This window comes from Ascaphus truei, chromosome 1, assembly GCF_040206685.1.
Source record: "Ascaphus truei isolate aAscTru1 chromosome 1, aAscTru1.hap1, whole genome shotgun sequence".
NCBI lineage: Eukaryota > Metazoa > Chordata > Amphibia > Anura > Ascaphidae > Ascaphus > Ascaphus truei.
The window spans coordinates 196,560,101-196,632,189 of record NC_134483.1 but is presented as its reverse complement, the minus strand read 5'-3'; the positions used below and the strand labels follow the sequence as shown (position 1 = coordinate 196,632,189).

The following is a 72,089-nucleotide window of genomic DNA, read 5'->3' as shown; positions in this document are numbered from 1 at the left end:
TCTCGTGACGTCATCTTAAAGGCAAATGAAGCACAGCCATTCTGATTGGCTGGCACCATTCCCTTTAAGTGACGTCACGTCAAAAAAAAAAATTAAAGTCGGAATATGGTTTTAACAGCCAATCAGATGGCTGAAAACCATTTTGAGGCTAAATGTGATGTCACAAGCCCTATTTAAGGCCGTGACGCCTCATTTGAGCCCAAGAAGCCGACGAGACAGCATCGGCTGGGATTTACCATGTGGTTTTGTGGATTGACAGATGAAGAAAGAAGATAAAGAAGAACAAGAAATGGTTACAGATGAAGATAGAAGACGGTGAGTAAAGAAAGAAAAAAGAAGATTGGGTTACCTGAGCCGGATCCTGATGGCGGATGGCATCGGATGCTGTTGGAGGCCTTCAAGGTACGCGAGCTTCCTGTTACCCCGAGAGTCAGAGGGCCACCGCTTCTAATGGTAAGTAAGATATTCAATGTTTGTAAATGTCTCTTTTTACAGGTTTATTTTTTGGATGTGTTTTTTTAATTTTTTGTGTGATGTACATTGACTGATAATATATTAATCTGTACCTCTTTAGGGTACAGATTAATACATTATTATGCCAATATTTGGGGGGCATTTCTCGCTTGTTAATGATGTGGATGTGATTGTTTTTTCATGCTTAATGCTAATAAAAGGTTTGCGATTGGTGTTCGCTTGTACTTAATGTTATATTATGTTAGCTAATGTGTTTTATGGATACTTCAGCGATAGTTTTAATGTATTTATTTGTCTTTTAATGGTTACATTAATTAATGTTGGATTAATTCATTGTTTACATTGGTTAGTGTTACTATTCATTTTGAGTTGCTTTCGTAATTAATTGTTTTGATTGGTTAATGGATTAATTAATTAAATGTTGATGTTGCTATTGATTGTATTGATTGGATTAGCTGGCTACTGTTTTTATTTAGTGAAGTGTGTTTTTTGGTAGTTTAGTTAGCTTTAATTACTGTGTGTCTTGTGTATTACTGTATTTTTATTAGGGAGCCCATTGAGTGTTATAGAGGCTTATCATGCCCATATTATTATTATATGGGTATGATGTACCACTATACTACTCAATGGGTACAGGGTGGGTATAGTCAGTCTGGGGTGGGTGCTTAGGCCTCCCGGGTCAGGGTGGGTTAACCCCTTAATGACTATAGCGGTTAGGAACCGCTTAGGTGATTAAGAGTTAGGGGCCATTAGAATGTCTTTATTATGTACTGTATACTGTATATGCTTTCTGGCAACGGAGGACAGAGGGACCTGCTGTTGTGGTAAGTATAACTGTATTTATTTATTTTATTTATGTATGCGACTGCAGTGTTTAATAATGGACAAATAATATATTATCCATATCTGGATAATAGTTATTTTGCCCATTACTGTACTGTATGGTTTGGGCGGAAGGGGGGGCGTGTATTGATGTGTTTTTACATATTTATTTTAATATATATTTCTTAAATAGTGTAGAGGTGCAGGGGGTCTCCGGAGCTGAACCACGTTGGTTTTATGTCCGGGGACCCCCTGCTTCCCGAGATACAGGCACCTTTATGGGGTGCCGGTATCCCTCTGCATTGAAATGTCCCGCGTCACGTGACCGGGACATTTCCTTGCATAGGACATACCGGCACCCCATAAAGAGGCCTGTATCTCGGGGAAGCAGGGGGTTCCCGGACATAAAACCAACGTGGTTCAGCTCCGGAGACCCCCTGCACCTCTACACTATTAAAGAAATATATATTAAAATAAATATTTTTCGGGCGACATTTCAGCTGGGAGAGGCGGCTCTCTCAGAGCAGCTCTCTCTGCAGCAGAAATGAATTGCTGGTTTTTGCCTTTTCAGAGGCTCGAGGCTCTCGCTGGCAGCAACTCGCCCGTTTTGGGCATTTTGCTATCACTGGTATTCGAGCCTTTCTGAATACCGTGATAGCAACGCCCAAAAAACAGTCATTTTAAATTCCCTGGCGATTTTTTTTATGAACACTCTCTGAATAAGGCCCATAGTCCCATCTAACCCATCCTCTCCATTAACCCTTGACTGGCCAGTGGCTAGGTCCTACTGGCCAAAATCATAGGCCCCTTTATTAAGCCCCAAAGGTTTCTTTCTTGCAACTCTAATATTCCTTATTAAGTGTTATAGCAAAATGACAAGATTAACTTTATTATATGATGAAGAGCCGGGTGACTGCACATGTACATACTACAGCAATAACAGGTACTGATTACTTCATGAAGAAGGGTTATGCAGAAGTGATTTGAACATAATAAATATCACATCCTCATACTATTCAAAAATTGTGTTATAATTAATGAATATGTATATATATATATCTATATCTATATATATATAATCAAAAAATAAATAGATGATACCGTTCTGTGGCTAACGAAATGCTTTTATTTGTGCGAGCTTTCGAGATACACTGATCTCTTCTTCCGGCTATGTTACAATGAATGAAGCAAGGATTACTTAAAAACAGTGTCTCTTGGAATGTTATCTGTGCTGGTCCTTCCCCCGGTGTGGATGAGATTTATGGCTGGAGGTGTCAAAGGGTAACTGACACCTCCAGCCATAAATCTCATCCACACCGGGGGAAGGACCAGCACAGATAACATTCCAAGAGACACTGTTTTTAAGTAATCCTTGCTTCATTCATTGTAACATCGCCGGAAGAAGAGATCAGTGTATCTCGAAAGCTCGCACAAATAAAAGCATTTCATTAGCCACAGAACGGTATCATCTATTTATTTTTTGATTATTGAAGCTCGGCTAAAACGGTACTGATACCTCTACATGTATATATATATATATATATATATATATATATATATATATATATATATATATATATATAAATATAACTGTATGCTCATCTGCATGTCTTAGGCAGGTCTGCAACCCCACCTTTCCCCATTATCACCCAGCATACAGCACTTCCACTGCAGCAAGGGATTCTGGAAAATGACATGCAAATGAGCACACAGTGTCACTTTTTGCCTCAATAACCATTTTTAACATGGTTCCCTATAGGCTTAAGCTTGCTGCATGGTCACAGCTTTGAGCACAGCCATGGTTAAGGTGCATACCCAGAAAACCACCCACAGACAGCTGTTTCGACCTTGATGAATCTCATCAGTGTGGGGTTGATTTTACTGGGAATGCAAGAGAGGCTATGGGATAGGCTAAACCATAATACTGAGTTAAGTTATGGTGAGTAAAAAAAGTGACAAAAACCCTCCACAGGAAAGCAAAGATGCAAATATAACTGTATGCTCATCTGCATGTCTTAGGTAGGTCTGCAACCCCACCTTTCCCCATTATCACCCAGCATACAGCACTTCCACTGCAGCAAGGGATTCTGGGAAATGACATGCAAATGAGCACACAGTGTCACTTTTTGCCTCAATAACCATTTTTAACATGGTTCCCTATAGGCTTAAGCTTGCTGCATGGTCACAGCTTTGAGCACAGCCAAGGTTAAGGTGCATACCCAGAAAACCACCCACAGACAGCTGTTTCGACCTTGATGGGTCTCATCAGTGTGGGGTTGATTTTACTGGGAATGCAAGAGAGGCTATGGGATAGGCTAAACCATAATACTGAGTTAAGTTATGGTGAGTAAAAAAAGTGACAAAAACCCTCCACAGGAAAGCAAATATGCAAATATAACTGTATGCTCATCTGCATGTCTTAGGCAGGTCTGCAACCCCGCCTTTCCCCATTATCACCCAGCATACAGCACTTCCACTGCAGCAAGGGATTCTGGGAAATGACATGCAAATGAGCACACAGTGTCACTTTTTGCCTCAATAACCATTTTTAACATGGTTCCCTATAGGCTTAAGCTTGCTGCATGGTCACAGCTTTGAGCACAGCCAGGGTTAAGGTGCATACCCAGAAAACCACCCACCGACAGCTGTTTCGACCTTGATGGGTCTCATCAGTGTGGGGTTGATTTTACTGGGAATGCAAGAGAGGCTATGGGATATCTATCTATATCTATATCTATATCTATATATATATATATATATTGTGATGTCTCAGTCACAGCGTAGGATCTTATGTCCCAGATTAAGACAGGAAACGTAGTATTTCTCTATATGGGGTTTATTTACAGGGTTAAATAATACACTAATAGGCCCACTGTCCCTTAAAGTCAAAACAAATCAGTTAGGGACTAACTATACATGCAGCTTCAGCCCTTACTAACTGGATGGACAGCTAAGCTGGTTACCACACCAAAACAGGTACTATTATAGCTAAACATATACAGTCGCTGCACACAGCAATATAATGTTTCTCTTATCTGTTACTCCAAGATTATGGAGTAGACTTCCCTGCTTCAGCACGGTTTTGCGTCCTTCCTTCCTAGGGGAGCTCAGCCCCACGAGAGCTCAGATAATCTCTCCTCTGTAAGTCCAACGTTAAGGACAGGACAGCCCCACTTCAGCACAGTCTCGTGTCCTTCCTTCCTAGGGGAGCTCAGCCCCACGAGAGCTCAGATAATCTCTCATCTGTGGTTCCATTACTATGGACGGGACATTCCCTGCTTCAGCACGGTCTCTCGTCCTTCCTTCCTCTTCCTGGGATTAAGACCCAGGCAGTCCCAGTGACCACCACCCAATGGGTCTAGGGTACTCTGCCAGCTTTCACAGCTGAGGAGAACTCTTCTCTGCCCCCTTCTCTTGGAACAGCAGTCTATCTCTGTGTTTAGTCACTTCCTGACTTTTAAAACATGTGCAGGAGTTCAGCCTGCTCAAATAGTTTTCAGCTGTTGTTGGCTTCTCTAGGGATATTAACTCTCTGTACACTGGAAAGTCCTATAGCTGCCCTATTCCAGTACCTAGAGACAGTGATTGTATCACAATATATGTATCACAGTATATATATAAATATATATATATATATATATATATACTGCATGTCCAGCAAAGAATAGAACACGATGAAACATGTTTTCCTGGCAGCGTCTTAATGAACTACTGAGATAAAGCACGGCAGTATTTAATATTAAAGCTGGCATTACATATGAACTTATTAGGATGAACTTAATTGAATGTATGGTTTGTTCTGCTCATGTTCTCTTGATATATTATCAACAGCATTTATTATCAAGTCATCTTGAATTTCTTATTGATTGTCAGATACAACATGGTTGATATTAAAGTCTGATTACTTTTCAATGAATTGTTGCTTATTTCTATCAATATATTTCTTATATGTCAATGCACTTTATATAACCTGCTGATTCATTTTGCTTTCAGTATTTTAGAGAAACAGTATGCACTGAATACAAATTATTCTGGAACAGAATTATTGAGGGACATGCTGATTTACTACTGTGATGAAACAGTGCATAACCTGTCTATGTCTCCATTGTATGGATGTAGGGAGAGGGAAGGCACATTGTTTGGTGTGGGAGGCCTTGTATCACTCATCTTGAGCATTGTCATTGTTCCGGCATCATGGCGCAAAGCACTGTGGGGTACCTGGAGCCCTAAACCAAGAAATTTGCTCCATAGGCACTATGCGGATTGTTCAGTTCAAGTTTCCCACCACTCTTTATCCCTCCCCTCTGATTTTCACAAAGGGAATATCTTAAAGTTCCATCAGATATGTTTAAATAGCCAGATATTGCTAGGCTTCCAAGATAACAGCCATCGCGTGACAGGGCAATTGAGCCAATACAATAATTCATAGTTATCAAAATTATGAATACTAATATCTAGTTAAAATAGTAACATAAATTACATATATAACCCAACCTAAACAATGTAATTAACAAAAAAATAAAGAAATATTACCATAAGAGAGAGAGATAGAGAGATAGAGAGAGAGAGAATTTCAAACGAGGTTGCAGTTAATCTATAAACTGTCTCTAAACTATGGTGCATGTTTAAATATACATACATGTATATGAACATTTACACTAAAGTGCTGCTAGTATCAAGATTTTAATTCAGTCCCTGTGGGGTAAGAGATACAAGTTGATAGATCCAGAAAGTCTCTTTTTTTCAGTTCTGAATGAGAGACTCAGTGAGTCTAAGTTAGACTCAGTGAGTAAAGACAATGACTGGCACTGAGAGTTTGAAGCAGGGGAACCTGGTTCAATTCTGTGAGGATTCGGGGGTTACGGCAGTCGCAGCTTGACCCCCCCTTACCTCCTATAGCTCACGCTGCCGTGCGATGTCCTCGCCGCAGCTCCCACCCGGTTCCTGTGGATCTGGGGCTTCCCTGTCATCCCTGACGGGCCACCGCTGCCCCACGGCAGCCCGCACTTAGGCAGCTGCCATTTGTCCTGGGCGCGCGCTCTCCGACATTACAGAGCGCGTGCCAGGCGAAGATAATTTATTCACTGCTCTGGCAGTGAGACCACGCCCCAACACACACGCAGGCTGTTACTTAGTGCCAAAGCTGCTCACCTGTCTGCCTATCAAGGTAACCAATCCAAGACAGCTCCTCGTGCTCCTCCAGGCCTGCCTCCGCTTTCTATTGGTCAGCCGCACTATATAATGCCTTTGTACCACTTTCTCATTGCTCGACATAGAATCTCCTTGTGGATGTCTATTCTGGTTCTCTCTTGTCTTCGCTTATTCAGGTTACGACTCGGCTTGGAAGACTACACTCTCTGGCTTTCTATCCTGGCTCCCAGCTGACTACGCGGCTTCACACGTCCCTCGATCTCAGGTTGGACCTTCCGGATTTCTGTTCTCCCTGACCTTGGCTTACGGCAACTACTGCGTCTCTTCTTTTACCAGTACAGGCAAGTATTGCTACAGCTATTTCGACCAGGCCTGGCAACACCAAAACACCACACTCCGGACACGCTTGTTCTGCTGCGGTGCGTGCACATATACATCCCCACCTCAGTATAAGGGACGGGTCCCGTCTGAGGGCAGCACCGGCATAACAAATTCCCAGTGTCGACTCCTTGTGACCTTGGGCAAGTCACTTTATCTCTTTGTGCCTCAGACACCAAAAACATAGATTGCAACCTTACTCTTTGACAAAGGGCTTTGACCGAAACGCGTCAGAGTTGGTTAGTCTGTCCTATTTTTGTGGATGTCTCTCGCAGTTACTTAAATAAATTTGATTTTTTATTACTGGTGTGCTGCTTCCTTTGCGAAATACCCTACCTGCGGTGCTCCGCTTATCCCTTTCATGAGGTTACTTTTAGATTGTAAGCTCCACGGGGCAGTGCCTGCAAAATGTCTCTGTAAAGCGCTACGTAAAACTAGCAGCGCTATATAAGAACATGCTATCATTATTATTATATATTACTATGTATTTGTACATAGTACCAACATTGTACTTTGTGGAATTTAAGGATTAAATTCATTTCTGCGATAAATATTTAACATTCTAATTTTAGAGTAGATTACAGCTGAATTAGATTTTTATTGGCTGTGTCATGTGGAAATAAAATTACTTGACCTATGTCAAACTTGAGTGTCTTTATCACAAAGGCACCCGATGTTTCTCTAACAAAAAAATGCCTTGAATGTGGAGAATGTAATTCATTTCATAATGGACAAACTTCTTGTACTTTTGAAACTATGATTTATTTTCTTCCACAATTGGTGCAGTGACATTATTATAATAAAGATTTTTTTTTTATATATCCCCATACGTATAGAGCTCTACAAAAAACTCATACACTCAAAGTCATGGACAAAAAAAAAGCACAATACAGAAATACTGTAAGAGCACCAATCACAAAACATAAATAGTAGTTAATATACAGTATGTATTCCTCTTGAGAGTTTATATAAAATGTATATAAGGTAAACTATATACTGTTGTAACAGCAGTAATTATGTGTAGCCTCTGGCCGCTACTTCTTTTCCTGGGCCCTACCAGTGTAAGTCCTGATAGGTGCAGACAGTGGATGGGCCAATTCCTTCAAAAAGGCCCTGTATGTATTTGCAGCTTTGGATACATTAGAAGTATCCAAGGGCAGGCCTAGCAACAGCCAGAGAGTGTCAGCCTGAGGGGTGGGTACTGATTGGGCCACACACTGGATGTAATGGCCTATCAGTATCCAGATCTGTCTTGTTATGATACAGAGTTAAAGTCACACCCAAAATGTATAAATACTGGCACTCTCACAAAAGTAGGTGTGTCTCTTTCCTCCCCCTCACTAGGAGGAGCACCATGCAAAGAAGAAAGCAATGCCATGCTGTGAGATATGTACCCGCCAATAAACACGGTTTTACCAACACCAGTGTGATCACTGCCTGAGAATCAAGAACAAGGTGTCATTATGACCCCTCCTTTCATCCCAAGGACCCATGCTGGCTGGAGGTGCTGCACCCAAGAACAAGGTAACCTGTAAACCTGTCCTGTTTTCCCCACATCGCGGAGCACTCAGTCCTTCTGTTGACACACAGTTACAGCACAACACCTAAATGGAGTAGCCAGAGAAGCAGATGACCCCAATCTAACTTAGTGTGGGGGTAGAAGGGCTACATATGGAGGCGCTGCTAAGATGTCGTTATGCTCACAAGACAGGTTTTTGCGACAGCAGTGGGATTGATGAATTTATGTGTTTGTGCATCAGAGACTGTTACATGCTTTCCCTACGATGAAAAGAATAGGGAGCAGTTCCCTGAGGCTTCACCAGGGAGCCTTCTACCTGTCCACTGAGAAAGAAAGGAAGGGGGGGGGGGATCTCTCCTTGAGGCTACCCAGGCCCTTGCCTAAAGAAAGAAAATATGTTTGGGGCGTATTGTGGGCTTTGTGCCAGGGAGTGTGGCTACCCTACATATCAGAAAAAAAGGTTGAGGGAGCAGTTCTCTGAGGCGTCACCGGGAGCCTGCTGCCCCTTTACAAAGAACAAAAGTGGGGCGTTCCCAAGGCGCCACCGGGGAGCGTGGTACCCACTAATAAAGAAAGAAAATGGGACAGGGCCTCTGAGGTGTCACCTGGGACCCCAATGCACCCACACATTGATGTACTGATGAAAAGAAAAAGTGAGGCATTCCCTGATGCTCTACCAGGGTGCGTGGTACTCGTAGTCAATGACAGCAGAAAAGATGCTTTATTTTGTGTTGCTCCTGATGGGAAAAAAGGGAGTTATGCATGTACAGTCTAGCACTCACAAAATGGCGGCCACAGTATTTTTCCAGGTAAGTCGTCGAATACTGGTGGCTGCATCTGTATAATAGCCAATGAGATTTAAGAGAGTCCCATTGGCTGTAAAACCATGTGATATAGCCATGTGGTTTTAAGGATGTGACGTACCTCAGGATTGATACCAGGCCAGAAAAAAAACTTTTATTTTATGTCTTATGCATGTCTCAGTATGTTTTGTCCGCCAGCCTTTAGTTGGTGATAAAAAATGACGAACTTTTATAGGCTTTTATAGACAGATACACTTATCACAGCTTTGTGAATAGCTGTTACTGGCAAAAATTGCGGATTTGCCATTTTTTGCCCTATCGGGACATAGTTTTTTCACTGACAGTTTATGGGTGATAAAAAAAAACATTTCAGCGCGATACTGCACTATCACTGCTTTGTCAAGAGCAGTCAGGCTATAAAGTTACTTATCGCCCAATAAAGCACTTATCACTGCTTAGTGCATAGGCCCTACTGTATGTAATTGAGCAATCTGCTACATGTACACAGCAGCCACTGGTAATGTTCCAAATAAAGTTACAGAGTCTGCACTCATGTAAACTTATGCAAAAGTTTTTTCATAAAGGGATCAATGTTTTAGTTCTTACTAAGGACATTGATCAAGATTAGAAAGGGCCACAATGGTAACTGAATGATGACAAGTTACATCTGCTATATATGACATATTGGGTTGAGGAGACAGAGGACATTCATGATGAGCTTATTTAGGGAATCACAGTTTTCAAATTACTTTCAGGGAACCCCTGAAAGGCCATGTTTTAGGAATATACAGCCAATAATCCATTCATTAGTAAATTAAGGCTTAGCGTAATCAAATTCCATTACAATGTAGTTAATATCGCAGTCGCAAAAAAACCAAAATGGAGCACATGAGTGACTTTATAGGGAATGGCAGCATCAACCTATAACTCCCGAGACCCGTGGCCACACAACGCATAAATCACGGACATACTGCTGCGGCCCCTTTTATCCTCCTACATCCCCGAGTTGTTCTCCGGAGGCCACGCACGTTCACGCGTTCAGCCGCATTCAGTGCTGAACTGCTAGACAGCGCTAATAGCGCCAAACAATGAAAAACAATGAGAAACTCCCGCAGCGCCTAAAACGGCCGGAACATGCCGCATCTGCCCGCAAGTTTAAATTTCACGCCGAAACTGCCGCAGGAGGCTAAAGGCAGCCGCCACTGTATAGCCCACTCATCCACCAATAAGTAGGGTGACCAGTTGTCCCGGTTTTGCCGGGACAGTCCCGTTTTTTTCGGTCCTGTCCCGGATTTTCTCATTGGCCCCATTTTTTAGTTGTGTTTGCGGTGCGCGGGGGCGGCAGTTAGGAGGAGGACGCGAGGATGCGGCAGCCCGGCCGGTGAGTATTTTCAGATGCCAGGGGGTTGGGTTTCTTACTTGAATATGTCGGGCTGCTGGGGATTGGTGGAGGATGCCGGGGGCGGGGCTTTGGCTCTTCCCTGCTTTCCCCCCCACCTGCCCCCCTTCCTCCCCCTGAGCCCGCTCACAGCCGCTCGCGGCACTTCCTGTGCCTGCTGCTAGTGAGCGCGTGACACAGACTCTTCCCGCTCCTCTACTGGTGGCTGCGCAGTGTCCCCCCTTCTGCCCTGGGTCCCCGTGGCTAGCCACCCACCCAGAGTGATAGTAGGTAAGTGCGGGGGTGCACCCGCCAGGGGGGGAGGGAGTTGTACCTTTGCCTCCTGTCTGGTCCCTTCCCCTGTCCCCTTGGTGCGGGAGATGAGTGCGGGGGCGGGCAGTGGTGATGCACTGCTGGCTGGCGGGCGGAGGGTGCAGGGGGAGGTGGGAGCAGCCTGCTCGGATCGCCGGCCTTCCCCCCCCCCCACCCCCAGTCACTTACATCCGTCGCTGCATCTCTACCTCCACTTTGTGTGTGTGTGTATATATCTGTGTGTATATATCTGTGTGTGTATATAGGTGTGTGTGTGTGTGTGTATCAATGTGTGTGTGTGTCAGTGTGTGTGTGTGTGTGTATCAGTGTGTGTGTGTGTGTCAGTGTGTGTGTGTGTGTCAATGTGTGTGTGTGTGTGTCAGTGTGTGTGTTTGTGTCAGTGTGTGTGTTTGTGTCAGTGTTTGTATCAGTGTGTGTGTGTGTGTGTGTGTATGTGTCAGTATCAGTGTGTATGTGTGTCAGTATCAGTGTGTGTGTGAGTGTGTGCCAGTGTGTGTCAGTGTGTGTGTGTGGCTGTGTGGCTGTGTGTGTGTGTGTCTGTGTGTGTGTGTGTGTGTGTCTGTGTCTGTGGCTGTGTGTGTGTGTGGCTGTGTGTGTGTTTGTGTGTGTACCTGTGGCTGTGTTTGTGTGTGTACCTGTGGCTGTGTGTGTGTGTGGTCAGTGTCTGTATTGGTCTGTCTGTGCGAGTGTCTGTAAGTCAGTGGCTGTGTGCGTCTGTGCAGGTCAGAGAGAGAATAGAGGGGATTGAGAGAATGGGGGGGGGAGAGAATGGGGGGAGGGAAGGGAGAGAGAGAATAGGTGTTGGGAAGGGAGAGAGAATGTGGGGGAGGGTGAGAGAAAATGGGGGGGGGAGTAGAGAGAGAATGGGGGACAGGGATGGCAATGGGGGGTCTGCCGGGGTTGGCGTCCCGGGCCCGGTGAGTCAGGGGGCCCACACAAGTGTCAGTCACCCACCCACGTGTCAGCCAACCACCCACCCACGTGTCAGTCAACCACGCTCTCACCCACTCTCTCTTTCTGCCTCTCTCTCACTCTCTCTCTTTCTGCCACCCTCTCTCTCTTTCTGCCACCCTCTCTCTCTCTTTCTGCCACTCTCTCTCTCTCTCTCTCTTTCTGCCACCCTCTCTCTCTCTCTGCCACCCCCTCTCTCTCTCTGCCACCCTCTCTCTTTCTGCCACCCACTCTCGCTCTCTCTCGCTCTCTCTCTGTGTCACCCTCTCATCTATCTCTCTCTCTCTCTCTCTCTCTCTGTGTCACCCTCTCTTTCTCTCTGTGTCACCCTCTCTCTCTCTCTGTGTGCCTCTCTCTCTCTCTGTGTCACCCTTTCTCTCTGTGTGTCACCCTCTCTCTGTGTGTGTCACTCTCTCTCTGTGTGTCACTCTCTCTCTGTGTGTCACTCTCTCTCTCTGTGTCACCCTCTCTCTGTGTCATCCTCTCTCTGTGTCACCCTCTCTCTGTGTCACCCTCTCTCTGTGTCACCCTCTCTCTGTGTCACCCTCCCTCTGTGTCACCCCCTCTCTGTGTCACCCTCTCTCTGTGTCTCCGTCTCCCTCTCCGTCTCCCTCTCCGTCTCCCTCCCTGTCTTCGTCTCCCTCTCCCTCCCTGTCTCCGTCTCCCTCTCCCTCCCGGTCTCCCTCTCCCTCCCTGTCTCCTTCTCCCTCTCCCTCCCTGTCTCCGCCTCCCTCTCCCTCCCTGTCTCCGTATCCCTCTCCCTCCGCATCCGTATCCCTCTCCCTCCCTGTCTCCGTCTCCCTCTCCCTCCCTGTCTCCGTCTCCCACTCCCTCTTCCACTCCCTCTCCGTCTCCCTCTTCCTCCCTCTCTGTCTCCCTCTTCCTCCCTCTCTGTCTCCCTCTTCCACCCTCTCTGTCTCCCTCTTCCTCCCTCTCTGTCTCCCTCTCCCTCTCCGTCTCCCTCTCCCTCTCTGTCTCCCTCCCTGTCTCCATCTCTCCCTCCCTGTCTCCATCTCTCCCTCCCTGTCTCCATCTCTCCCTCCCTGTCTCCCTCCCTGTCTCATCTTAACTGCCGTATACCTACACCGAAGTAACCTATCCTGCTTTCTTCCAGATTCTCAAGTTTCACACGGGACATTTGGGAAGACAATTAGGGAACACCTCCACTCCAGTATAGTACCTTGAGGGACTGCGGATCAGGTAAGATCCCAGGCGGGATTGCTGCTTTAGAAATTGTGAAGAGGGGCATCCTGACACTGGTTAATGGGTACAGAAGTCATTCACATCTGGCTTTTTTTTGGTTTGATTAGTGAGGCCATCACACACACACACACACACACACACACACACACACACACACACACACACACACACACACACACACACACACACACACACACACACACACACACACACACACACACACACACACACACACACGTAACTATGTTACAAGGACTAATGGTAGTAAAGTATAAGTGTAATACAATAAATAAACAGTGAATGTAAAAAAAAAATTGTGTCCCGGTTTTTCATTTTCAAAATCTGGTCACCCTACCAATAAAACACCGTAGGGTCACCACAAACAAAGGAGATGCCCTCCAAATAAAAAAAGCAGGACATCCAAGAGGTAACCCGCTTCTTTCTGCGCAGTGATCGGTCCACAACAAAGCATGGTAACAGCATCGCCTCCAGTCCTCTTCCTCGAGTGTTCTCAGACTTCGATCAATACAGAGAGCCAATGGTTCACCAAAAAGAACCTGGAGGCACGATTTAAAAATATAACAAACACCTTTCAAGAAGAATTGCTGAGAACAATCCTGGAGTTTAGAAAGGATCTAAAAGCTCTAGAAGAACTAACAATGTAGAAAATAAAATGGACGAATCTCTACAATGGCATGCAGCTACTGATGATGAGATCCTCAGACTAAATGAGGGCATTTCTTTCATAAAAAATACTATTGAGGACTCTGAGAACCAGGAGAGGAGACAAAACCTGCACATAAGGAATATTGTACATTTTATCGCGCTCTACCCTTTAGGAGTTTGCTGCTGGTAAATGGATTGCCCTTACATATATGGAAAACATAAGAGCAAATCCTGCACTCCTATCAAATTGGGATAAAATATACTAGTGACATGTTTACATTTAGAACCTAAGTCTGTATGTAGCCAGGGTCCCTCCGGTCCCCCTGACTCCCGGTTCTCTTCCCCCTTACCTCCAGCTTTGCCGGGGCGAGCGCGTCGCCGGGGCTCCCGGTGGGATGGGGCAGGATGCCGCCATGCGCCATGTTTAATGTGTCCGCCCATGCGCGGAGGGTTGCGCATGCGAAGAAGCGACGCGGTGGCCATTACAGGTTTGGGAAATGGCAACAGAGGCTTTCAGTAATGTTGGGGCTTTCCAAGGTTAAGCATGCTCAGTTGAGTGCAGCGGCGGCCATTATAGATTTGCACATGCGTAGTAGAGATCGTGCACGCGGCCCCCATCGCAAGGAGCTCTCCAAGGGACCACAACTCCCAGCAGCCCCAGGGGCTGGAGCACAGGTGACTCATTACAGCCAATAGGGCTCTAGGATTCCTGCAGCAGAGATATAGATACAATGTTGTGTGCTGAGTGAGTTAGGAGTAGGAGCTGGGAGTGAGACAGGGGAGGTTGTGTGTGCAGGGGTCAGGGACCCAGTGCACTAGGCCCGTAATCCCCTAGGCCCCAGCTAGGCCCCAGTCATTGAAAGGTTGGAGCTGTTACAGCGACATGCCCTAGATAGGGAACGGATCCTCTTAGCAGTCAGGTGTATTCTAATATAGTCAGGGACACAGCTGTGTGCAACGTGGCCTGGCAAGTTTGGTCTGGGAACAGACCTCTTCAGGAAAGAGACTGTCTTCATGGTGGGAGAATCCGGCAGGACACCATCCCACGCGGAGGCGGATTCATCGCGGGATCAGCGGATCCTTTGTGAAGTTTCATCCTACCGGGTGTGGACACACTCGGCAGGTACTGTCACCAAGTGCACCACCATTACCGGTACCACACAGGCACTGATCACGCCTAAGGGGTGGGTTGCAGAACACTTGGGACTCTGGGAATAAGGTGTGGGGTACAAAGCCCTGCGAGGTGTGTGGGTAGTTGTGCATTTAGTGGGTAGAGTTATATGTCATTACATTAGAGTGTTATGTAATGTGTTACTTCATAGTTATGCTAACAGTAAAGCCCTTTCTATTTTACAAAGCTGTGTGGTTCATTGTAAGAGTGTCCTGTGAGGGGCTGCTCCCACTCTGCTGGGATCTCTCACAGGTGGAGGCGCTGCACCATATAGTAGGAGGAAGTATAAGAGTAATTCACCCCAGGCTCCCAGCGGCGGAGGCTTAGGCTCCTGCGAGCCAAACAGGTTTAAAGGGCAGCACCGGTAGCTAATTACAGTCACCCCCCCTGATCTCACTTAGGGGTGGGGGAAACAGGGCTACATGTATAACAAAGGAGTCATTTGGTTGCATCTTTTGATCAAAATATGATTTAAGCCTGCCTACCTCATCAAGGTAGACTCTGTTTAGCAGGTATCTACACTGAATATGTGATTTCTTATTGTCCAATGGACTAAACTTTGTGAAGTATGGGAAAAGGCCCTGAGGGTTAAATAGATGAAGCATATGCTTTTTTGATTTGGTGAAATTAAAGCCAGTATCAGAGTTCCCTTATAATAAAGGTGAACTGTGGGTGCACAAATTCCCTAGTGTGAAATATTCAAACATACACATATCTCTTTCTGTCAGCCTTAGACACTCACCTGCTCTTCTGTGGAGGATGATGTGTGGACTGACAATGAGGTGCATTATACCTTTATGCTAATCAGAGAATTGTTAGGGGCTCTGTCCTGAATGGAGGAGCCATACACCTCCAAATAACTGCTATGTAAAGCAGGAACCAGGTTAGCCAATAACCTACCCCTATGATGCAATGTATCGGTAACACAATAATTAAATGTCCTATGTTTCTCTCGCTGGTCCCAGACCTAACTAAAGTATTTTACATCCGAATTTTATAACATTTTATAAAATAAATAAATAAAATTTTAGCGTAGATTACAACTGAATTAGATTCATATTGCCTGTGTCATGTGGAACTAAAATTACTTGACCTATGTCAAACTTGAGTGTCTTTACCACAAAGGCACCCGATATTTCTCTAACAAAAAAAAAGTTCTTGAATGTGGAAAATGTAATTAATTTCATAATAGATAAACTTCTTGTACTTTTAAAACTATGATTTATATTCTTCCATTATTGATGCAGTGCTATTATTATAATGAATTTTTTTTAAATACCCCATAAACGTATTGATGCTCTGTGACAGGGTGAATGAACGTCACCAGCCATATACCTGGAAAACCTATGTTTAGGCTTGCAGTGCAGCAGTGACAAGGTTAAGTTTCGGTTGAGAAGGGCTGCTTAATTAGTCTGACCCCAGCTGCATAATAAAGGTGTTTTAAAACCCCCAGGCTGTACACACATGCAAGCTAGCTGGTCAGGAGACAGGACTGAAATAATGAAGAGATTACTGCTATAAGGTCTGTTTTTCAAAGTACATGTGTGATAACTGTCTGTGTCCTGCATGCTGAAGAGAAGCTGCCTTGTTTTCTATGCTGAAGAGAAGTTATTTTGTTTTTGTCTGCTGAAAAGAAGCTATTTTGTTTTTGTATGCTGAAGAGAAGCTATTTTGTTTTTGTGTGCTGTATGTTTTTAAGGTTCAATAAATAAGCCTTATCAAGAGAACATGCCTGTGTGGTTGAATGTACCCTGCAACATATGGTGTCAGAAGTGCCGGGATTTTGAGAGGCCCCTGCAGTTGAAGGGCCACACACACACATAAAAATGAGAAAAATGGAAGAATTTTTAAAAGAGTTTCTGTGCGAGCAGACCAGACAGCAGGGACAGTTAATGCAGGAGCAGGCCCAACTACTATTGCAGCAGCAAACCCAGCTCCTAACCCAGCAGCAGGCAGAACAGGATGAGCGGATGGCCAAGCTGCTGACCCAATTCCAGGGGTCTGCCAGTCCAGAACTTGCGAACACCCCCCCCCCCCGGTCCTCCTGAGGAAAATGGCCCCGAACGAGGATCCAGAGGCTTTTCTACTGACATTTGAAAGGGTTGCCGAAGCTCAGGGCTGGGCTACAGATCGCTGGGGAACTGCTTTGGCCCCGCTCCTCATAGGAGAAGCCCAGGCCTCATATTAGGGCCTCCCAGCAGATCAGGCAATGGACTACCAACAAGTAAAAGCCGCCATTCTGGATCGCTTAGGTCTGACCCTAGAGACCTACCGGCCGCAGTTCTGGAACCTGAAGTACACCGCTAAGATGACACCCCGGGTCCTCGCTCAGCGGTTAGTGGACTTGTGTACTCGCTGCATACAACCCGAGGAGCGCACTAAGGAGGCAATTCTTGAGCAAGTGGTTTTGGAACAATTCCTACAGATAATACCCCCTTCCGCATGCTCGTGGGTAAAACGCCATGCTGCTGAAACCCTAGCTTTGGCGGTCCGACTCGTTGAGAATTTCTTTGGGTCCGAGGATCAGGCGAGTGCCCTTGACCCGACGGATCCAACTTCACCAGCACTTGCGGATACCCAAAGAGGGAGATTGGAACAACGGGGAAACTACAGCCCCTCCATACGCAACCGCCAAGTGCCACGAAAGGAGCAGTCCTTCCAACAAGGAAGAAGTCAAAATGCCGGGCACCGCCGAGACCCTCATCCCCTTCCTGATGTCGGCTTGTTGCCAAATGAGAGGAACTTCTGAGGACGTCGCCCACAAGACCCACCAGATGCCTGGTCTCCAGTATCCGGTCCAGCGGAGCGCTATCAGCGGCACGCTCCTGCGAGGGAACCCTCTCCATGCTCCGCCTGCAGAGAACAAGGCCACCGGCATGTGGACTGTCCACAGATGGATTGTTCCTTCAGCAGGACCATCGACTCAGCCTTCACTGGAGAAAATTACAAGCCCTGGCTACTTTCAGCCCAGGTTGGGGGAAAAACCGCCCAGGCCCTTGTAGATTCGGGCTCTGGGAAAACTCTGGTCTTCCAGGAACTGTTACCGCCTAACTTGTGTTCTTTTGACTCTCCATGGAGTATAGAATGTATACACGGCGATGTAAAACGGTATCCTACGGCCAAAATCCAGCTATAGGTAAAAGGTCAGGAGGCCTACCTCGAAGTAGGAGTCGCTCCTTGGCTCCCTGCCCCTGTTGTGCTCGGCCAGGGACTGGCCTTTTTTTTCGGAACTAATGGCTCCAGTCTGTCACGAGGAGCCTTATTCTATGGCTCAGGAGATCCCTGGAAAACTGTTCCCCTTCTCAGCAGACCTTTTTCCCATTAGACACCGGGTTCAAAAGACTTGGAAGCAAAGACGCTCTGACAAACAGGACTGGTTGCAGAAATCTGGGTCTCAAAGTGACCATTCTAGTAGCCAGAAGTCACAAGTGATGGCTGGGGATGGCCAGAGGGAGGGGGATATGGGCACTGGAGATTTACCAGACCTATACCTCCCTGATTTTTGCCAGAGGCAAAGGGAAGACCCAGTCCTTGCTAGACATTACAATCAAAATGCTCGTATGAGAGTGTTTCACCCAGGAGATCAAGTGATGTTGTTGTTACCCAGTTGTGAGAGCAAACTCCTAACCAAATGGCAGGGCCCATTCGAAATTCTTCGCCGCACGGGTGATGTGGATTACGAGATCGCTCAACCAGGGTCCAGGAAGGGTAAACAAATTTACCATGTGAACTTGCTGAAACCCTGTAAGATGCAGCGGTCTCTATTCATCCACCCGGTGGAGGAGGAAACGGACTTGGGTCCTCAGCCCCCACGGAAGAACATCGGGGGTGACGATGAAATCCCAATGGGTAGACAGTTGTCCTCTGAACAAAAAGGGGACTTGTTAGAAATAATTACACAATTCCATGATGTTTTTTCTGATTTGCCAGGGCAAACTAATTTAATTTCACATGTGATCGAGACAGCACCTGGGGTAAAAGTACGTTCCCGTCCTTATAGGTTGCCTGAAAGTCGTAGGGCCCTGGTAGAGAAGGAGGCACAATAAATGTTACACGAGGAATCATGCAGTGAGTGATGTAGTGTACTAGTTATAGTCCCTAAACCCGATGGGAAGGTAGGATTTTGTGTGGACCTCCGAAAGGTCAATGCGGTATCCAAGTTTGACGCATATCCGATGCCAAGGGTGGACGAGTTAATTGATGCCCTTGGTAACGCGGAATATATATCCACGCTGGACTTAACAAAAGGATACTGGCAAATACCTTTAGAGGAAAAGTCCAAGTGCAAAACAGCCTTTGCCACTCCCATGGGTTTATACCAGTTTGTGACAATGCCATTTGGATTGCATGGAGCCCCAGCCACATTTCAGAGACTCATGGATAAAGTGCTGAGACCCCATAGGGCTTATGCCGCAGCCTACCTAGATGACATTGTCATTTATAGTAAACACTGGTGGGCCCATCTAAATAGGCTGAAACCGGTCCTCAAATCTCTGAGAGGCAGGACACACACCCAACCCTAAGAAATGTGCCTTAGGTAAGGCGGAAACCAAATACTTAGGTATGCAGTGGGAGGTGGAAAATTAAGGCCACTAGTCGACAAGGTAGTTGCCCTGAAAGAAGTTCCGACCCCCCCAAACAAAAACGCAGTTACGCTCTCTGCTGGGTTTAGCAGGGTACTATCGGCGGTTCATCCCCAACTACTCAGAAGTTGCAGCCCCATTAACGGACCTCACAAAAAAGTGTGCCCCTACACAAGTGGTATTGTCAAGGGAGTGTCAGAGAGCCTTTGAGGACATAAAAAGGTGTCTATCAGAGAGTCCCGTCCTTAGAAGCCCAGACTTCAACAGGCCTTTCGTAGTGCAAACCGATGCATCAGAGATAGGGCTAGGGGCAGTGTTGTCACAACAGTTTGAGGGAGTGGAACATCCCATCCTTTTTCTGAGTAGGAAATTGTGATTGAGAAGGAGTGCCTCGCAGTAAAGTGGGCAATCGAGGCTTTGAGGCATTACCTGGCAGGAGTCCATTTTACTCTGGTGACGGACCATGCTCCATTAAAGTGGTTAAATACTATGAAGGACTCCAATGTTAGATTGACCAGGTGGTATATGGCCCTCCAACCCTTCTCATTTGAGATACCGCACAGGCCTGGAAAAGAAAATGCAAATACTGACTTCTTTTCTAGAGAAGGGGTGGATGATCGGGCTTCAGCCATGCGTGGCCCAGCCGCACACTAACAGGGGAGGAATGTGACAGGGTGAATGAACGTCACCAGCCATATACCTGGCAAACCTATGTTTAGGCTTGCAGTGCAGCAGTGAAGAGGTTAAGTTTCTGTTGAGAAGGGCTGCTTAATTAGTCTGACCCCAGCTGCATAATCAAGGTGTTTTAAAACCCCCAGGCTGTACACACATGCAAGCTAGCTGGTCAGGAGACAGGACTGAAATACTGAAGAGATTACTGCTATAAGGTCTGTTTTTTCAAAATACATGTGTGATAACTGTCTGTGTCCTGCATGCTGAAGAGAAGCTGCCTTGTTTTCTATGCTGAAGAGAAGCTATTTTGTTTTTGTCTGCTGTATGTTTTTAAGGCTCAATAAATAAGCCTTATCAAGAGAACCCGCGTGTGTGGTTGCATGTACCCTGCAACATGCTCCATCTGGACATAGCCCATAGGGTGTTGGGCCCAAAACTGTTGCCCAACCAGGGTGAAAGATGTGATCACTAAACTTCACTACTTCTCCATGAAGTTGCAAATAATTGGCGCCTGCAGAAATAGAACCGACCTGATGTTTGAAGAGTCCCAAATACAGACCTTCAATGGCTTGGCAACTTCAATGATTAATAAATGGTGGGATCTGAGACCATTAACTACGATCCTGAATAAAGAAGGTATTAAATACTGCTGGGGCTTCCCTTTTAAGCTAGTGTAGCCAGGTCTCCCCAGCGCTACCGCACCCCCCTCACCTGACTGCCGATCGCGGGGGCCGCCGCGTCCAATGGCGGCTCCGTTCGGCAGTGGCAGGGGAGAGGGCGGTCAGGTCCCGGCTCGGGGGTTGCCGGGGACGCGTGCGGCCGGTTGCCAAGGCCGCACGCGCATCTCAGGGCCCCCGGCGCTCCCGGAGCTGGGCGGATAGGGCGCCGCCATTGCGCTTCAACTCGCGCATGCGCAGTGAGTCCCCGGCGGCCCAGTTAGCTCGCGCATGCGCAGGGAGGCTGCGAGAGACAGGGCAGAGTCGCGCATGCGCAGGGAGAACCCTAGAGCCAGGGAACAGTTGCGTGAGGGCAGGGAAGGCGCAGGAGAGTCGCGCGAGAGTAGGGGAAGTTAGTGAGAGGTTGCGGCGGCCATTACAGGTTTGTGTAGGCAGAGGGAAGGCACGCACGCGGCCTCAATGTTATTGTAAGTGCCCTGGGACTACAATTCCCATGAGGCATAGCGAGGCAGGCACCAGGTGCTTTCTAGGAGCCAATAGGGTTGTAGGACTGCCCTGGAGGGAGAATAGATACATTTCCCGGGCTTTGGTGAGTCAGTTGGAGCAGCGGAGCAGAAGGGGAAGGAAGGATGCAGGGAGTGAGTGCAACTCCTGCATCCAGATAGGTACCCTCACCCTCCAGGTAGGCCCCAACTCCCCACCAGGTTAGTGGGTAACTGATAAGGGACGGCCCCAGTTAGGGACTCTGCCCTTAGTGTGAGTGCTGTCTTGTCAGAGTCACAGCTATTAGTGCTGTGAGGTCTGACAGGCAGGCACTGTGTTTGTGCAGCACGGTTGCTGCACGGACCAAGTAAGTGGCTGTGCGTAGTGCAGGTAGCTAGTTATAGGGAGGATTAGGGACTAGGGTAGAGGTACACCCCAGGGCCCAGTTAGTCCCCTATGACACCAGAGGAAGCTGTATGGTATAGGGTTGGCCTTAGGACAGGGAATCCTTCACCATAGTTAGAGCAGCAAGAGGGTTGCTGTCTGATCGCGTGTTCAGAGACTGTGTTAAAGAAGCACTCCGGCTGGAGATTCCTTTCGTGTGGATGCAGAGGTGCACCCACTCCTGCAGAGAGCAGTGCAGCACGCCGTGGGATCACTGTGCGGTGTTGCAGAGCTCCAAGGATTTTCCTGACCAGGACTGGTCAGGGAGGTATTATATATATTAAGTGCACCACCGGGCCCCAACACAGGGAAGCGCTATCCCTCACACTCACACTGGTCTTTATTGCTATGGACACTCAAGAGACTGAGGGGAATGTGATGATGGACATGTGGGTGGGGGATGGTACACAGTTGTATTGATGTACTGTTATTGATATACAGTAGTGTTTTGAAGTAAGGTGTTGTCATTGTTCATTCAGTAAACCTGTTATCCATAATACTGTGTATGTGGTTTCTGAGTGGGTTCCTATGTTAGGGTCATTCTACACGTCCATAGAATCCTACATAGGTGGAGGCGCTGAACGAAGATCCGTTTCAGAGGATTCACCCCAGGCTCTCATTAGCGGAGGCTCAGACTGCCTGTGAGCCTGCAGGTATACGCACCACACCGGTAACAATACATGTTCTACTCACCCACACTACATATGAGATTGGGTGGGGTGGAATACCCGTTACATTTGGAGGCGCTGCTGAGATACACCTGGGGTGCCCTGTCCATTTTTTCTAAATTGTCCCGTCCCTATTTTTGTCGCCATGTTTGCGAAGTCCGGAGACGAGGTCCTTGCCTGGGCGTTGAGGCAGTATATGGAGCCTGGCCAGGTAGTGGCGGTAGGGGGCATACCCGCTAGTATACCCGCAATGAAGGTCCGGGAGGGTATGTGTAAAATTCCTGGGTGGCCGTGGGCATGTGTCCTAGAGGAGGAACAAGATCCCACGTCCACATGGAAAACCATTGTGTTTGTTGTAACTCACACTGAGGATATATGCCTGGCAGAGGCACCGTCCGCGCTGTTCATGCCCGGGGGCCCCTCAGAAGGGTACCCCCTAGTCTATGCCGACCCAACAAAAAGGCGTCTCCCGCCAAATCAGGAGAGCGCACGTGCTGCTGACTGCAAGCCTGCACAGAAAGATGTCGCAACATTCTGTCCGGGTTTGGCGCGAAAATCAGAGCCCCTCCCCTGTGCTGTGAGTGACTCAGTGCAGAGCAAAAACCAATCCCTTGTAAAAAGTGCCCTTCCTTTAGATTCCACCAGGGGGAGCAAGCACGGTTATCTTCAACCATACGTGGACGCTGTGATAGACACTCTGATCTCTAAGGATGAGGATGAGATAGACTCTCTGTTCTATGATGAGGATGAGATAGACTGTCAGGGGATACACCCTAATGTGTATGTGCCCTGGCGAGCGCCAGGAATAGATCTCCTTATGCTACTGTGCCCCTGCTTGCAAGAAGCCTATGACAAGGGAGCCGTTATGTCCCAAGTGCCACTAGACTTCAGGATCACCGAGGTAGATGGGGAGCCGTGTACACAGTGCTTTAGCCCCACCTGTGACTGTTCTAGGGGAGCACTGGCGTGGGAGCCCAGATGTGATTGTTGCGGTGCAATTTTCTTGATGCCTATTGTACCCCAGCCTACAGAGCCAGCTAAGGAGCTAAGTGAACCCTTGGCGGAGAAGAGAGCAACTGCAGTGGAGGTACCGGAGCACGCCAGCTTCGTACCCACAACCACTGGCTGTATTACAGAAGAATCTGGTGACTACCTTGCGGAGGATACCGTCATGATATCTTCCGGGGAAAAGGTGGAAGTCCCATCGGTGGCGATGCGCCTACCGGCGAACCACCCCAGAGGTAATGCAGAGGATATAGAGTCTGCTGTGGGTTCGTGTACCCTGGAAGAGGTGTCTTCCGATGTTGCGGACCCTGCTGTGGGCCCGTGTGCCCTACAATGGTCAGTCCGACCTACTACAGAGGTTCCCTCGGTCCTAGAATGGGGACCAGTACCTAACGCCGACAAGGGTGAGTCGACTGCCCAAGGGGTGTCGGGGGTGAGCCTCCAGGTGACCGTGGAGCACGATGGCTCCTTAAGTCTGGTCGCCCGGGTGAAGGGTTCCCCTCTGCATCGCGTCCTGGCGGAGGTGTCCTCACTAGAAGGTAGCTGTCCAGAGGAGAGAGTGGACCAGTGTCTACCGCCGATCCTTCCGGAAGAAGGGAAGCCCATCGTCAGCCAGCCGAGTGGTAAGGAACCCCCTTGTTCCTCACAGACTCCGATGGAGGTGGCCGTGAAGAAGGCCAAAGCTATGGTTCCTGAGCGGAGTGTGAGCCCGTGTGCTCCGACACAAGTGGTCCCAGGACTGGGATCCAACGCTCCCGAGTTTTCAGCGCGTAAGTGGACTGCCCCAGAAGTGCCAGGGGCAGGTCCCGATACCACCAAGGTGGGAACTGACAGCGTCCCCGAGGACCTGTTAGCCACCGTGATTCACCGCAGGGGTAAGGTGTCTACTTTTTCCCCCCTGCCAGGTGAAACCGAGACATTTCCCAGTGCTCGCTTCTCAGTGGAAGCCTCACAAGTCCGTAGGGACAAGGACTGTGTAAAGGACGATCCAGGGAAACTGGCCTCCTTTACGCCCAAAAAGGAGCGTGCCATTCGCCAGGTGGTGGACCGCGGGAAAGGTCCTGGCCTCCTGGTCTACCGCATCCCTGCCGCGGATGACCGGGTAAAGGTCTGCTTCAGAGACACTGGGCTACTCCTTCCACCAGGGGGAGGAAGTAGCGAAGAGCCAGAAACTGTCGCCTTAGAGTGTGCTCTCCAAGAAATTTTTCTGGGGGAGGCTCACGGACGCAAAAGTGAGGTACCCCCATCTGATCTGGTAGGGGCACCCCACAAATGATCTCAGCCAGTCTCGGGTATTATTGAGTGTGATGTACTATGTAATCTGAGGTGTAAAGTCGACCTGATAATTGTAACAAATATGACATGCCGTATTTTATTGTGTAACCTTATGTCAGGGTATGGCGTTCTCCAAGCGAGGACGTTGGATTTTCCACCAGGGGGAGAGTGTAGCCAGGTCTCCCCAGCGCTACCGCACCCCCCTCACCTGACTGCCGATCGCGGGGGCCGCCGCGTCCAATGGCGGCTCCGTTCGGCAGTGGCAGGGGAGAAGGCGGTCAGGTCCCGGCTCGGGGGTTGCCGGGGACGCGTGCGGCCGGTTGCCAAGGCCGCACGCGCATCTCAGGGCCCCCGGCGCTCCCGGAGCTGGGCGGATAGGGCGCCGCCATTGCGCTTCAACTCGCGCATGCGCAGTGAGTCCCCGGCGGCCCAGTTAGCTCGCGCATGCGCAGGGAGGCTGCGAGAGACAGGGCAGAGTCGCGCATGCGCAGGGAGAACACTAGAGCCAGGGAACAGTTGCGTGAGGGCAGGGAAGGCGCAGGAGAGTCACGCGAGAGTAGGGGAAGTTAGTGAGAGGTTGCGGCGGCCATTACAGGTTTGTGTAGGCAGAGGGAAGGCACGCACGCGGCCTCAATGTTATTGTAAGTGCCCTGGGACTACAATTCCCATGAGGCATAGCGAGGCAGGCACCAGGTGCTTTCTAGGAGCCAATAGGGTTGTAGGACTGCCCTGGAGGGAGAATAGATACATTTCCCGGGCTTTGGTGAGTCAGTTGGAGCAGCGGAGCAGAAGGGGAAGGAAGGATGCAGGGAGTGAGTGCAACTCCTGCATCCAGATAGGTACCCTCACCCTCCAGGTAGGCCCCAACTCCCCACCAGGTTAGTGGGTAACTGATAAGGGACGGCCCCAGTTAGGGACTCTGCCCTTAGTGTGAGTGCTGTCTTGTCAGAGTCACAGCTATTAGTGCTGTGAGGTCTGACAGGCAGGCACTGTGTTTGTGCAGCACGGTTGCTGCACGGACCAAGTAAGTGGCTGTGCGTAGTGCAGGTAGCTAGTTATAGGGAGGATTAGGGACTAGGGTAGAGGTACACCCCAGGGCCCAGTTAGTCCCCTATGACACCAGAGGAAGCTGTATGGTATAGGGTTGGCCTTAGGACAGGGAATCCTTCACCATAGTTAGAGCAGCAAGAGGGTTGCTGTCTGATCGCGTGTTCAGAGACTGTGTTAAAGAAGCACTCCGGCTGGAGATTCCTTTCGTGTGGATGCAGAGGTGCACCCACTCCTGCAGAGAGCAGTGCAGCACGCCGTGGGATCACTGTGCGGTGTTGCAGAGCTCCAAGGATTTTCCTGACCAGGACTGATCAGGGAGGTATTATATATATTAAGTGCACCACCGGGCCCCAACACAGGGAAGCGCTATCCCTCACACTCACACTGGTCTTTATTGCTATGGACACTCAAGAGACTGAGGGGAATGTGATGATGGACATGTGGGTGGGGGATGGTACACAGTTGTATTGATGTACTGTTATTGATATAGTGTTTTGAAGTAAGGTGTTGTCATTGTTCATTCAGTAAACCTGTTATCCATAATACTGTGTATGTGGTTTCTGAGTGGGTTCCTATGTTAGGGTCATTCTACACGTCCATAGAATCCTACATAGGTGGAGGCGCTGAACGAAGATCCGTTTCAGAGGATTCACCCCAGGCTCTCATTAGCGGAGGCTCAGACTGCCTGTGAGCCTGCAGGTATACGCACCACACCGGTAACAATACATGTTCTACTCACCCACACTACATATGAGATTGGGTGGGGTGGAATACCCGTTACACTAATTATGATAAAGAAGGGCACACCACACTCACTCCGCTCACTATGGGTTGTCTATACCTTCCTTTAAAGCCGCAATTTGAGTCTGTGGAAGAATAGAGACCTAGACAGATGGAGGTCTCTCCGTCCCGGACCTACAACAGAATGGTCCAAAGTACAGAAGATAAAGTTCTACTTGAATCTCTCCCTTGGTGGTAAAATGTAATCAGATGTTCTTCAATCTGGTTTTAATTCCAAGAGGCAATTCACCCTGTCCTTGTAAGGAGGGGGAACTCTTGAGAAAAAGAGGCTCATCTGTTCTCAATGATGGCTGGGGGTACTTTAAAACAGTCTTGAATCGTGAGACAGACAAATTGTCACTAGCAGGCCCTTCCCAAACCCTCAAAACTTTACAACTATCAAAAATATTCAAAAGTCTAATTAAATATTGATCGATATATGGAGGGCACAACATCAAAGACAAAGAGATTATTCTTTCTAGTTCCCTCCCTATGACACATATTCTACAGTCGATTTTTTTTTTAGTTAGTCCAGATCTTGTCAAGTCCATTCCAATTACTAATATCGGATTGATTGCCTGGTCAAACCACACCCCAATTCCTATCTCTCCAACCCCAGGGGAGCGATGTTGGAAGGCAAAAAAATAATAAGAAAATCTACACCGTGCAATAATGCTACACAGTGAGAATGGAAAAAATGTGAAGAAACCCCAAAAATGCCTACTCACAATAGAGCAGAATTATAGGAGCAGTAATCCACCCAGTAGTAATAAGGATCCTGGATGGTATCTGGTAGTAGGTCAGCAGTCACAGACAGAGAGAGACAAAATCATAGTGTAGGTCACATACAATCTTTATACACAAAAATCAACTCACAAATGGAGGCTTACTATAAAGAGGTAGATATTGGGCAGAATAGATAGGAGTTAGTGGTGACCAGGTAAGTCAAGATCTCACCGTTCCACCACTACAGGACCCGCGCCATCAGGCTCTTCCACATCCGTCTGATCCTGTACGTCACTTCCGGTCGCGTGATCTTCACTCTCGGTGGACGTCAGGGCTCCTCTCAGAACTGCCTTACTCTCTCTCTCACAAACCGCCGTAAGCCACGCTCTACGCATTTCGCCGTTACTGAGGAAGCTCTCAACAGGATGCAACCACCTCTTTGTTAACCTAAAAAACAAATGAGAAGAGTGCAAGCTCCATAGCGCAGATCAATAAAAAATGGATTTTAATGAAAACAAGGTAAAAATGGCTACTCACAATGGTAGCTAGGACATGCGCATGTAGATCATGCAGAATAAATATTGGATGTTGCCAAAGCAAAGGGGGTGGGAGGCGGGGGGAGATGTAAGTAAACATATGGAGTAAAATGGATGGGTTTACAGTAAAGGGGAACTGGACAACGTTAATAAAAATAGCAGCAAACACCAGCTTTCTTCTACGTGGCAGGCAAACAATTTGAGGATAAGTGACAGAGTTTGGAGAAATGTTGTGGTGTGGGAAGTAAGGAGTAAGGCTGTGTGGAAAAAACTATTTTGTTCCAGATTTACAAACATTTACATTGTTATAAATTGATTTTCTGTTAGCTTTCAAAACTGTAAAAGTCTTATCCTGCATATCTAAAGGAGAAAATGTTGTGCTCGTGAAAGCTACTGCATGAAAATTGCAGGAAGGAAGTTTTTTTTTTAATGTTGATTCATTTAAATGTTCCAGAAAACCTGTGGGAAATGTAAAATATGAAATTGAAGGAGATGTTTGTTTTGGTATTATTGTCTGTCATAATCAGCTAGTTGGGGTGAGTGATGTATTTTAAATGTCACTTCTTGAAGAATGTTATTTTACAGCTTTCTTGTGTTTTTGGATGTGTAATATTTGAATGAGTGTATATACAAGTCAAATATGATGTTTGACTATCATTGTCTGGTTGTGCCTTTGTTTTGGAACCTTCTCTTTAACATTATTGAAAGCAGCAGTCCAAGCTGTCTTTTTTTTATTATTGTATTTTTTCCCTTTAATATGAGAATCAATACAATCCCTACAATAATAAGTAATTAGCTAAATTGCAGGCAGATCCAATCACCTGTGATCGATCAGCGATGATTTGGCTCGGGGGTTCACTAAATGGCTATAGTGCAGCAGAAAAGGACCAAAGATACAAAGTTCTATGGGGAAGATCATGTGAACAGGCAAGCACTAGATAAAATTGGTGCACTGCAAGAGAGAGGACAGGGCTCAAAAAGGGGTGTGCCGGACCTGTTTCAGAAGAGGAAGGGGACGTGATTTTGTAAATGGTTGCTATAGAAACAAAAAAATGCTTGTTACATTATAATAGATTGAAAATGTAATTTAGAGGTTGTTTTTTTAAGCTATAAGTATTTTCTCATAATACAGAACTGATTTTTTTTTAACATGTAGGATATTGCATGGTCTGCAGCTTTAACATTACTCAATACAGTCAGTGTAATTTTATTTCAGCTACTGTCAGATAGATGAGCTGGTTATCTTGACAAAGTAGATGCTAAACATATCCATATGGACACAGGAGCAATTGAACTATAACCTGGATCTTAAGTGTTTGCTTTGTCTTAACAGAACTCCTGCCGATTCTCAGATATCAAAATGCTTCCTTCATGGAATATTTCCCTCGTATAGACTCTTAAATAGCGATTTGTAACAGCATATTTGTGGTCACTGGTTCAAAGGTCTTACTAAAACTTTGGGAATCTCCACACACAGAGCTGTTATGCTTGTATGCAATGGCAAAGGTTTTGAACTACAGTCAAGGCTAATCAATAGCATATGATGTATGGGAAGTCTGAATAATTATAAGCACACACCAATGGCATTCTCAAAGAGAGACTGCTTTTAATTTTAGTATTAAAATGACTAAAATCTAATTTTACTCACTCAAAATATTCTGGGACATCAGAAGTCTGTATTTACTGTACAATTTTATATATCTCTGGGAGCATTCCTCTAAGTGCAGCGTCATTATGATCTTTCATTCTTTTTTCTATCGTCACAGCTGTGGCTATGGGTCAGAGATACTTGCATCTCTAGTCATACATTATTCTTATATTTTCACAAGTATGGAGTGTACTGAAGAAGGGGCTTTTCCATTCCCCTCTGGGTTCTTTTGCTGTCTATTTACTGAACCAGTTTGAAAAAAAAATGGAAGTTTGCATAGACAGGCTTCAACATTTAAAAAGTTCTCAAAAGCATAGAATTTGCTATACGAGAACATCCCTTCCAAGTGCATGTGTCATGCAAGATTGAGGTTTCCATGACAACTATCCTCTATAATGTTTGCAAAGACCTAAGCAGGGTAACCTTTATGTAAGCCGCTGGTCTAGCATTTTGCTTTATTTACATCATCATCATTTTTCCTCAATATAATGTAACTGTCATGATAATATCATGATATTACGTGTTTTAATCAATCTGGCACACGATAGGTTAATGTTGGTTACAAATTGTTTTTAAAAATACAAGTATTGGTTTTATGGCTTGTTGAATCCTTTTAACTGATCCTTCTTTGGGGTCCTGCAGAGTATCAGGGGATTGCGGCTAAGGAGGTATTCCAAAAAGAATACGTGTTAAATATGAACATATCATCGGGATGACACCTATTCTTGTGAATAACAACTAGATATTTGTAACCGTTGCGATTACACGAAACAAATGATACAAAAAACAGGGTTTTCTATATATCTGTTTCTCCTGCAAAAATAGACGTTATGTGGTCATATTTAATATCCAGGCGAGTATATTAGGTACACAGACGCAACAGTGAAGTACAGTATTATAGAAAGTTATCCAGTCTTTTATATATTGAGGCAAAGTTTAAACATTCCAAAGGAAGTTTTTTTTCCCTTTAAGTCGTAAAACTGTCAGTAGAGATTGATGAAAGGGGTAGGTTGAAAACACAGAAAGGTGGGCTTATGTTGTCCGCAATGAAGGGAATTTATTCATTTTAATTATGAGTTAGATTTCAACTAAGGGAGAGTCAATGCTGGAACGCATGAAATCTCAAATTCCACTCGACCCTTTGGGAAAAGATCTAATCAATGTTAGACAATAACATTAGATTCTTTGTTTATCCTTATTTTGATGACATTGTCTGCATTGATTATAACTATGTTCTTGTGATTATTTTGGGCTCTGATTGAACTGTTGCACGCTATGTAGAGAGTACTATACATTTTCAGACACATTTTGCTCCAACAGATTTGTGTCAAGTGAATAGTAATTCCTTTGGTGGTAGCTGAAGGTTAAAGATATATTGTAATGGAGTAGGAGCAATTATTACGTCATTTGAAGTACCTTGCGAAGAAGAAAGGTGAGGCAGCGAGTTATCTATGTGTGTTAACCCCAGTTGCAGATATAAATAACATGCTCACAAGTGTGCTTTTTGTGACAGATGGTATATGGGGATGGATTGAGAGGAGATATTATTCCTTTGAGGGTCAATGTGTGGAGAAAAGTGAATCAGCTGGATAGCTTTACAGTCTCACACTGTATATAGGTCTTGTGCTCATAGGTGACAGTAACATTTTGCAGCATTATCATATTTCCTTCTTAAACGTAATAATTATTGGCCTTTTCCAAAACAAGAACTTTCACTTTTGAATAATTTGTACTTTTTTTTAACTTCAATATGTAATCTGATGTACATTGTCTTTTTACATATGAGAATAGTCCCCATATGAATCATACAAGTATATGACCATACATAAAATCAAAATAGGGTTCATTAAAAAAACTTTGATACCTGTGAACTTAAAAGATAACATTAACAAAATACTTGAATCCCCTACAATTTACAGATGACATTGTTATTTTTACACCAAGTCGAGAAGACCTGCAGCAACAAATCAAAGAACTCGCTAAAGAAAGTTATGAGGTGGGATTATATACAGTATGAATCTCAGTTAAACCAAAGGAATGTTCACCAAATGTGTCAAAACTACAGTACAAAGATCAAAATACATGGCATAGAACTAGAAGAAATTGAAGACTTTGTCCACCTTGGACAACAAGTATCAATAGATGGAAACCTTTTGAATGAAACCAATTGGCAAAATGAAAATGGGATGGAGTGCATTTGGAAGAAATAAGACAACCTTATAAGGGAACCTTTGAACTGTGCTACACAAAAAGGTGTTTGACTGGTGTATCCTACCTACATTGTGAAACTTGGACTCTAAATGCGAAGACAATTCAGAAGCTTCAGACAACTCAAAGAAGAATGGAGAGATGTATGCTGGGTATTACCGGAAGAGACAGGAAAAAGAATAAATGGTTTAGAACCTAAACAAGTCTGTGACATCTTTACAAAGGTGAAGAAATTAAATGGCAGTTGGCTGGACATATCACAAGAAAAAATAACCACCATTGTACAAGGACTCAACTGGATTCCAAAGGATAATAAAAAATCAACACGGTGACCAAAAGTAAGATGGGAGAATGAAATCAGAAAATTTGTTGGAGCAATATGGAGAAGGGAGGTGTGCAACTGAAGTGCTTGGAAGGTCTTCATCCAGTGGATCGATAGGGACTGAAGAAGAAGAAGATGATGATGATGATATGGTAAAAAATACATATTCAGAAAAACCCAATATAAATATTTGAGTTAAAAGTAAACCACCAGGGGGTAGCGGGACTGGTTAACCCCTTCATTACCATAGTGGTTCCCACTGCTTTGGTAGTGAAGGGGATAACTCCTCCCGCACCCTTCCAGGCAGGCCTAAGCACCCACGCTGGGACTACTACCCCCTTCAGTCACGCCCTCTTCCCCAAGAAATAGGCTATTCCGGTTTAACCCCTTCATTGCCTTAGCGGCTAGCTGCTAAGGTAATGAAGCGGTTTTAATATACATTTCAATACTAGTGTAGATGAGCAAGGGGTCTCCAGAGGAGAACCCCATTGATTTGAGGTCCGGGGACCCCTTGCTTCTTGAGGTACAAGCCGTATTATGGGGTGAGAATTTAGTTGAATGTATTACTTACCTCCCTGGCTGACAGCTCTCTCAATTGGTCAAAGAGCAAGTTTTATGACAAAGCAAACAGGCCAGCTACCATGCTAGCAAACAAAATCAGGAATAGACATGCCAATTATAACATAAGTAATATCCGTAGAAAATCGGGGGATCTGACCTCCAACCCCAAGTTAATTGTAGAAAAATTCAAAAAATATTATGAGGAGCTGTATAATGGTGAGAAGGTTGCCTATGGCGCCGAAAAAATAAAAAAAAGCCCGCGTCTGAACGGGGTTTTAAATTCCCCGCGGAGGCAGCCGCTGTAGATTTAAGCTGGCTGCCACTGTAGGCCAACTTCTAGACGCTTCCACAAGCATCGGGAACAAACAAAATAAGATAATACAACAAAAAATTAACAGACACCCGCTTCGCTCTCCCCTCCCCCCACCCCCATCTCCCCAATTTCCCTCTGGCTATTTCTTTATGATTTGTATATGATTTTCATGTTACTCAATATTACCAATGCATCTTGTTTGAAAGTATAGAATGTAATGTACTGTAATATGTCTTAAGCCGAGAATATTAATACAAATTTAAATTACAAAAAAAAAAAAAAAGATTAGATTTGCTATTCTCAAGTATGAGTTTGAGGCATAATTCATATCCTTGGTACTTATCATAAAATATCTTAATGAATAAGTTCAACTTTGTTTGTTTCTTAAACCACTAGCTGTTGATAGGTTTTGATGTTCAGAAAAGAATGTGTTTAATCAGTGCTCTGCATGCCGTGAGTTTCTGAATCATATGTATGCTGCATGTACATACAGTGGAAAGAAAAAGTGTGTGAACCACAATGATAATTATGGAAATTCCATAGTTTTCCCACTATAACCTTCTTGAATCAAAACCAGTCTTTTCTGAAATATCCATGTCTTTTGAAATAAAATATAACCCTGTTTCCCCCTGAACACTGAAGCTACTGATGCTGTTATCTACCTGTAGACTCGCAGCAGCCTAAGCCTCCACCACTGGGAGCCTGGGGTGATATACTTTTAAATACTGGTGCAACGCCTCCACCTGAGGGGGATCCCACCGGAGTGGGAGGAGCCCCTCACAGGACACAATTCAATACACACCCACACAACGTATGATATAACAGTAACACTTTACTGGCCAACTTAACGATCTTAACACTCTATATTGATATGTACTATGGATACAACTACCCACGCACCATGCAAGGCGTAACCCTCCACCATGTACCCTACACCGTGTCCACAGTCTGTGTGAGGCCCTTGGGCACTCTACCCTTCTAGTGTCCACAAAATGACCCCAACCCTTGTCTTGTGGTCAGCGCTGCCACTAAGTGTGTGCACTTTGGTTGGTGCACTTTAATAAAGGTACCTGCCGGGTGCTCTAGCACCCGGGTGTGCAGATGAATAGAAGTAGGGGATCCGATGATAGCCTTGGCCAACTGGAACACCTCCCACTGGAATGACCACCGCGGTGATGGTCGCTCTCTCTCTTGCAGTCTGGTCCCAGACTGTGGCAGCAAGATGTCCCTTGAAGCTGCTGTGGCCCTAAGCTGGCTGACTAATAAAGGACAGGGTCCCTAACTACAGGGGCCTTCCCTACAGCAGCCACAATCTTAGGATGAGTTGGGGCCTAGCTGGGGCTTAGGGGGTCTCTGTCCTGGTGCAGAGGGTCACAGACCCCTGCACCTATACAACCTCCCCTATCTGCCTATCAGCTCCAACTGCCAGCGTGGTCCCAGCGCACCAAATGTATCTATCTGCCAGCAGGGAAATCTGGCCGCACGATTGGTTGCTAGGCATCACATGACTACTGCCCTAGAGGCTCATGGGACATGTAGTCCCTACAGAGAGCCTTTCCCCTATTGGCCGCCGCTTACGTGACCATCTGCGCATGCGTGCTATTTGTAATGGCCGCTGCACTAGGGGAAGATATTGCGCATGCGCACGGCCATGCGCACCACACGCGCACGGCCCCACTGGCACCCGCTGACTCGCGGAGGTAATGGGGGTCACTGGGAGCCCAAGGGACCGGGGCTACAAAAATTATGTATGAATTAGACAAACAATGAGTATTTAAGAGTCAAGGTACAGTATGTGCAAAAATAAGTGGAACCCTAGTTTTATCAGCTAAATTTAAGGGGATAATTAGAATCAGGTGTTTAAATAATTTGGTAGATCTTCAGGTGTGAGTGTGGGAGGCCCCACCATAAATAAAGATCAAAAACGTTGTGAGCTGGTCTTCACCATACAGGTGTGTGGAAACACATCATGCCACAATCAAAAGATATCTCTGAGGACCTCAGAAAAGCAGTTATTGATGCTCATCAGTCTAGAAAGGGTTATAAAACCATTAGTAAGGATTTTGGGCTCCAGTAATTCACTATCAGACAAATAGAGAAAGTTCAAGACCACAGTCACGCTACCCAGGAACTACGTCCTACCAAAATCTCTCTAAGAACAAACAGGCAAATCATCCAGGAAGTCACAAAGAACACCAGAGTAATATCCAAGGATCTGCTGGCCAATCTCGCCTTGGATAATGTGAGTGTTCATGACTCAAGTATCAGAAAAAGACTGAACAGGAATGTTGTTTATGGAGGGTTAGCCAGGAGGAAACCCCTGCTTTCTAAAAAGAACTTTGCTGCCCATCTGCAGTTCGCCAAGGAGCACATAGATGACCTACAAGACTTCTGGAACAATGTTTTCTGGACAGACGAGTCAAACGTAGAACTTTTTGGTCTCAATGAGAAACGTTATGTTTGGCGAAACCAAAACTGCGTTCGAACAGAAGAACCTCATCCCAACTGTCAAGCATGGTGGTGGGAGTGTGATTTTTGGGGTTGCTGTGTTGCCTTAGGACCTGGGCGGCTTTCCATCATTGACACAACCATGAGTTCTGTATTGTATCAGAATATTTTAGAGATGAATGTCAGGCCATCCATCTGTGAGCTGAAGCTGAAACGAATGTGGGTCATGTAGCAATACAATGATGCTAAATATACCAGCAGATCTACAAAAGACTGGCTGCAGAAGAAGAAATTCCGTATTTCATTATAGCCTTGTCCAATTCCAGACCTAACGCCCATTGAAATGTTGTGGCCGGACCAGAAGCAAGCTGTCCATGCAATGAAACCCTCAAATGTCACTGAGTTGAAGCAGTTCTGTAAGGAGGAATGGGTCAAAATTCCTCAAATCCTATGTGAGAGACTGACCAACAGTTACAGGAAACACTTAGTTGAAGTTACTGCTGCTCAATGGGGTGCCTCCAGGCACTGAATCTAAAGGTTCATATACTTTTTCACACATACTGTAGATATTCAATGTTTCATCATTTGTGGATAAATACATGGTGAAAGTATCACGTGTTTGTGTAATTTGTTTGATCGGGTTAACGTTATCTATTATTAGGACACAGATTAGGATCTAATAACATTTTAGGTTTGAAATATATGAAAATCCTAAGGGGTTTATAAACTTTTTCTCAGCACTGTAGCACATCCTTTATGTTCTGACCTTGACCTGCTAACTAGTATTATGATAGAAAGAACATATATCACATTTTTTCCTTCATTTGGTTGTCAGTAAACACTATTCCTTCCTTGACAGCTTTTAAAGGAAGACACTGAAGCCTTTCTTTGCTGAAGGCATTAATGTCAGAGCACTTTCAGTTCTAGATTAACCCACTTTAGTTACAAAGACTATAATTTCCCCATTGTTCACATCGGGAGTAACTGCAGCTCAGTGTTACACATAAATCAATCAGAGTTTCAGATGGACAAGCACCTACGCATATATTCTTTGGCATTTCTCAGATGTTTTCTAAAAAACCTTTATGGGAAACATCAGGAGGTTTTTATTCATGCATTATTGTTAATGTATATAAACAATGTCATCCAAGACCCGAGCAAAAGGGGCATAACTGTTTGGTAATTTAAATTGACGATGTAACATGTCATTTCCATTTCCAGACCATTATAAGTCATCTTGTTTACTTGGCTTCCCCAAAACGATATGTTATTTTTTCAGAAAGTGGATTGAATTTTTCCGTTTTCATGCAAATGATATATTTTGCTGTGAAGTTGCCCAGTAGTTTATTTTTATATTTTGGAGAAATGTTGATTTATGTTGAAAAAAAAAACAACAAAAAATCACTCTTTGTGAGATGTTAAAAAAATTGTTTCTAAAAAGACACAAGTGATCAATTAAACTTTGAAATCATCCTTTAGGAACAAGGCCTTACAAGGCCTTAACCAGCTGCACGCAAACATTGTGGTGCTTATCGGAGTAAGCCATAGACTTGCTTTATCTTGAAATGCTATTGGACAGAATCCCCCAATAAACCTATATGACTTGAACTCAAATAGTGTTAGTATTTTGCACACTCAGCACGTCCTAATCTTATGGGAGGGGGTGGTGGGAGGGTTCAGTGTTACAAACCATCCTATCACCTGAGATCAGACTCCAAAAGACTATTCATGGTCCCAAGACTCAACAAAGTATCCGGACGTTCCTCCTTCTCCTTCCGTGCACCCCAAAACTGGAACAACCTACCAGAGACTCTCATATCCACCACCAGCTTAAATTCTTTCAAATCTAAGGCTGTCTCATACTTTAATCTGGTCTGTAACTGTTTCATACGCTCATAATATATATTTTCTTTAACTGTGCATGCAATGTCTTGTATATAAATGTATACCTTGTTCATTTATGTAACTGTACTTGTAACCATGTATTATTTGTTTTACTCTGTGCCCAGGACATACTTGAAAACGAGAGGTAACTCTCAATGTATTACTTCCTGGTAAAATATTTTATAAATAAATAAATAAATAAAATAATCTGTAATCTCTAGCTTCTTAGGTTACAAAGGTAACTGCACTGGGCTCTGGGGAAAGCTCTACGTTAACTTCCCAAACGCAACATTTCAAATGCGTATATCCCCTGAATGGAGCATTAGATTTCAAATATTAAAAACAGTGATGCAAGCAATGGCGCTCAGTGCGTGCTGCTGCTTTAAGTGTTAGGTGACTGTAATTCCAGTACATGTTACTAAATTGGAATGCACACTTAAATGATACTTACAGAATTTTCATTGTAAGCTTCGAATACTGGTCGTATATGAAAACATATTATTGTGATATATATATATTATTGTATTGTAAGCTTTAATGTAATGGCTTTCAAAAATAAGTTTCTGATGATGAAAACACATTCATTTATTCTAGTAAAGGTGAAATGCATAAACCTTACAGTCACCTACAAGCTCAAGGACTATGAAGCTTTTTGAATTGAAGCTGAATTAAAGCTGTTTCATTTGACAACGCTGCTTCCTGTTGCTCCCTGCTCTCCCACACATGGGGTATATGTATCAAGGCAAAAGCAGAGCAATCTGGAGCAAAAAAAAGCACTGTACTGTATGTATGAAAGAAAAATGTCCTATTGAAATCAATAGATTTTTTTTTTACTTTCATACATACGGTGCAGTTTTTTTCCCTTACAAATGCTCCCCTTTTCTTTTGAAACATATACCCCATGGTGTGAGAAGTTGGGGTGTGCAGCTGTTGCCTAACTCAAAGGCCAGAATGGAGCAAACTTTACAGCAGCTGGTCACAATCCTACAGCTAACAATCAGTTGCATCAGTGTAGTGCTGATGCAAACAAGGGTTTGAAGCAAAGCCCCTCAGATATCCTGGTAAAGATAAAGGCTGCTGATGAGCCAGAGACCATTCTGCTGAGCTTTTAGGGGGCTACCCTGCAACAATGGCCTGATAACCTGTGGTCTGCTATCCTAGTACCTTTCTGATAGAGAAACGCAGGCTGCAAATGCAGCCCTGAGCACAGACCTTGCCCAACACTACCCTCAGGTGTAAGCAGCAAACGTGGACCACATGGGGTCCACAGAAGCATACCACCAGTGTTTCAGAGCACAAATGTTTGACACTTGAACTCTTCCCCGAGCACTTGATGAATGAGGGCACACCAAGTCATCATGCAGAACATAGTGATGTTGCTGAGATATCTCAACTGAAAGTGCAGCACTTAGAATGGAAAAGGAATTATCCCAAATACATCAATATTTATCAAGTGTTGTGGAAGGGACAGATGGCAACCCTCCAAAAGAGGGGAATGACACCCCGTTAAAAAGGGGGAATAAAAACTGATGAATAATCAACATAAAATAGGGAGCAGAGTTGATTATGTGGATCAGTGTAAAAATAAGATCAGGCCAAATTTCGAGACTTATCGAGAATTTTGGGCACTTCATGAATGAGTTTGCAAGTGTAGCTATTCAGAAAGCTCCGATAACCAAACTCGCTCGAGAAGTGCTTCTTCCCAATCGGTTGCGCTCCCGCTCAGATAAACCGTGCAGGAGGTCACAAAATGCTCAAACTCGCATTTTTTGGCAAATCGAGCTATTACAGTAGCTCCGAGATGCACATCGTGGCTGCAACACATTTGAAACAAATGATCAAAAAACAGATTACTTGAGTTCAACAAAGGCCTTAAACTTTAGAAAGGCTGATTTTAATAAACTGAGGATTAACTACAAGTAATAAAAGGGATGATGTTTTTGCAGGGAAAAATGTAGAAGATAAATGGGCAGTCTTTAAAACATTGTTAGAAAAGCACACTTATCAGTGTATTCCCTTGGGTAATAAATATAAAATAAATAAGTCAAAACCAATGTGGCTAAATAAACAGGTAGGGGAGGAAATGGACAAGAAGAGGAAGGCGTTTAGATTTTTTAAGTCAGAAGGGACAGAGACATCGTATCAGAATTATAAGGAATGTAACAAAAATTGAAAAAGGGCAATCAAATTAGCAAAAATAGATAATGAAAAAAGGATTGCAATAGAAAGTAAGTTCAACCCTAAAAAGTTCTTTTAGAACCTTAATAACAAAAAATGAGAAAATAAAATATAGGACCCTTTCAGTGTGAGATGGGCAGGCAGATTATTGGAGATAAGGAAAAAGCAGAGGTATTAAACAAATTCTTTGCCTCTGTGTTTAACAGGGAAGAATCAATGTCAATAGTAGTGCCCCAGGTGGAAGCCACAACCTCCATATTAACGAACAATTGGTTAACGGTGGAAGAAGTTCATAGGCAGCTTGAAAAAATTAAAGTAAATAATGCACCTGGCCCAGATGGCATGCATCCAAGAATTCTCAAGGAGTTAAGCTCAGTAATTAGCAAACCATTACATTTAATATTCAGGGACTCTATTTCCACAGGCTCAGTACCACAAGATTGGCGAAAAGCAGATGTGGTGCCTATATTTAAAAAGGGAGCTAGATCACAACCGGGAAATGACAGACCTGTAAGCCTGTAAGGAATCCACACATCAGTTTACTGCTTACCTTGCCTCACAGACCTGTGCAGTCCTGGAACACTCCCTCTGGTATCTACTGCAGCTGTGCAAGCTATCACTGCAACCTAGCCTTGTACTCACTCATTGGAGCAATGCCTTCACACCCTCCTCCGGGGATTGGCCCGCTGGACTTTAAGTACTGCATCCCCACAATCCTTCTCGGCCGAGCATAACCCTTCCTGGTTTTCACAAGTGTTCTGCCACAAGCCCTATGGCTTGGCTCTGTTGTGTTCTAATCTCTCTAGTTCTATTCCCTAGTTCACGCAGAGTTCTGTTCCTGTCTCCTGTGCTGAAGCGGAGTACTCTCCTTGTTGACTTCAGCTCCCTGTTTCCTGAGACCGGCTGCTAGTCTCATGCAGCAGTCAGTTCCTGTCTCCTGTGCTGAAGCGGAGTACTCTCCTTGTTGACTTCAGCTCCTTGTTTACTGAGACCGGCTGCTAGTGTCACGCAGCGGTCTGTTCCTGTCTCCTGTGCTGAAGAGGAGGTTTCCCCAGTGTTGTCTTCAGCTCCCTGGTTCCTGGGGCCTGCTGCTCATTCTCTATTGCAGAGGCCGTGTCCTGGTTCCTGCGCTGAAGCGGAGGATTCTCCAGCCCGCTCAGGACTCTTGCGCTGAAGCACTGATCTACCACTGCTGCCAGGCGGTGTGCCCACTCCGGTCTACCTATCACTTCCTGAGACCAATACCATGGGCCATGGTCGCCGCACGCGCAGAGTCCACTCCCGCGCTCACGCTCCTAAGCTGAAGCGGGGAACTCCTGACTACCTGTTGCCGAACTCCTGCTTGAACAACGTTTACCCTGATGTCTCCAGTCCTGACCCTGGCTTGTCCACTGACGATGCTGCCTTCTCCAGTCCAGACCCTGCTACATACGACTACGAACTGCGCAATCCGGATCAGCCTTCGCGGTCTAAGATCGGTGCTTTTACAACCCCACCTCAGCCACGCGGTCCGACCCAGGTTTGTGGAGAGCACAACCGTGACAAAGCCTCACTTCAATTGTGGGGATACTACTTGAAGGTTTAATACGGGATAATATTCAGGGATTCCTAATGGAAAACAAAATTATTAGTAATAGTCAGCATGGATTTATGAAGGATAGATCATGCCAAACTAACCTTATTTGTTTCTTTGAGGAGGTAAGTAGGAATTTAGACCAGGGTAATGCAGTTGATGTGGTCTACTTAGATTTTGCAAAGGCTTTTGATACGGTTCCACACAAGAGGTTGGTGTATAAAATAAAGCAAATTGGACTCAGTAAAAATATATGCACCTGGATTGAAAACTTGTTGAAGGATAGACAACAGAGGTTTATCATAAATTGAACTTTTTCAGGTTGGGCTAAGGTCATGAGTGGAGTACCTCAAGGATCGGTACTGGGACCCCTGCTTTTTATCTTGTTTATTAATGACCTTGAGGTTGGCATCGAGAGCAAAGTCTCCATCTTTGCTGATGATACTAAATTGCGTAAGGTAATAGAATCAGAGCAGGATGTAATTTCTCTCCAGATGGACTTGGAGAGACTGGAAACGTGGGCAGGTAAATGGTAGATGAGGTTTAATACAGATAAATGTAAGGTTATGCATTTGGGAAGCAAGAAGAAACAGGTAACTTACAAATTAAATGGGGATAAATTGGGGGAATCCTTGATGGAGAAGGATTTAGGAGTGCTTGTAGAAGCAGGCTTAGAAATAGTGCCCAAAGTCATGCAGTAGCTGCAAAGACAAACAAGATCTTATCTTGCATTAAACGGGCAATGGATGGAAGGGAAGTAAACATAATTATGCCCCTTTACAAAGCATTAGTTAGACCCCACCTTGAATATGAAGTACAATTTTGGGCACCACTCCTTAGAAAATACATTATGGAACGAGAGAGAGTGCAGAGAAGAGCCACCAAATTAATAAAGGGGATGGGCAATCTAATTTATGAGGACAGGCTAGCTAAATTAGATTTATTTACATTAGAAAAGAGGCGTCTAAGAGGGGATATGATAACTGTATACTAATATATTCGGGACAGTACAGGGAGCTTTCAAAATAACTATTCATCCCAAGGGCAGTACAAAAGATTTGGGGGCAACACTTAAGGTTGGAGAAAAGGAGATTTCACCAGCAACAAAGGAAAGGGTTCTTTACAGTAAGGACAGTTAAAATGTGGAATTCATTACCCATGGAGACTGTGATGGGAGATACAATAGATTTGTTAAAAAAAAAGTTGGACATCTTTTTAGAAAAGAAAGGTATACAGGGATATACCAAATAAGTAAACATGGGAAGAATGTTGATCCAGGGAATAATCTGATTGCCAATTCTTGGAGTCAGGAAGGAATTTATTTTTCCCCTTATGAGATTTCATTGGATGATATGACACTGGGTTTTTTGTTTGCCTTCCTCTGGATCAATAAGGAAGTATAGATATAGGATAAAGTATCTGTTGTCTACATTTTAGCATAGATTGAACATGATGGATGTACAGTATGTCTTGTTTCAACCTCATCTACTATGTAACAATGTAACTATGTAACATGCAGGTTCTGATCTCGCCACCTGATGGGTGGTGACATGGGATCCGTCATGTGACTCTGAAAAAAATATATTTTCACTGGATCGGATTGAAGCTGGGTCTTTCAGGGTATAGATAAACACAGTGATAAGCAATATGTTTGGTTTTATTTCATTGTCATGTATTTTATTTGTTGCTTGTTTTTTTTTAGGTTGCCCATTCATTGCTATTGTGGCAATCCATGACCGTATTGTGGGCATGGTTTACCATAGTCACAATCAATGGGTTTATTGGCAAGTGTAATGTATTGTACTGTTATGTCAACGTTATTTTATTGTGTATTTCTTTTGTTTTGCAAACAAATGGGCAAACGTGCTATTAGCCATTTTTGTATACATACATACATTTGTATGTGTGGTGATGGGGGTAGAAGGGGTGGGGGTTTTTGCCCCGGGGAGGGTGGTTAGGCCTCCTGGGTAGGTATCAGGGGGGTTAACCCCTTAATTACTATAGCGGTTACTAACCAATAAGGTAATTAAGGGGTTAGTGGCCAGTGCTGCCCATGGAGGTGGAGGAGGAGGACAAAGCTGAGGACGAGGACCGCCTTCATCCTGGCAGGGGTAAGTACAAGTAGAAACCGCTAAGGTAATGAAGGGGTTAACTGCTCCTGCAAACTTCCTGGTAGGCTTAAAAACCCACCCTGGTGCAACTAACCCCTGCACCCACACCCTCTACCCCCAACAACCAGGTACTTTAGTACTTTATTTTAATAAAACAGTATTGAAGCAGGGGGTCTCCGGAGCGGAACCGCATTCATTTTAGCCTCGGGGACCTCTAATTCTCAAGTTACAATCCCCAGTATGGGGTGCCGCTATTTCCCTGCATTGTTTAAATGTCCTAGTCACGTGACGCAGGAAATTGAAACAATTCAGGGAGACACTGGCACTCCATACCGAGGCCTGTAACTCGAGAAGCAAGGGGTAATACTGTGTTATTAAAATCAAATAAAAACAGTGTGATCGCCTGTAAGAGCTGTGCAGAGAGATGCAGCTCTCTCTGTGCAGCTCTTACAGGCTGCAGGCAGATCGCAGCGGCAGAACTTAGAAAAAGACTGATATAGCATCACTGCTATCCCGAGCGGTATTTGGCATGCTCTTACCTCACGGTTTCTGACTTGCGATAACTCTTTCTGAATACTGTGATAACACAATACCATGATAACACAAATGTCAGACCGTGAGGTAGGGTCATGCCAAAACGTTCGAACATCAAAGCTACTAAAATAGGCTCCATAGAGCGCAGACTTGTAAGGACTCAGACTACTTACAGTTTATAAGGGATCTGTCCGGATACCTAAAATGGCTGCTGACAGGAAGTGACCTCTCAGCCTCACTAAAACTACTGTGGCCATCTTTCTCCCTGGAAACTTCTGCTCCTCACTTCCTGACAGGAAGTCAGCCTCTCTCTGGCCCTCATTGCTAGGAGCTGCTTCTGGCTTTTAAATAGCAGGCAGTTGCTCCCTATCAGGCCCATGCAAAGTACTCTGTATATTGTTCTGTTTGAGCCCTGTCTTTGCCTCTGTGTTTACCTGCTTGTGCTTGACCTCTGCCTGGACCTGACCACCCCTGCCTTCCACCTGCCTCGACCCTGGAATTGGACTTGACTATCCCTGCCTGCCGCTTGCCTCGACCCCGGAATTGGACTTGACTACCCCTGCATCTCAGGCCTCAGATCCCAGGCGAAGGTCAGTGTACTAATCCCTACCTCTGCCCTGCGGGTTTGTATCCTGTCTTGCAGTCAGCAACGTTACAGTTAAAAGCTGTGGAGCTAAAATGCAGTTGGTCTCAATATAAGTGTGTGAGAACCCTAATGATGTGCCTATGAGTCAGTGGGACTGGCATGAACAAGAACATTCTAAGTAGTACCCCCAAAGCACCAAAGCATTGTGCCCTTTATGCATCTGTGGGTTTGCAGGAAAAAGCATAAACTTCCCACTTATAATCACATACTCCTATTTTTTTCAAATATAGCTTTTTCAAAGGGTGTTAAAGCGCCCAGGTCTCAACAAGCCGTTTTTTAAAAAAATTATGTTTACTTATGCCCAGTCATTATTTAAAGATAATAAAAAAATATCTGTTGAAGGGAAATGAGTAAAGAAAAATGATAGCTGATTAAATTGCAAGACATCCAAAATTAGTCATCTTCTGTTGTTGTATAATTCTGTGGGATGAATAACAGTTGGTTATATTTGAAATACTGAGTCTACGTGATATTTCATGTCTAAATAAATTTGTTTTATTTATTGGGTGACGTTGACTTGCCATATGCTTTTATTAATATCTTTTTGAAGGCTTGCCAAAGCCTCCATGGGAATCGTGTCAGACAGAGATTACATAACATATGACATTGTAAGTGTAATATTCATGCTTGTTACAGCATTTCCAGCGAACCAGGAAACGCACACACAAAAAAAAACTGCGTTTAGGGTTACTGGATACATAAAGAATGTCATAAGACAAGACAGTGTTAACCCTTGTGTATCTGGACTGTTATTCCTGACTACCATTCAATGGCTGTGATAACACAGAATGTCAAGTAACCCCTCTTTATTTCCCTATATGTATATACTATGGTGGGGGCTTGAGTCCACCTCTCCTGTACCGGAGAAATAATATTCAGCCTGTAAAGAACCAGACTGGAGTCAAACAATGCAAGTTCTTTATAGGTAGGGAACACAGGAATCGCATGCAGTGACCTTCAATGTCAGGAGACCAAAGACAACACTTTTTGCTTTGTGCCCCCTGCATGCTCTCCCCCATAGCTCGCGCACCCCTTACCTGGTCTGAGGCATCAAATGATGCGGCGGGGTCACATGACGAGACATCACATGATGTGTCATTTGTCGCTGCGTTGAAATGGCGATGCATTGCCAAAGCTGACTGAGTCACGGTAATTGAAGTTACAGAGGCCTCGCGGGGTCCCACGCAATTTCATTTAAATGCCTTTGGGAAGAAAAAATATCTAGCGCCCCCCAGTTTGCGCACCCCTGCTTTAGGCAATATACATACAGTATAATAACAAACCTTGCTGCGCAAATGTCCCACGGAGTTAAGTCCCAGTGTCTCGTGTGCGAACTAAAAGGGGTAGGTGCTGGCACAGCGTTGGAGCCCATGTAGAGTTATGTAGTTGAAATGGTTGCGGGCATATTGTTTACAATGGGTGTTGTACACAGAGCACTTAGAAAGGACACTTATGTGTATGTAGGAGCGATCTCCCAGCTGCTTTATGGCTTTATGACACACAACTTTGAACCACAGCTTGCACATGTTCCTTATCTCCCTAGCTGTCCTGCTGGTCTTTTAGGCCAGGTCCCCGGTGGTGACGGCGGCACGTGCAGCGGCGTGTGCACCGCACACCAGTCACTAACCTCTGTAGTGGCAGGTCCTGGTGTCTCCTGTTTAGGCTCACAAGGCACACTGGCGCGTCAGCCAGCAGGGGATACAACAAGACTGTGTTCCCATGCGGTGACATGGTCACATGGTGAGCTGTGAGCCAATCAAGAGGGGAGATAAAAAAAAAAAAAGAAAGAAAGAATGGTGGGAGAAACAACCCCCCAGCGATGCTAACCATAATAATATCCATGTAAGTATGTATTGAGGGGAGATAGCCTGAGCCAATGGGAGTGCAGCAACTGTAGGCCAATGGCAGACTAGCAATTTCAAAACAATGAGAGGGAAATGTGTACCAACCACCCCCGTCCCCCCCCCACACACATTTACCGGCACTATTGTCTACTCCTGTGTCTTTTTTTTTTTGCCTGATCTGCCCCTCTATTAACGTCCTGCCGTGGAACATTTTTCTATTTCTGATCTCATTTCTGGTACGTGAGATTGGTCATTATTTTGCTCCTCTAAACTGGGCTGACAATCGCAGGGGTGTTGTACAATCTGCAGTTCCAAACCGTACACGTTTCAAAACGGATGTGGTCTGTGCAAGATGGTTTTAATTTGGCTTTTTTTTTCTTCTTCGCTTGCCTTGGACTTTGTCCTCCTTGCCGTTAGTGGGGGCCCGTGGGCTCGTTTTTGTACTTGATGCTCTGATTCATTAAATATTTTCATTTTATGGGACACACTCTCTTGCAGTTTTTCTTTTTCACTGTCTACAGTAGTGCTCCAACTTTCCTTCGCCTGCTTGTTTGGATTTCGTGGAAAAACGGAGGCACACAACTGTGGAGGGACATCACACAGAAGACCATACGGATGTGAGTAATTTTCCTCTTGCACACCTTTCTATTTGTCCACATTGATGCATATATGCATATATGCCCTTCCCCTCAGTACCCGACTAGCACCCTCTCTATCCACCTTTAAGACCCACCTTAAGACACACTTGCTTAAAGAAGCATACGAATAGCACTGTGAACATTCTGAACACATGATACATAATGCTTGGCCCCCTGCAGACGCACTTACCAGAACTCCCTCCTACTGTCTCTGTACGTTCTCTCTACCTACCAATTAGATTGTAAGCTCCTCGGGGCAGGGACTCCTCTTCCTTAATGTTATGTTTGTCTAAAGCACTTATTCCCATGATCTGTTATTTATATTATCTGTTATTTATTTGATTACCACATGTATTACTACTGTGAAGCGCTATGTACATTAATGGCGCTATATAAATAAAGACATACAATACAATACAATATATGTCTGGACATTAGCAAGTGGGAGTTGTTACTAATCTTATAGTGGAACTCCATCCAGCTATTCGATTAACGGTGGATTTAGGTGTTGTTCATTATGTGATCATTGGTCTATATATTCAAGTGATACTCCAAGGATTTACACAGTGAGGAATCAGTCTATTCAGGCTTGCATAAGCTATTTATCTGTGTTTGAGCACCATACAGCTTTTTTCCTCTTTTCCTTAGGCATCTCTGTACTGTGCTACCAGGGATATGCATGACGATGTCTGACGTCATCACGGAGCGCCACGCAGGCGCGCTGACGTCACCACGTGGGCGTCAACGTCGTGGAGCTGAGCAGGGAGGGGTGAGTATCAGAGGGGCATGTATTGGTGTGTATATATATATATTTGCTGTTCACTTGTATTTGGTAGCCTACACCTTGAGAAAGGCAGTATTACTGCCGAAACGTTGGATTCCTTGGCACGTTAAACCCCTTTTCATTTGATGATTAAGACCGTGTGTCTGATTCTTCTTCTTCACTGGATCTATTTGGGACCTCAGGAACTCCCTAGAACCAGCGCACCGGCGGTTAATTACCCCACTTTCACCCTTTTTGTTTGAGTGCGTGCACTTCCTTCATTCCATGGCCTTTACTGTAACATAGATAACTCTTAACACTCTATTCTCTATAATGACTAAGAGTACAACTGCCCATGCACCGTGCAAGTGTAACCCTCCACCGTGTACCCTACACCATGTCCACAGTACAGCCCCTCCTGTGGTCAGCACTGCCACTATGTGTATGTACTTTGTTGGTGCACTTAATTACGATACCTGCTGGGTGCTCCAGAACCCGGACACGCAGATAGCTTCACAAAGGATCCGCCCATCCACGGTCTCCTCAGCGACGTCCTGGACTCAACTGGGGCTGTCATCCCTTAGGGGTGGTCCCACCCTGAAGTCTCTCTCTCTCTCTGCTAGAGTAGGCCTGGTCCCAGACCTCTCGTAAGGGTATTTAGCATCCACTGTGTCCCTCACTCTCTATACAGTACTAATGGGGCAGGTTCCCTATCCTAAGGCCTTTCCCTAAAACAGCCACAAGCTTAAGTAATGGCTCAGGGCCTATCTGGGGCCTAGGGGGTTCTGGCCTAGTGCAGAGGCTACATGCCTCTCTGCACATGCACCTCCTTCCCCTATCCTCTCCTGGCACCTACTGACACTCGTGCTCCCCTGTCAGCCTCCTACTTCCCTTCTGCGAAGAACCCTAGAGCCCTATTGGCTGGCATGGTCAGGTGGGCCGTTGCTAAGGCTCATGGGAATGGTAGTCCCGGCCGAGAGCCTCTTACTGATTGGCCCTGCTTCGCGTGCTTTGCACTGCGCATGCGCGAGCTGTCTGAGCGCCGCCACAAATCCCGCACTCACTGCGCATGCACGAACCTCGCGCAAGATGGCGGCGCCCTGTGGCAGATACCGCCGGGAGCCCCTGGCGACGCACCCGCCCCGCAGCTCCCTGGCACACAACGGGGTCCCTGCTCCCAGCGGAGGTAAGGGGAAAGGGAACGGAGGACCTGGCTACATATGTTTTGACCTTCCAACCCAATGAATGATATGATTCTGATATTGGGGCTACTATGTTTGAAGACTGGAAGGAAATATCTGTATATAACCTTTTTATGTATTAGAGCACAGGTGCTCAAACTTAGTGCTCGAGCGTTACCACCAGGCCAGGTTTTCAAGATTTATCTAATAAACTCATACTTAACCAATTGGCTAAGACTGTGTTGCTTTGAGATACTACGTGGTACACCCCCAATTCTATTAATGTAAATAACTAACTAATATACCAAAACTACAGCGCTTAACCTATAATGAGCTAATGCTAAAAAATGTGCTTTAAATTAAATAGTGTGCATACTTAATTACGCCTACAATATAATAAAGTGCACATACAATATCAAGTGAACGTGATGACTAAAAAATAAACAAATAAAGCAGCCTAAGTTGTCCCACAGTGCAGGTTATCTCCTCAACCTACACACAAAACTCATACAAAAACCATATGGGATACCTGGCGCTTAATTCAATAGAAAGTGTCCATACAGTGCAGTCCTTTAAATGTCCAAATGATGTTCCCAACCAAAATGACGATTGCAGTTGAATTCGTTAGTTCCCCCTAATAAAGGGTTAAAGAAAAAACACAAATTGCGCACTATATCTGGACAGATACATACAGGACAGTACGACCACAGTGAACTACTTACAAGATAAATCTTGTAACTTTCAGTTGAGAGGATCTGTGCTTTAACCTCTTCCTTGCTGTGATCACGAATCCCACGTGAATCTTCTCAATCCTCCTCTTCTTTAGCCTCTCCCAAGTAGATATTCGGAAGGCATGACAAGGAGAGAATACAGCAAGATAGTGTGGAAAGTACAAAACAATTTATTAAAATATATAAAATCAGCCAAATGTAAACTCACATATGGATGCAGTAACACATGCAATACTAGGATGCCGTCCGCAGCTTGCTAAGGTGTCCCTTTGCTTGCCTCAAATCAAGTACAGCTGTTTGGCTCCTCTCAGCAGCAACTCAGTGCCCAGGACTCTCTTCGCCCTCCCTGGTGTGTTCCGGCGCTCGTCCCGCTGACGTCACTGCCTGAGCGCCGTTCAAACAACTGGGAACCTCCTCTGCAGACGGTGCCTCTAGAACTCCTCCCCCCTAACGCGTTTCGTGACGTGGGGACGTCACTTTTTCAAAGGATAAGGAGCTACTGCCGATATGCCCTATTTATACATATATGTTTTGTCATATGTATATGAACAAAGGAACATAGGGCACAACGGGTTTAGCAAATCAAACTCATTTATTGAGCCAACACTCAATGAGTTTGATTTGCTAAACTCGTTGTGCCCTATGTTCCTTTGTTCATCTGTTCAGGACTGACTGCAGGCTTTCGTGCAAACACTGGAGCACCGGTAACTGTATCATTATTTTTCTTTTTGAGGTGTGCAGCATTTCTCTTATATTGTCTGGATTGTCATATGTATATGCAATGTAATTTGACACCAAGGGGTTAATTACTAATTGGAGGTATAAATAGGGCTTATCGGCAGTAGCTCCTTATCCTTTGAAAAGGTGACGTCCCCACGTCACGAAACGCGTTAGGGGGGAGGAGTTCTAGAGTCACCGTCTGCAGAGGAGGTTCCCAGTTGTTTGAACGGCGCTCAGGCAGTGACGTCAGCGGGACGAGCGCCGGAACACACCAGGGAGGGCGAAGAGAGTCCTGGGCACAGAGTTGCTGCTGAGAGGAGCCATACAGCTGTACTTGATTTGAGGCAAGCAAAGGGACACCTTAGCAAGCTGCGGACGGCATCCTAGTATTGCACGTGTTACTGCATCCATGTGTGAGTTTACATTTGGCTGTTTTTATATATTTTAATAAATTGTGTTGTACTTTCCACACTATCTTGCTGTATTCTCTCCTTATCATGCCATCCGAATATCTACTTGGGAGAGGCTAAAGAAGAGGAGGATTGTGAAGATTTGCGTGGGATTTGTGATCACAGCAAGGAAGAGGTTAAAGCACAGATCCTCTCAACTGAAAGTTACAAGATTTATCTTGTAAGTAGTTCACTGTGATCGTACTGTCCTGTATGTATCTGTCCAGATATAGTGCGCAATTTATGTTTTTTCTTTAACCCTTTATTAGGGGGAACTAACGAATTCAACTGCAATCGTCATTTTGGTTGGGAACATCATTTGGGCATTTAAAGGACTGCACTGTATGGACACTTTCTATTGAATTAAGCGCCAGGTACCCCCAATTCTATTGGTTGAAGTACCATGTGAAGGCAGCCATTTAAAAAAAAAAGGATGTGACATCATCCCTTAAAATGATGTCACATCCTTTTACAAAAAATGGAAGCTGTCACATACTACTTCAACAAATAGAATTGGGGGTGTACCATGTGATGCCTCACATGAAATGTCTCACAATTCGATTGGTTGTTGTACCATGTGATGGCAAACATTTTTTTTTCCATATATTTTTATTGGGTGGTTACACAATTACATACATTCAGATAACATTTTTTTTAACATCCCAATACGTTGTGACATTTTTACATTTTGTGGAAGAGGGGCAAAGCCAGTTGCCCAAAAGGTGGGGCTTCCCAGAGGGGAGGGAAGCTTAGACTAGTGAGAATGTGGGAAGAAGTTAACAGTTAACAAGAGTGGGGAGAGGGGTGGGGAGGGAGGGGGGGGGGTATCTTCCCCGGGTGACTGGCCTGTGATGCAAACATTTTAAGGAAGTAACGTACCTCCCTTTAAGATGTCACATCCTTCAAAAAGAAAATGGAACCCTGTCATATGGGACACCAGCCAATCGGATTGGAGATGTACCTTTTTCCACTCAAATGTGACATCACAAGACAACATCTGCCCCATTGGATTACAAGGAAAGAAGACAGAAGAAAAGAATAAAGAAAGAAGGAAAGAATGAAGAACTTACCAGGGAGACATCTCTTCAATCATGATTTGATCACGGACTTCTTTGCATCGGCTGCTGAGAATCATTGCGTCGAGGGTCAAGAGTTGGTGCTCACGTAGGACAGGGGGAATACATCAATGGTAAGAAAAAATTGATTGTATTTTATTTAATTGTGTATTTTTTTTAGGTTGCCCATTGACTGACAATGTGTTTATCTATGCCCCTTTCGGGCTATAGATAAACACAGTGACAAGCAATGCCTTTTTGAAAAATGCTTGTTTTTATTTAATTGTTATGTATTTTTGGTGCTTTGTTTTATTTCATTGTTGTGTATTTTTGTTGCTTTGTTTTATTCAATTGTTTTGTATATTTGGTGCTTGGTTTTATTGAATTTTTGTGTATTTTTGGTTCTTGTTTTATTGAATTGTTGTGTATTTTTGGTTCTTGTTTTATTGAATTGTTGTGTATTTTTGGTTCTTGTTTTATTGAATTGTTGTGTATTTTTGGTGCGTGTTTTTTTAATTGCTGTATATTTTTGGTGCTTTTTAAAAATTGTGTATTTTTAGTGCTTGTTTTATTTTATTATTATGTATTTTTGGCAAATGCTTGGTTATCTTTAATTGTTGTGTATTTTTGGTGCTTTTTTGGTGCTTTTTTTATTGTGTATTTGTGGTGATTGTTTTTTTGTTTTTTTATTGTTGTGTATTTTTGGTGGTTGGTTTGTTTACTTGTGTATTTATGGTGGGTTTTTTTTATTTGTTTTTTTTAGGTTGCCCATTGACTGCCATAGTGGCAAATCATGCCCATATTATATGGGCATGGTGTACCACTGTTCCAATCAATGGGTAGAGGGTGGGGGTAGTTGCCCTAGGGAGGGTCATTTGGCATTCCTGGTGGGTAGTGGGGGAGGGGGTTTAACCCCTTAATTACTATAGCAGTTATTAACCGCTAAGGTGATTAAGGGGTTAGTGGCCATAAGTTTGTCTTTTGATTGTAATGTTGCTGCCCATGGAGGATGGTGATGACGACGGCCTTCATCCTGGCAGAGGTAAGTAGAACGTGAATTTACTTTATGCTGGCTGGAAAATGTTTTATATTTAATGGGCAATTGTGCCCAGATCTGGATAATAGTAATTTTGCCCAATACTGTACTCTGTGTGTTGTTGGGGGTGGTAGAGGGGGTGCCCATTCATTGCCATTGGGGTTATCTTTGCTCCCATTGAGGGCATGGGTAACCACACTGGCAATCAATGGGAGTGTTGGCTAGTATTGTATTTTAATGTTTATTGTGGGTATCGGGGGTGGGTGAAGATGGTATTTGACCCACAGTGGGTGTTTATGCCTACTGGGTGGGTAGCGGGAGGAGTTAATACCTTCATTACTATAGTCGTAGTAACTGCTAAGATAATGAAGGGCTTAACTCCTGCAACTGCCCTGCAAGGCCTAAACATGCACCAGGGGCCAAATACCACCTTCACTGACCCCCGCTACCACAATAAACTGGGCACTGGTGTTTAACCCCTTCATTGCCTTCGCGGTTAGCAGCTAAGGTAATTAAGCTGCCTGTAAATGTATTTCTATTACATTGAATAGAAGCCGAGGGTCTCTGGAGCTCGTACTAATGTGTATCAGCTCCGGAGACTCCCGGCTTCAAACCGATGCAATAAAAAAAAGTCCTACTCCAAAATTCCATCTCGCCACCCTTGGGGTGACAAGAGGAGATCTGTGATAAGCTTTCTAGTTCAGAGCCCCAATGAGATTATCGGGGCTACTAGAATAGCGTGATCTTATCAAAATGGTGATCTGGAGCTGTTTTTCAGCTCCCATTTGGTGTGTTTGAGCTGGAGCGCTATTGCTCGGGAAGATGCACTTCCAGAACGAGTTTGGAGTGCTATCGAAGCTTTCTTAATAGCAAACTAGTCAAATCGTCCGGGAACTGCTCAAAAATCTGGATGAGTTAGTTATCGAAGCTACTAGAATAGGCCCGACTGTCTCTCGACATCAACCAAATATCAAATAGGCCATTTGCAACGCTTTATACAGCTCAGCCCCCTTATAACGCTGTGCTTGGGGTCCAAAGAATCACATTGCATTATAAGCGGATCGCGTTAGAAATAATGTACAATTGTATGCATTGTACAATAAAGTATTTAAGATACCAATAATTGTGTTGTAAGTATTCAGAAATACGAAAATTGGGAGCCATGCTTGCATTGCGTCATAAGCGGATTTGTGTTGTAATGGATCGCGTTATAACGGGGTTGAGCTGTATATGTCTTCCAGTTTAATTATGAAATCGATTTATATATATTTTTTTTAATTGGGTTTTTGTTTGTAAATCGCAGATCTCGGTGTAACATTACATCAAAAATGGCATCATTTTTTTTCTGGTGCTCATTTACTAGAATTAATGGAGTATAGTGAAAGGATACTAAGCTGTGGTAAAGGACCAAGTAGAAAGCGGTTTAAATCTAGGAGTAAGCAGATGGATAACTGGGAGTGAGGGATCCACAACTGGACATTATTTTTCATGGGATCAGAACAAAATATTGGTAATGCAATTGATTACTTTTTTCATTGTACAGGTATATATTATAGGCAAAACATGTCTATTCTAACCACTTAACTGTAGGTTACTTTAAAAGGCTCTAAGACCAGCCCTGAGGAGGAGAAGAGCATACATGTCACTCCTACTCAACAGATTCTGAAATCAAACAAGAGAGAGTAATTAGAGGAGCCGACCCTCTCCTAAATTACAACTTATTGTATATACAAACAAACTCTCATTTATTTATTCATATCTTTTGTGAAAAAGGTGTTGCCTGGATCTAACAACTACCACTGGTTCATTTTGGTCCTAGGAAACATTACATTCTGTATCAACTGAAAACAATGTGGAATTCTCATTACAGGTAGTCCTCGCTTTACGACGTTCCGCTTTCCATCGGACGCGCTTTCCGACGACGACTAATGCTATAAAAAAATGCATTATCCGTTGCAGGTTTCACGTATCCGATGGAAATCGCCACCGGTTAGCATTGGTCCCGCTTTGTGACAAATATGCTGTCTGACAGGGGTTTGCGGGATGCAGTGTGTCGGATAAGCGAGGACTCACTGTACAGTACTGTGATGCTTTTAAAGGAGCAATCCATGCAATATTCTACATGTGTTTTTTTAATAAATCAGTTCTGTAGTATTAGATAATACTTAATATATTTTGTTTTTACATGTATTATTCAACTCAATGCAATTTTTAATGAGTTTTAATATACTGAGCATCCTTTGATTTCTGTAGCAGGTTTTAACACACTTTCCCAGCAGTGCAAGATCTTTGCAACACTTAACACATGTAATAATTTGTTGCCAATATTCCCAGCAGTTTGAGCTGCAAACTGTACCAATAGATAATGTTACCTTAGTGATAAAAGAATACATTGTAGCTGCTGAGTTACACTGACTGAAGGATTGATTGAAACTGAAATGCTGCATTTAGTGAACTCTGGGAAGCAGGATCTTTGCTGATTGATCACAGGAGAACAAATCGACCTGCAGTTTAGGTAATTGGTTTTCAATAAAAGTAATCGAAGGCAATGTTTCCTTGGCTACCAGTCTGCCCCTCCTGGCAGTAAGCCTGGTAAGAGCAGGCTGCCAGGAGTAATCATGTTTTTTCCCACCCACAGCAGCTTCAGTGAGTCACAGGGGAGGCGGTGGGACTAGGCCTATGTGTGCCCAATCAGGGACTCAGACCTGGTACCTACTTTCCTTGTACTTAAGGAGCTGCAATACTACATTTAGTCAGTGCCTCTACCTGCATGAGAGAGGCTGGTCTACCCTAACAATTGTGCAGGGCTCTGCCAGATTGTATCCCCTCCCTTGGGGGAGTGGATGGGGAACTATACCCTTTACTCCACCAGGGAGTAAGGGAAGAGCAAGGACTGCTTCAGAGCCCCTTGGATTGGAATGGAGGTCCAGGGTACATCCTGAGGGTGAAGCCCCAAGAACTGCCTGTAACCACTGTGTGAGCTGTGTGTGCTGACCATCTGCAGTGTATGGATTAAGTGATCCTGTTCAAATATATCTTCCCGCCTGAGACTACAATCTATCAGGGGGAGGGGAAGTAAATTCTCCTGTAGGGATTGTCCCCTCATCCCAGGGGCCTGCAAGAGATGGGGGCGCTGTCACAGTGAGAATCAGTTACTGCCCCGGAAACCTGTCCTGTTCTCCTCCACAACACCGCAGGAGACTCCGATCAACTGTGAGCCAGGCCATACCGGGGCCTGTATCTCATGAAGTAGGGGTTCCCCGAGGCTGAAAACAATGCGGTTCAGCTCAGGAGACCCCTTGCACATGTACACTATTATTAAAATGTATATTTATACTGCACGATTGCCTGTAAGAGCCGTGCATGGAGACACATCGTCTCCATGCAGCTCTTACAGGCTGCATTTTTTCTATCAGCTATCGCGCTATTGAATTGATAGCACGATAACACTGATACAAAAAGCAGGTCGCACGATTGGGCATGTTTTTGATCGCACGTACCAAAATGGGCTTCACTTCTTAGTGAATCCTGCATTTGGCTTCATTTTGTAACGGGCGAGTCAAAATGTCACACGCATGCAAAAGCTCACTGCTTAGTGCATAGCCACCAATGGCTCTGCATGTATACTGTAGCTTGATAAATATTTGGTGGCAGAGCTTTAAGGTGATATTTGTGACGGATCGAGTGGTGATATTACTCCTTTGAGGGATCCTGCAGGGAAAAACAGTGGATCAGCTAGATAGCTGTTTGTATTAACCTGTGTCACATATGCACGTCACGTGCCATTTGTGACAGGTACCACATTGCTCACAGTAAATATGTAAACAATGGTATGGATGTCTGCTGTGCAACTTCCAAACCGCTTTACAATGGCTCTGCATGTAAAAGTGGCTCAAGACTGCAATCAAAACACTTAATTAGTGCATACAAATAGTAATTACATACGTTTAATTACATACCTTTAAAATTATCTTAAGTCTTTCAGGTTATGGGGAATAGAATAAGAAACTGCACTTTATTTCTCCCTAGCCATATTCCCCACACACTTTATAATAAACTTAAGACCGGACTTTCTGGGTCACCTGCACAGTAACTGGGTATCCCCCCTAACCTGGGGACCCCTTATAGTTACATGGATGCTTTACCTCCCTTTGCACCATTTACCTTTCTGGGCTATGCTGAAGCAGGGAACCACCGTGGTGAGTAACGCAAGCGTTTTCAAGGGGAGATCTTGCTGGGGCAATGTGTCTATATACCGCCGGGGATCACGCATGATTCCGGGGTACATTTTTGGGGGAATCAGCAACAATGGGCCCCCCACTACCTAGGCACATTCTGAAACTCACACCACAGCAGTCCCCGCTTGCTGGCATTCCCTGGAAAGGTAAAACACAGAACATTCTTTATTGTCGCATAATTACAGGTAATGCATATACAACAGTTCGGTCCAAGAGCTGACACTCTAGGACCCCAATACATGGATCAGAGGTAGCCAATCGGGCTTAACCTTTATTAGTGAGCCTGGCTACCTCTTCACCGTCACAAATGGATCTTATCCAAATCCTCTTATCAAGAGGCTTTCGGTGATGACAAATCATCAGACTTTCTTAAAGATCTTGAAATACTTAAGAAACGGGAAATAGAGTTGCACCTGCATGGACTAACACTCACTGAATATTATAAGGACGGCAAAATCCCTGGAGGATTTCGGATTAAAAATCAGCCCACTATTGGGAGGAAAACAGCGATTTCTGTATTCGGTGGTGTCAGATTCTTAATAAATCATATCTTGACCTAATCGTTCTGGTTATTAAAGAAGTGGGCGAACAAGTGGCAAATGTTCGAAAGGACATTCTCCATTGGAAGCTGAAATAGAACGGACCAAACCAGATGAAAAGTGCAAAAATCTTAATTGGACACTTAACACTGGGTTTACCAAATTCAAAGAGGATCTACTCCATTTAAAAAAAGAAACAAACTCAGAAAAGTGGTTCAAGACAACAAGGACAACAACGTGTATCCCTGGATTAAAGGTGAAACACGTGTATCCCTGGATTAAAGGTGAAACACGTGTATCCCTGGATTAAAGGTGAAACACGTGTATCCCTGGATTAAAGGTGAAACACGTGTATCCCTGGATTAAAGGTGAAACGCGTGTATCCCTGGATTAAAGGTGAAACGCGTGTATCCCTGGATTAAAGGTGAAACGCGTGTATCCCTGGATTAAAGGTGAAATGCGTGTATCCCTGGATTGAAGGTGAAACACGTGTATCCCTGGATTAAAGGTGAAACGTGTGTATCCCTGGATTAAAGGTGAAACACGTGTATCCCTGGATTAAAGGTGAAACGTGTGTATCCCTGGATTAAAGGTGAAACGCGTGTATCCCTGTATTAAAGGTGAAACGCGTGTATCCCTGTATTAAAGGTGAAACGCGTGTATCCCTGGATTAAAGGTGAAACACGTGTATCCCTGGATTAAAGGTGACATAACTCGCACTAGACAGAAGTGGGAGGAACTATGATTCTGTCCAGTCACCCAGCACCATGTGATATAGAAAGGGGCGTTACTCTGTGTGAGCCCACACAGATAATTCTCTAATGCCATATTCATCCCAAATGGGGGTTACATTAACATTTATTCATGTATAAATAATTATGTATAAACACACAGTTAAAGCACTCTGGCTGAAAAAGAAGGTGATCAAACAAAATGTAAATTGAGAAAAAAATATTCCTCCTTTTTATGTTTTGGTAACGCACGTGCGTCACACAGCTGGAATGCATGTGTGGTAATTGGAACGGATGTTAGGTTTTTCATAATGTGCATTGTATTGCTTAACACAGGGGTGCGCAAAGTGAGGGGCGCGCCCCCCGGGATTTTTTTTGGGGGGGGCGCTGCTGTTGCTGAGGTCCCGCGCTCTTCCCCGAGGCATTTAAATGAAATGCCGGGGGACCGCGCGAGGCCTCTACAACCTCCACTTGCCAGGATTCAGTCGGCTTCTGGACACAACACCATGGCAACTTCATTTGACATGACGCATCATCATGGTAACACGCGTCAAATGACGCTGCGGGTCACGTGAAGTCACACGCCGGTTCACCAAAAAGGGTGGGGGGGGGGCGTAAGCGCTGGGGCTGCCATGCAGGGGGGCACGGTGCAGAAACTTGCACACCCCTGGCTTAACACACCTCTGCATTATTAACATGCCTGCTACTGCATTTATCGCCACAATACTACTTTGAGTGACGGAAACTATATTTGCATATCATTACTTTAGTGGATCCCGGTTAGACTCAGGGAAAATAACGTTTGGGATTTAGGTAAGATCACGTTATGTGCCCTATTTTAACAGAGGTTTGTGCATCTGTTCCAATGAGTCACCAACATGATTCTCTGTTTACCTCTGAAGTTGTCATATCGTCTTCAACCACAGAGAGTGTCAAATGCAAAGGAGCAGATAAAGCAATCCTTATCTTATGCTTGGTTGAATAGTCCTGTGTAAGTCATCCTGACAGCTTTTTAAAATGTTGTATGTGTGATTGTTTTATGTGTGTTCCATACTGTTATAGTTGTGCTTTGTACATTGTTGTCAACTGTTCTTGAATTGATTCAGCATATGAGGACGGCCGCAGGTCAAGTGGGTGAGGGGGACTATAATGGTTCTCCTCCCTTTGGGAGGTGATGGGCTAAAGATATGTGGGTATGAGAATACATTATGTTGCAACTAGACATATAGCAATTAGATTGCTGTATGGTATTTTACCACTAGATGGCAGGGGTAGTGTTGCCTGTATTGAGTACCATGTCTAAGGTGAAAAGCTGTGGATGTGAGTTCAACAGTAAACAGTTGTTGAACCAGATTTTGGGATCTTGTGGATTATTGTCTCAAACCCCAAAGATCTAGCTGAGGACATCATGTAAATGATTTTAAAAAAAATGCATTTAATTCACAATCATTTATTTGTGTTATTACATTTTTGCATGTCCCATTAATTCACTAAATGCAATACATTTTTATTTTATTATTTTATTATTTTGTAATTATTTTTTTAGATCAAGATTCAATATACCCAGAATCATCTTTCAAAAACTGCTAAAGCTTCCTCTTTGCAGTACACGGGATCCTAAATATGAAAGAAAAAAAACAGAACTGCTGGAGCATCATAGTACTACGGTACGTGGTAACTTTTACGTGTGCCAAAGTGGCTTTTCTGACCATTGAAGTTTAAGGGGATTTTCGGTGGAAAATGGCCCATACAATGGCTTGGAACATAGAGGGGCCTATGCTAGTAGACTTCATAAAACATCTCGCTAGGCCTGTTACGCCGCTAGTTACAGTATGTCAGTGCACGATATTCAGAAAGATTCCGAAGACCTGCGATAGCTAAATGACAAACTGATGAGGACCAGCGATGTGATGTTCGCCTCTCTCAAAAGGTCTCACCCGTGGATCTGCAGCGATATTGGCGGGCCAGCATAGAGAGCTGCACAGAGAGTGCCGCCTCTCCCTGCGCATATCTCCCCAGCGATCGCAGGGTTTTAATAACAATTTTAATACTAGTGTATGTGAGCAGGGGGTCTCCGGAGCAGAACCATATTAATTTCAGGTCCAGGGATCCCCTGTTTCCCAAGATACAGGGCCCGTTATGGGGTGCCAGTATATCCTATGCATTTAAATGTCCCGGTCACGTGACGCGAGACATTTAATTGCATAGGAGATACCGGCACCCCAAAACAGGGCCTGTATCTTGGGAAGCAGGGGATCCCCAAACCTAAAATCAACGCGGTTCTGCTCCAGAGACCCCTGCTCACGTACACTAGTAATAAGATTGTTATTAAAACGGCTTCATTACCTTAGCGTCTAGCCACTAAGGCAATGAAGGTGTTCAACTTAAATAGCCTGTTTATTGGGGGCAGAGGGGGTGGATGAAGGGTGGGTGGTTAGGCCTGCCAGGAAGGTTGCAGGAGGAGTTAACCATTCACTACCATAGCGGTGGGAACCGCTATAGTATTGAATGGGTTAACCAGTCCCGCTACCCCCCCGGAAGGCCTAAACACCCACCCTTGGGGCTACTATCCTCTTCACCCAATCCCTCTACCCCCAAGAAACAAACACAACAACCCTGCTACCCACCTCTCTGCCTCGAACAATCCCCCCCCCCCAACACATACAGTACAGTAATGGGAAACATTACTATTATCCAGATATGGAAAATAGCTAATTTGCCCATTCAAAATCAAACATTAGCCAGCATAAATAAAGTAAATTAAACTTCTGCTTACCCCTGCCATGATGAAGGGCATCCTCATCACCATACTCCAGGTCCATGTCCTCCGTTTGGCAGCAAGAGTACAAGAAAAAATACAATTTAATGGTCCCTAACCCCTTAATCACCTTAGCGGTTAATGACCACTATAGTAATTAAGAGGTTAACACACCCTCCCCAGCTACACACTCTGGAGGCCTAACCACTCACCTACCCAAGGGCTACTATAACCCCTATCTATTGAATGGAACAGTGGTACATCATACCCATATAATATGGAAATGATAAATCACTATGGTAGTCAATGGACAACCTATAAAAAAATAATCATCAAGACGAAAAATACACAACAATTAAAGAAATACACAAATAACTAGACACCACAACAATAAAAGAACTGAAAAGCCACAACAACACATCAATAAAATTATTCTAACACTAGAAAAGAATACAAATTATGTTATACCAAAATACTAGAATACAATTAAATACACACCTAACCAACAAAACTATTCAAGAAATAAAACCGCTAACCAATCCTGAAATGTTATAAAAACACACCATCCAAATACCAAACAATTTAGTGAAAACAATAAACAGAAATAGAAAAAATAACAGTCAATTGTAAGCAAGCATTTGCAAAAAAAATGCATTGCCTGTCACCGTATTTATCTGTACCCTAAAGGGGCACAGATTAATACATTGGCAGTCAATGGGCAACGAAAAACATAAAAATAAATACAATAAAAAACCTGGAAAAATACTATTACATACATTCAATATTTGTCCTACCTTTAGAAGTCTTCACCCTCCGAATCCCGGCATATCAGGATGCTCTCGGTCCGTGACATCATCCACTGCAATCCAATTCCATCCGCCTTGAAGATCAGCATCAGGTAAAAAAAATCTTCTTTCTCCTATCTTCTGTCATTCTTTTCTTCTTCTGTTTAATCTTCTACCTTCTTTATTTGTAATCCAATGTACCCCGTGGTAAATCCAGCAACAGAAGTTGCCTCGTCGTCTTCTTGAGCTAAACTGAGACGGAACAGGCCTTATATAGGGCATGTGACGTCACATTTTAGGGTCAGATGGTACAGCTCCAAGCCGATGGACGCTGTATTATGCAACCGGCTTTTTTTTTCTTCTTAAGAATGCGACGTCATCTCCAAGGGAGGTGCCTCACATTCTTCAAACCACATTGCTGATATCACATGTTATTACAGCCAATGGGATTGAAGAGAATCCCATTGTTTCCTGTACCATGTGATATGTTCCATTAGTTAAAATGATGTGACATCATTCCTTTCTGATGGCAGGGGTAAGTAGAATACGTATTTACTTTATTTATGCTGGCTGGCTAATGTTTGATTTTGAATGGGCAAATTAGCTATTATCCATATCTGGATAATAGTAATTTTGCCCATTACTGTACTGTATGTGTTGGGGAGGGTAGTTGGGGGTAAAGGAGGTGTGTAGTATGGTTGTTTTTGAATGTTTATTGTGGGTAGCGAGGATTGGTAAAGTTCGCCTTTGGCCCTTGGTGGGTGTTTATACCTACCGGGTGCGTAGTGGGAGGGGTTAACCCCTTCATTACCTAAGTGGTATTAACCGCTAAGGTAACAAAGGGATTAACTCCACCCGCAACCCCCCGCATGGCCTCAACACCCACCAAGGGCCAAATACCACCTTCACCCACCCCGCTACCCACAATAAACAAAGTACCGGTAGTTAACCCCTTCATTGCCGGTTAGCTGCTAAGGTAATGAAGTTGCCTGTAAATGCATTTTTATTGCATCGGATTAATGCCTGGGGGCCTCCGGAGCTGATATTAATGGGTATCATCTCCAGAGACCCTCAGCATCAATCCGATGCAGAAAAAAATGCATTTTTTTTCTAAGTCCCTCTCTCGCGTCAGACGTTTCCCCCCCCCCCCCCAATTTTTTCTGGCGAGAGAAACTCACCATTCTAGAGCTTCGATAACCTAATCGAGGCTACTACAATTGCACGAGTTGCCAAACCTGTCCATAAGGGTCTTATCGCGCCTCACCAGGCGATGTGTTTTGGACGACAGCAAAAAAATGGCGATTAATGCTTTCGCCGCCCACTTACCGAGGCTTTCTGAATCTCTGTAGGCATTTTTGGCCGATATCGAGGCTTTTTAGCTGCTAAGTGGGTTATGAAGGCTACTAGAATAGGCCCCATAGAATATAGACTGAAGAATTTCATCATGAAGAAGTCACTTGTTTCTTCCCCTGTTGTATTGCTCTTCCAGTTTCTCAATCCTCTTGCTAATCTATAGGCAAAGTTCAGGTGCCGCTGCCTACTGCTTGTTCTCAAAATGCAACTGTATGAAGTTTTTGTTTAGAGCTTCTTTGTCTTGTGCTCTGGTTTGTGGTGGAACATTAAATGTCATTCATTTCGTCGCAGGCATTCGCACGTTTCCGGTTTGCATTCTATTTCTCCTCACTTTGTCATTTGCATTATAGTGTCACATTGTCAAATGTCTCACCCTCTCTGATTTAATACCAAGCACTAAACCCTCATCACATTTTTCTCTATTCCAAATACCGTTGGCATACTACCCATCAGCACATATTTCCCATCTATCTTAGTTTGTGTTTTAGTGCTCGATGTGCACATTTTTTCCATTAATGGATTCAGTATTTCCCGTTGTTTTTATTGTTTCTGTGTTCACACAGTTACAGGCAATCATTATAAATGTGATTTTGTATTTTCTAGGTGTAAAGAGAAGGGATGTGGATCGGGGTTTTGGATGAGGGGAGTGTGCCAGCTGCAGTTCCTGTTGAGAATAACTATCCCTGTTCCAATGCTGTGAAATCGTACTACATATCCCTACATTATAAACACTGATATTCCAAACTTGCATTTATCATACCAGTATTAAATGAATGTAAATTAAAGTATCTAGTGTGTCCTAGGAGAGGAAATATATTGTATTTTATATGCACACAAGAAAGGCATCCCAGCTGCAAGCTTCGTGAAAAGTAACCGTTGAAGGAGCAATACTGCCAAAAATTAAAATTATGTTACATAATTGAAATTCCCAAGTTTCTTACTGGTGAATGTACCCATGCTCCATTAGGGAGAACTCAATATGGCCGCTCAATAGGAATCCACAACCGATTGGCCTGTGAGTCCCGTGAGATCTGCTGTGCATATTCTTTCTGAAGGAGGGAGCTTTAAATCAGATACCTTCACTGGAAAGTAGCTCTGAAACCATGGGGGGGTGGGGGAGGGGGGTTCTTGGAGCTTGAATGTGTGATAGTGACAAAAGGCGCTAACTACAATATAAATACTAAAGTGAATATTATAATGTACAAGTGCAATAAATGAAAAATGAACTCAGATAACCAGCTCAAACCCTCTGGTGGATCCCGTTCTTGGAGCTTAACATCTAGCACAGTGTTTTTCAACCAGGGTTCCCTGCAATTTTCTGGTCATTTGAAAATGTTATTAAATACAGAAGAATTTGCAATGCATCTGATCAGAGATGCTATTAGAGATGGTTGGGGTTTCCTCAAAATTTCACTTAAGGTTCCTTAACAAAAAAAGGTCGGAAACCACTGATCTAGCAATTCAGCTCCAGAGCCCTCTCCCTCTTCCCTCACCCCCAATACAATTATGTAAATGTAGCCCTGTTTCCCCTTAAACACGATGGCTACTGGTGCTGCCCTTTAACCTGTTGGCTCGCAGTGGCCCAAGGGGAGCCTGGGGCGATATACTTATAACTTTGGTGCAGCGCCTCCACCTGAGAGGGATCCAAACGTAGTGGGAGGAGCCCCTCACAGGACACAAACAATAAACACACACAGTAAAATAAAAAGGCCTTTACTGGCACACACAGATCTTATACTCTAATATCTTATAACTCTATCAAACTAAAGGTACAACTACCCATGCACCTCGCAGGGCTGTATCCCACCACTGTGTAAACCATACCGTGTCCTGAGAATACCAGTCCCTCAATGTCCCGCAATCCCAACCCACAGTGTGCGAACGCGCGGCCCACTAATTGAATGTGTTAGAGTTGGTGCACGTTGTGTAATGGTACCTGCCGGGCGCTCCAGCACCCGGGCACGCCGACAAGGATCAGAAGGGATCCGCGATCCAGCGATGTCCTCCACTGTACGTTCTCCACGTGGGATGGTATCCAGCTGGATGGTCCCACCTTGAAGACAGTCTCTGCCTCAGTTCAGTGGTCTGGTCCTAGACCACAGGGTCAGGCTCACACTGACTTATAATAGCTAATGGGCAAGGTTTCTATCTAAGGGCCTGTCCCTGTAGCTGCCACAAACTAAAACTGGGAGTCGGGGCCTTGCTGGGGCCTAGGGGAAATCTGGCCTAGTGCAGAGGGTCACAGACCCCTGCACACACACCTCTTACTCCAGCTCCGACTGATCCTCCTCTTCTAGTGTGCGAATACTATCTCCTGCTGCAGGAGACCTAACCGCGCGATTGGCTCCCTGGCGTCATGTGGTACACTTGCCCCTGAGCACTATGTGGCTTGTAGTCCCCGCGGAACCTATTCCTATGGGCCGCCGCGTGTGCTAACACCACTGCGCATGCGCAACCCTTCAATGGCTGCCACACACTCTCTGCACCTGCGCGTGCGCTATACACCCCTCCAACATGGCGGCGCCCTGCGAGGGGCCGCTGGCGAGCCCGCCACCACCCGGCAGCAGCGGAGGTAGGGAAAAGACCACAGGCAGACCGCAGGGGAGTCAGAGGGGACCTGGCAACATAAATAAATCACTTTTTTCACTTTTTAAAGCAGCCAGGTGGAATTGTTGCTTTAAAATCACTCACATTAATCCTCCCCCAGGACCTTCCATTTCCAATTAGATTGCAAGCTCCTTGGAGCAGTGCTCTCATTATCTGCTATACTCGTTTACATTAATCCTATTATTGTACTTCACACCATAACTGTACTACTCTGCAGAAAGCATTGGCTCCATACATGCTAATAATATTAATAATGTTATGTATATAGGTATGTTACTTAGCCTACTACATATTGCTGAGGGTTTATGCTTTCAAACATAAGTTGACAAAATGGAAGGGCACTCGTTCGTATACTGCAGTCGCTGGGTGCTCGATCCTGGCAGGGACTGCAGCTGCCATCAATGCATTCTTTGAAAGGGGAAGTATCAAGAGTAAGGAACCCTCGGAGGTAACACGGAACCCAAACAACAACAAGAGACTAAAAGAAGTTAAATAGATCACATTTAACGTTCACAACAAGGCAGTTGATGATAAAGGCAAAACAAAAAGGGATCTTTAAAATCTGCAGAGTTAGGTGCAAAAGTGAGGTAGCCAGGGAAAGTTAAAAGAGCAGGGGGCAAGAAGTGGAAGGGGAATACAAGGCAAAACAAAAGGTACCTGTACATAGGGTGACCGGATTTTAAAAAGCAAATACCTGTACACAGTAATACATTATTAATAAAGCAAATTAGATAACGTAAAAATAAATACGATATTGGTATTTATCTAATAGCGTCCCCATTTATGCTATATTATGAATTCTCTCCCTCTCCCCGGTCTCTTTTTCTCTCTCCTTCCCCCAGTCTCTCTCTCTCCTCCTCCCAGTCTCTCTCCCTACTCCCCCCATGTCTGTCTCTTTCCCCCAGCCTCTCTCCCCCTCCCCCCCATGTCTCTCTCTCCCGCCACAGGTGTTTCTCTCTTCCTTTCCCCAGTGTCTCCCTCTCTCTCTTCCTCCACCCAGTGTCTGTCTCTCTTCCTTTCCCCAGTGTCTCCCTCTCTCTCTTCCTCCACCCAGTGTCTGTCTCTCTTCCAGTTGCTTTTTCTCCTCCCCAATCTCTCCCTGCCCCAGTGTCTCTCTCTTCCTCATCCTAGTGTCTCTCTACCCCTCTCCCCCAGTTTTTCTCCCAAGCTCCCCCAGCCTTTCTTTTACACCCCAGTGTCTCTCTCTCCCTCCCCTTAGCATCTTTCTCTTACTCCCCAAGTGTCTTTCTCTCTCTCCCCCCGTGTCTGTCTCTCTCCCTCACAGTGTCTCTCTCCCTCTCCCCACTACTGTCCCTCTCTTCCTCTCCCCAGTGTCTCTCTCTTCCAACTCCCAGTGTCTCTCTCCCCCAGTCACTCTCCCTCCCCCAGTCTCGCTCTCCCTTTCTCCCCCAGTATCTCTCTCCCTCCCTCACTCCCCTCTCCCCCAGTCTCTTTCTCCTAGTCAGGAATAGCTCTGACATATTTTCCTAAGGCTGAGCTTATAGTGCCGGCGACGCGATGTCGCAGCAAAACAAATGCATTGCCGCCACGTGCGCTTATAGTAAGAGCGACATGATGGGGCGATGGATTGGTCGCAATCGCTGGAAGTCATCTCTAGTTGATTTTCCAGCGACCGTAGCCTGACCGTCGCGTCGGCGGCACTATAAGCGTAGCTTTAGTCTCCCTTTCTCCCAGTTTCCTTTGTCTGTCCACCGGGTGTGCTGCTGTTTTCTGCCTGCTCTAGGTTTCCTCTATCTGTCTCCTCTTGGGTGCCCCTGTCTCTGCCTGCTTTCTATTTCCTGAACCTCCTTGCCTTTGCTTTGTTTGTGTCCAGACTCCTTCTGCTTCACCCCCTGATCTGTTTCTGTTTTGTTCCTGTGGAGTTCTGGTAACATTATTAAAGGCCCTTGTTATTGTGAGGATTCGCCATCCTGGCGGCCGTACCCCGTCTACTCACCTCAGACCTGCTGCGGTGTCACTCTCTGGAAGCAAATTGCGCTGTCCTGCTACGCGCACGCGCGGATCTTGCGCGGTCTGTCCACCTGCTCGTGGGTCCTGGCCCCGCCCCCTGCTTTGGCGCTCGGTGCTTGCGCTCGTCCAGCCTCCCCTCTGAGGCACGCCCCGGTCTCCGCCCCGCCGCGCTGATGGACAGGCCCGGCGTGGGAGTGTCTTGCGCACCAGGCTCCGCCCCTGACCTCTGTGATGCACGTGGGTCGGCGCGCCCTCAGTCCCGCCTCCCTTCCTGATCAGGCTGCATCATAGGGCACACCTGTGTGCACCAGCAGCCTATAGGATTCTGTTTCCTGGTTCCGCCCTGGCTTACCATTGGAGGATCTTCCTTTATATACCCTCTTGTTCCTGACTCTCATTGCTGAGCATAGTCTAGTGTGACGCCGTGCCTTGCTGCATTCTAGTTCCTGTGACCTTGCCTTGCCTGTTAACCTATTGTTGCCTGACTTTGCTTCTCTCATTGGACTCCGCACCTCTCCTCTCGTGATCCAGCTTCGTACGATCACTCTCCTGTCAACAGTCCTGACTTTGGCTAAGTACTCCAATGATCCGTTACTCTCCTATCCTGAACCTGGCTACGCACCCCGACGATCCACAACTCTCCTTTCCTGATTTGGCAAGTACCCTCACTACTCTTACATCTCCAATCCTGGAACACAGAAAAGAAAGGGGGAACACAGGTTAAGGGATAGTGGAGGATATAAATATTCTCTGCCAGGTCTTCAATCTGGGTTTGTTGATGCCCAAACTGATTATCTGGACTATGATGAAAGGGGGAGTGGTGTATCAAATAATGTATAAATGTCACTTACACGGCCTTGTGCAAATGCTGTTGCATCAAGGTATCTTTTATTCTTCCTTTTTCCTTCTGGTATGGATCTCATTCAGTCTTTCTTGCGATCTTCCTTCTTTGGTCTACGCGATGTCCTCCTTGCTCTTGCCTCAGTCTGCTCCCACTCTGAATCGAGGTATTCCTCTCAGAACAAGGGAACAAAGTTAGATCAAAACAAATACAAGTGTAAATATTGTATAATGGTGGCCGACAAAGGGAGGGATAGAAGTCGAACAGGGAATCAACAAATGGAGCAGAATTAACTGCAAACACTCACACGGGCCAGTGTGAGTGTGATCCTGAAGTGGTATCTTTTCTTCCCTCTCTGTGTTGGTAATTCTGATTCCCAGAGTGGAAGTCTAGATGCCTGGGACTCTCTCATAAGGCATCAACAGATGTGGGGATGGTGGGTAATGGAACACGTATAAATAAATAGATTAATACTCACACGGGCTAGTGTGAGTACACACTGATAAAGGTATCTTTGTCTCCTTTTACAGAACTCTTGTACACTTCAGTGGTAGCTCTGACGATCTCACAGTTTATAGAAAATAACCCCAAAACTGATAAAAGAAATGGAAATGTCTTCATAGGAGATGAAGATGTAAGATCATTAGAGAAAGAAGCACCTATCAAAAGTATTCTCCCCCTCCTTCCTTTTTTTTCTTTCCTCTCTTTCTTCTCCCTATTGCTTTTTCCTTTGTCCCTTTTCATCCAGAATGGTTGATATACCAAAATAGAGGGTTGGGGCGAAAATGTATGTAACCCCTTTTGGGATTACTAGGGCCTTAAGGCATTAACTGTGTGGACTCACTAAAAATAACGCCCCTCCTCTATCACGTGGTGCTGGGGTGATACAGCAGAAGGTAAGCCCCGCCCCTTTTCTGTCTGGGTACAGTGACATCAGGCGGTAAATAGAGAGGGGAAGCTTTTTGACAGGGAGATATCAGGAGGAGCTGAAGAAGAGCGATCTCATTGTCAATAGTTTTGTAAGCCCCTATGTATAGGATAGGTTCCCCATCCCTTTTATTGTTTTCAGTTATGGAATGTACCCTGTGTAATTAGAGTCCCACCAAGATGCTCTGGCATTACTCCCAAGATATTATAAGAGACAGGTTATTCCCAGAGAGGGCTTCACAAGTAGTGGCGGATTTAAACATTTGTCGTCCCTAGGCACTTGCCTGTGTCTGCCGCCTTCTTGGTGCCGCCCTCCTGCTCCTTTGGAGTCCTGGCGTCAAATGACGCCGCAACATCCCCAATGTGGCATCGCACAGCGGCGTGTTGCCATAGAAATGCAACATCATTTGACGTTGTGCCGCCACGTTGCCATGCCGACGACACGCCGTGTGATATCCCGTTGGGGATGTCCGCAGCATCATTTGACGGCAGTGTTCCAAAGGAGCAGGACGGCTGCAGAAAGGAGGCGGCAGACACAGGGAAGTACCTTCCCATTGGGACCCATAGGCCCGAGCGCGGCAAAATTATATGGGGGGCGTCCCCAAATTTTGCCGCCTTAGGCCCGGGCCTAACGGGAAAAATGGGAAATCTGACACCGTTCACAAGCTCAAATAAGAAAAATTTGAACTGCTCACCTCTTCATATATTGCGGTCCTATGGATAGTAAGGTAGGTGCATAAGGGGTATAACATATATAACCAAGAGAACTCAAAAAGATTTGAGTAAAGCACCCTAGTAATTTGCACTCTTACCCTATAGTGTAATACATTGCTCCTAATAACCAAAAGGCTACGCACTGTTCCCTGTCAGGGTATGGAACCAACGAAAAAACTAAAAATTCTTTAATACATCAAATAATCACATTCAATAGTAAAAAAAGGTTTTAAAATGTTGTTTAAAATCCCCATGTGGGAGCGGTGGAGTGGGGAAATTGTGGGAGTTCTGATGAGTTACTGCATGGTTTCGGCAGACAGAAAATTACCTTCCCCCTCCTACGGTCTCAGAGGCTCTGCGGTGTACGTTTGCAACAAACAGGGGGGTTGCTGTTCAAACTACAGTTACACTATGTGATATATTGTAAGTTAAGGCCACACATGTAGTTAGCATGTATATTGTTATATAATAGCCTTAGTTGACACAAATAGATGAACTGTATATGCGGTGTCTGTTTAGACAACACCTAATTGTACCAGTTGTACCTTAGCAATACTGTTGGAGTATACAGGCTATTAAGTGTCAAACAGGCAACACATGAAGCATAGTAGCCAATAGCCAGCTGGAGCTCAAATATCACACATGCATACTCTATAGACACAATATAGTGAACATACAATGCAAATGCCTGTATGAGGATGAACTAGGCAATGCAAGGTGCCACAATGTAACCAACTCGTCTTAAACCAAAAAGTAACTGCTGTATAGCCATTGGTGATAGCCTGCTGTTATGTAGCGGTGAGTCCTACAACACATGTAGCTATGCAGGAAGTGCTCGTGCGTATTGCACATTCAAAAGAAAAAACAAAAAGAGGCCTCCAGCCTCCGGATGGTCCCTGGACTCACACCCCCGGCCATGGGCACCAAGGGCGGTCCTTGCTCTTCCCTGACTCCCTATTAGAGTCAGAGATATGGTTCTCACCCCCACTCCCCGAGGGGACAGAAGATGACAAAGCCCTGAACACCTCTGCTGTGATGCCAGTCTCTCTCAAGGGGGAGAGACAACTCGCTAAATTTGGTAATGCCGTCCCTTAAGCACCGAGGGTGCAAGGTCTGTCCCATACCAGGGCCTGTATGTCAGGGAAGCAGATTAGTAGTCAAGCCAGGCATGGTCTAGCATGACACTGTTATAACCTCCCTGGGAGCCGGGCAGGGAGGGTTACGTGTAAAAATGTTATTAACATTTGAAATACAATGAGATGGTAACTTTGAAACAGATACAGAATACGTTTATAATAACCGAAGACAGGCTCATTGGCATACTGAGTGGTGTGGCTCAAACATGATGTGACTTTTCTGATTACCCCATCCTTTTTATTTTCTGTAACCCCCTACATTTGGTTTATACAATATCAATAAACTAATGGTTTTAAAAGAAGAGAGATGGTATGTCAAAGAGTTTGAATTGCTGTCTCTCCAATCAAATTAAAATATAATTACTGTAAATGAGTCAAATTAGAGAAAATATAAGAAATGTTTACTAAAAGAGCTGTTGACCTTTTCTGTCTCTCACCCATCCCGCCCAAATGTGCCCTTTCTATTTGTCAAAGATCAACTATGCTGCCCTCACTTTGCCTCGTAATAAACATGCTACTTTGTTTTTATTCCTAGCCCATGCATTATGCTTGTTTTTCTGGGCCAAGTTTCATTCCTCACCCCCCTTCTCTGGCCAAGCTTTAGCTCTCTCCTCCACACACGCATACACACTCCATTCTGTATTGTTACCTCGTTATCATAGACTAGTGTTTCCCAACCAGGGTTCCACTGCATCCTGGGGTTCAGTGACAGAATCAAAAGGGGCTGTGGGTTTCCCTGATCTCCCAGAGCAGGGAGAGAGCTGGGCAGTTGCTAGAAGGCTGTGTAGTTTCCTCCACTCTGATTGGCTGCTGCTGGATAATACAGCCAATCAGGAGGTGGTATCAGAAACCTGGTGGTGTGGCCAAGCAGAGGAGGAATCAGCATGGGCGGGATAAG

The 72,089-nt window shown here is 44.9% G+C and overlaps 2 long non-coding RNA genes across 2 annotated transcripts; one reads left to right on the top strand and one right to left on the bottom strand.

Moving 5' to 3' along the window:
* Positions 1-27,372: 27,372 nt before the first annotated feature.
* On the bottom strand, positions 27,373-44,018 carry LOC142470020 (uncharacterized). The gene is made up of 3 exons (XR_012789151.1): positions 43,702-44,018; positions 39,861-40,918; positions 27,373-27,659 (listed from the first exon to the last, which is right to left on the bottom strand). It is a non-coding gene; the product is annotated as an uncharacterized LOC142470020 (long non-coding RNA).
* On the top strand, positions 43,741-63,885 carry LOC142470014 (uncharacterized). Its single transcript, XR_012789150.1, has 7 exons — positions 43,741-44,118; positions 45,718-46,016; positions 46,517-46,635; positions 47,305-47,425; positions 59,646-59,766; positions 61,658-61,755; positions 63,599-63,885. It is a non-coding gene; the product is annotated as an uncharacterized LOC142470014 (long non-coding RNA).
* Positions 63,886-72,089: the final 8,204 nt, after the last annotated feature.